Source organism: Sitophilus oryzae, unplaced genomic scaffold (genome assembly GCF_002938485.1).
Source record: "Sitophilus oryzae breed Bouriz unplaced genomic scaffold, Soryzae_2.0 scaffold_690_pilon_pilon, whole genome shotgun sequence".
In the NCBI taxonomy this organism is placed as follows: domain Eukaryota; kingdom Metazoa; phylum Arthropoda; class Insecta; order Coleoptera; family Curculionidae; genus Sitophilus; species Sitophilus oryzae.
This window is the reverse complement of record NW_022147296.1, coordinates 1,128,262-1,200,350: the sequence shown is the minus strand read 5'-3', so window position 1 is coordinate 1,200,350 and position 72,089 is coordinate 1,128,262. Positions and strand designations below refer to the sequence as shown.

Here is a 72,089-nt window from a genome sequence, read left to right as displayed (position 1 = left end):
CGATTTATTCAAGCTCACTTATTTTACGACTTATTTTTCAATCATATCTTTAACCTAATTTAAATGGGCCCCACCAAATTTCCCAAACTATAAAATTACACACTAAAAGTGTATTATTTTACATGTTTTTAAGGTTGTTGAAGAACAACGACACAACTATTATACAAATTGTTAATATTTTATTTTATACAAGGTATTCGCCCAAGGTAAGCGAAAACTAAACAAGGCTTCTCGGGCCCAGTGGAACTAAAACGGCACTAAAGCAATAAACTTCTTGGTGGTGAGGAATAATCAAGTTGCTCTCGAGAGGCGCATAAAGCAAAACAGAGTTTAGAATAGATTTAATCCAGTCATTAAGTATTAACAAACTTCAAATGTTTTGTGCTGTTCCTACTGTACACATTGTATACTCTAAAGACGTCAGCTATGACCGTCGTGTTGTGTTATATTAACTATGATACTGAAAATTAGTCAGTTTGGGACGGCATTTATGTAGACTGGAGTATAAATGGTGTTATTAATTAATACTATTAAGTATACGTTGTCATTTTTTATAGCAAAAAAAATATATTATTACTAGCTGGGGGAAACGTTGTTTTGCCAAACAATAGATATTTACGATATAAGTGAGTTAACAGCATTACAGATATATTATATATATTATTCAAAGTTGTGTAACCACACAAGTATCTTAATGGAGTTAACTCGCGTGTATTGTACAATATTTTATCTACGTCTAACTATAAAAACACAAAATGAATTTTAAAACTATTGTACTTGACTATATACCTATCGTAAAAATCAATTACCTTAATACCTTTGTTCAAATAACACCATGCATGGCAATGTCAATATGACAGTAAATAATATTGAGGTCACTAGTTTAAAAAATGAGCGATTCGGAAAGTATTCCATCTGACATTGAAGAAGAGGCATTCAGGGCCATTTCTGGATTGCTTCCAGCAAGATCGAAACAGAAGTATAAATATGCATACTCCTCGACATACTCTAAGTATGAAAAATGGTGCACCGAAAAAAAAGTACACAATTATGGAAATGAAAAGGAACTCATAATATATTTTTCCAATTTAGGGCAATATAAATTATATATAAAAATAATATATGTTTTACAAAATATTTTTTTCTCTTTGGTAGTAATCTAAACAAGGAGTGCGGTAATGAAAATGCGTGAGTTAAGAAGCTCTTAACTCACTCAAAATGTGTGAGTCAATGTCAACAGTCATTTTTATTTACGGGGTTGAACATTTTTGAATTACTAATATGGCTATTAAAAAATAGGGGTTGATGATAGAAGGGTGAAAATTTAGAATTTTATGTATTTTTAATGACAAAACATAAAAAATAAAAATAAAAAAAAATTGTTCTAAAAATAAAAAAAAACTTATCAATAAAGGGTATAAAAAATAGATAACAACCTATTTTCATACCTACTGTGAGGTTCAAGTTAACGTCTCCTTTCTGTTGCAATGGCTAAACTGGACGGGACCTACTTTGTTTACGCGGAATCCGAACCGCGGTCCTCGGCCATATCATAGTCAATGGCCTACCGACTTAAGAAGTGTCTAAATTAACTCTTACTCACGAGATATCCGATCTCATTCGGCCTTGAACCGGCGTGAATGAGCAGTGTGTATCAATAGATTTTACACTTTTCCCTTGGACAACAGCACGATGCAAAGTTTCGAACCGGTCACCCGTCCATCCACTAGCATCGCCTTCCGTCGCTTAACTTCGGTGTTCTAATGGAAACCGGTGTTTCGACGTAGCTGGGCCGTTGCCCTTCATACCTACTGAATATATATATAAAATTTCAACAATATTGGTGAAACCGCTTCGGTGGAGTATGGTAACAACAACCTTGACACGAGAATGTTATACAGGGTGGTCCGATCTGTATTTTGGAAACTTCGGCAGCATATTGTGCAGATAAAAATAAGTAAAAAAGTTTGTATAAATATATATCCTAAAATGCTTACTTTCGGAGATACAGGGTGTAGAAGTTTTCGATTTCGATTTTTTTTTCAAATAATAATAAGTAACGTCAATATTTAGATAAAAATTGGTCTCTGGGAGTTTTTTGACATGAGAGATTTGATTTTTAAGTCAATATGACTCCTACTTGTAGAGGGCGTCACCTACATATTTTTAATTCGATTGAAGAGTAATAACTTTTCGTCTGTACCTGCGTATAAAACTACTGAGTAAAAAATATACATTTACGATTTTTTTTAAGTAAAACGAGGAGCAAGGAAGGTGGCTCCACGCGTGCATTTTACACATATGTTAAATAAAGAAAACTAAAATGCCGGCGCTCCCCGGAAACGTTGTCTAAGTGGACAACGGCCAAACCTTCCACCATCGGAAACCAATGCAATCAAAAGCCAAAAACAAAAACTGGCCCTTTTCAGAGTCAACTTTGACGATCGTTAGCCTGAACATTGAGGGAATCACCAAGAATAAAGAAGATTCTATCGCAACTATGCCAATCAGAAAAGTGGGACGTACTATGCCTGCAGGAAACGCATAGAGATGAAACAGCAAACAGACCCAATATTAAAAGAATGGCTATAGAAGCACCTCACAGAAGGTACGGGAGCGCATATTTACCAGACCCGACATGCTGCTCTCATCCACGAGTAAGAAAATAACCCACGACATTGAAGTGTTAACTATCGAGAGCGGATCATTCATAATAAGCTCGGTATATAAACCCCCTGGTCAAAACCTAGACCTGTCAATGCCAGGAAACTTTAACAACCAAAAGACTCAATTTGGTGTCGGCGATTTTAACTGTCACAGCACCACCTAGGGATATGGCGAAACAGACTCCAATGGTCAATTGCTGGAGCAATGGGCTGAGGCTACGAGCCTCTCACTTCTCCACGATCCCAAGCTCCCTTGCTCTTTCAACAGCAAAATTTGGAAGCGAGGTTATAACCCCGATAATTTCTTTGTCAGTAGGAATATCCATGACACCTGCTGCATAAATGTATATAATGCAATTCCAAAGACACAACACCGACCTATCGGAATCCAAGTCTACTCTACAATCAAAACAACCAAAATACCTTTCCGTAGGAGATTCAACTTTAAAAAAGCTAGGTGGCCAGAATACTCCCAAGTGCTGGATGAGAAAATAGCCAATTTGGCCCCAACACCAAGCAACTACCACATCTTTGTTGAGTCCCTGCGAAAGATATCCAGAAGATATATTCCTAGGGGCTGCAGACAACATTACATTCCAGGGCTCTCGAATGCCTCAAAGGACACCCTGGAGCGGAACGAACAATTGTTTGCGGAAGATCCATTCAGCGATCAAACCATCACTGAGCTATAATGACAGCTCTCAGCGAGGCACATGAGAAGAAATGGATAGAAACCCTAGATAGAATGGACATGTCTCATAGTAGTAAAATAGCTTGGAATCTAATCAAGAAACTGGATGGTGACCCAAAACTAAGCAAGGCCCCTGTAACCAAGGCCAATGTAACACCCAATCAAGTGGCCAACCAACTCCTTCTAAATGGCAAATTCAACTGCAAACGCCAGAAAACCAAAATCAAACGCCTTATACCAACTGAAAACACCAACTTTCAGAAATCATTTACGATGAAAGAGTTGAACAATGGTATAAATACCATGAAGAATGGAAAAGCCGCTGGGATTGACGATATGTGCGTGGAACAGATCAAAAATTTCGGTCCTGGAACCAAAGAATGGATACTTAAACTTTTCAACGTATGTCGCGAAACCTTTCAAATTCCAAAACTGTGGCGGAAGTCAAAAGTAGTAGCTGTCCTTAAACCTGGAATAGATCCAGAGTCTCCGAAAAGCTACCGACCCATATCCCTCCTTTGCCATCTGTTTAAGCTCTACGAAAGACTAATCCTCTACAGAATAGAGAAGACCGTCGATTCAAAGCTGATTCCACAAAATAATAAAAAATACGCAAAAAAGTAGAGGCACGAAATTCCCTTATAAGGAAGCTGACCAATAGTAAATGGGGAGCCAAACCTATCGTGGTCAGAACTTCTGCTCAGGCTCTGTGTTTTTCAACTGCAGAATATGCCTGCCCAGTGTGGTGTAGATCTGTCCATGCAAGGTGACCATCTGTCTGAATGAAACATGCAGAATAGTGACAGGTTGTATGAAACCCACCCCCTTAGAAAACCTTTACAAGGCCGCAGGTTTTACAAGCCCCGATTTACGCAGAAAAGCTCATGAACATACAGAAATGACGACAAATGTGACTGCGGCGCCTTTCAGGACATGGAACATCTTCTTCAATGTCCTGCGTGCCCCCACAGATATACCCTCGATAACCTATGGCTGGCTAAACGGGAAGCATTGGATGTAGTCCATTACTGGGTTAATAAACTATAATATAATCCGGATACGAAAAAGTAAAGTAAAGTAAAGTTAAGTAAAACAAATCTTTAAAATCGCAATCGTAATCGCAATTGTAAAAATGGCTACGAGTAATGGTTCTCGAGATATTTGGAATCGAAATTATCAATACCTGTGTCGCGACCTAGCTGGGGGTTGTTCGTTAGGGTTGCTATACCAGGTTCTCTCTTTTAATCAAAACAACCATTAGAAAAAATATGCATTTATTAAATATACAACTACATACATAACAAATAAGTGTAGATAATAAATTTGGAAAGATTTCAGGAAACGCCAAGACTTTACAATATATTCAAAGAAGTACTTACAGGAACATCTTCAACGTCTTCGCTGTTTTCTACTGGTTCACTCACAACCAACCGACTGACTAACCTCGACTCACTGACTGGCCAACTAACTAACCGACTAACTCAACATTGGACTGCAACTGACCAACCAACTAACTCCCCCCGAACTCTCTTCAGCATACCGTTTTATATTTTCTATCCCTCGTGGTCATCGCTGCGCCGGTTACGTCATTCAATATGTTTTCATCTAATTACATTCACCCGGCTATGGGAACTTCGGTAACCTGCGCTTGATTATCAACCCGAGATTGTTGTATTTTAATTGTTAAATTTTTTAATATTATTTAAAAACATATCTGAGTCGATGTCATGCGGGTAACCGATCTCTTGGGCCTATATCAAATTGTTTTATTAGAATTATATTATATTTACTATTATTTAAAATTTAAACCCATGTTGACACCTATTTAAGTCTTGACACCTGTCATAATTGACATAAATAATTAAACATGTTGACTAAATAGTTAGTAGACCACAAAACCACAAATATGAAATGTTTTTGTGCTAAAAGTTCAAGAGAAACTGTTTTATCATCATTTTTTCGCAGAAAAATTTATGATTAATTTAAAAATATAAAAATTTCCCAAATTTATCAGTCATATATAACTAACTATCTATAAACTCAACGTGATTAATTTTTTGTCAATAATGACATGTATTGACTATTTATATTCTAAATGTCTTGAGAACGGTTGCTCATAGCGATTTTTATCAAGAGACATTTCTTACGTAAAATATCACGCAGATCAGTCAGTAGTTTTAGGACGAAAAGTTATTACTCTTCAAAACAGTTAAAACAAATGTAGGTGGCGCCCCCTACAAACAGCAGTCATATTGACATCAAAAACCGAATTTGTCATGTCAAAAAATTCTCAGACACCAAATTCATCCAAATATTGACGCTACTTCATAAATTATTTGAAAAAAAATCTAAATAAAAATGAAACTTCTACATCCTATATCTCCAAAACTAAGCATTTTAGGACATACAATTATTCGAACTTTTTTACCTATTTTTAATGTCGATTGATATGAAAATAGCTTCTTTAAATTTACCTTTTATAAAATTGCGAAAAACAACAATTTTTTTTCTCCATTTAAAAAGATCAAACACCACCAGTAACTTAATACAATTATTGTGAATCAATTACAGGCGAGCGAGGCAATAATTTAATTTGAAATCAAAAGCAAATCCAGAGGGTTCCGACTCTGCATTGGAAATGGAGGCAGTCGCGATTCGTAGAAGAGACTAAAAAGGGAACTTTGAAAGAACAAATGACATAGATTAATTGCATGCGATCCTTTTAGTAAGCCTTTGTAATTTACCGTTTTCCTTACAATAATGCCATACGAAAACGGAAAATGAAAAATAATTGACTCGTTGTTGAAAGGGAGTTAATTCTAAGTAAGGAACGATTAAATTTCATTTAATAGCCTTATAATTTAATTTATGGAAGCTAGGGGTTTACTCGGAATTACGGCCGAATAAAGTTTTAGGTTTTTATAAGTGCAAATAATAATTGAAATTCTGCTTTTTACGACGTAGAAAGAAAAGTGGAAATGTAGGTATATTTTCCCGTTTAACTGAAAAACTCCTTAGTTTTAGACTAGAAGTAAAGTCTTTTTATTCTTTCTTTTCAAAAAAAAGTTATCTATGTTATTATTATATGTAAAACTAGCGTTTATCCGCGACTTCGTTCGCCTGGAATTAATCATTTGTAATGGTAATGATAAAAAGCAAATCAAGAATTTCCATTAACATACAAACTGGATAAAATTTTCTCACATTTATGTCAGCATGAGAAAAAACAATATGGCGGTATTATTATATCTAATATAAATACTTTGTAATATTTGAGGGGTAGTTTGATCTCGTTGGAATTTGACTTTCGAAAAATCCGTTTGCCAAAAACGAGGGGCAAACCGCTGCCAAAAATGATGTACAATAAATACCAATTTTGGGAAAAAGCACCAAAAATACCAAATTATTTCCAAAAAATACCAAATTAGAACCAAAAGTACCAAATTATTACCAAAGTCTGTCTTAAGCAACATGTTTAAAAATGTGTTTGCTGGCATTGATTCTGGCCTCGATTCTAGCTTATTCTCATCAGGTTCATTCTCGGGTTCATTTAGACAAATCATCATCGTTTCCTTAAGAGCTTTCGATATTTCTCCATTTTCCTTAAGAGTTAGGGTTCCCAACCGTCCCGGTTTGACCGGGATTAACCAGGAATCAGAAAGTCTGTCCCGGCGAAAATTTTGCCTTAGCCGGGACCAAAAAAATCACATTTACATATAATATATTTGAATTTCTAATATTTAATGTTTTGTTTCAATTATTTAAAAACTTATAAATAATTGTCCCGGAATCGCCGATGCTCAAGTTGGGAACCCTATTAAGAGTAGAATTTGTTTTCTCTAATATCGAAGTAAAGTTGGTTATAAGAGGTTGATTATACTGAAACTTTTCAATTTTTCTTTTATTCCTTTGCGAGCCGCTGTATTTTGTAGACTTCCAAATTGACTTATTCCTTGTTGACGGTAAGGTTGAAGCGGCAGCTGATAATGGTAGTAAAGGGGTAACATCGGGGAGATAATTATTATTGCTTGTGGATGGTATGGCTAAAGTGGCGGCCGATAAGGGTAGTTCCGAGGCTCGTTTAGTTGGGGGGATAATTACGCAGTCTAGTATTTTTACATTAGGATTTCTTTGATTACAAGGAGCTTCGCATATTAGATTAGGGGGTACAATTTTGCTACATGAGGGTTTGCATGCCTCTGTAATTTCCTCGGTATTTTCCGTAGAGAGCTCGGTAGAAGGCTTTTTTAGAAATTAAGTTATTTTTGGTTGTACCTCAGAGGTATTTGAATAATTATTGCTTACCTCTGATTTAACCTCGGATTTAACACTGCGATTATTACTAATTTTTGTTATAAATAATTTATCTGTTGTTATTGTGTTTTTGCGCATTTTTTTTGTTTTTTAAGCAGATTATTTTGCATATTAAAGTCGATCCCGAAATCGAGTTTGCCTCGGAGTTTGCAGTAGAACTGGGAAGTAAAATTGATGTGCTAAAAATAATGTTATTAAACAGACTGTTGCAGTTTAGAGTGCTCCAGAGTTCATCACCAATTTTTGAGTTTAACCGTTGCTTTAATATTTTAGAAACTATATTATTTTCTTGGGTATAATCAGTTTCCAAAACATGTAGAGTGGTATCTTCTGAAAGACTTCCAGAACTAAACGATTTTGTCAAAGCACCTTTAGATTACAGACATTTTTCAGTATTAGCTTTAGATTTACTTGGGGCTAGAAATATAGATATTTTTCAGTATTAGCTTTAGATGCAAATGGGCTAGAAATGATGCAATCAGCTTCCCGGTCGTCGTCGCCACGTGCGTCTAATCCAGCGTTGCCAGATGTCCAACAAAATACTTGTTTAATACCAGTTTAATACCAAATAAAACCAGTTTATTACCAAATAATACCAAATTAGTACCAAAAATACCAAATTAGTACCAAAAATACCAAATTAGTACCAAAAAAATACCAGTATTACCAAGTGCTTGTACAATAAATACCACCAGCGGTTTGCCCCTCGGCCAAAAATAAACTTTTTACGCCAAGCAGTTTAAGCAGAATTAATCAATTACCCAACATTTTGGAACACCCTGTATGATTTTTTAAAACATGTCAAAATATGTAAAAAACAAAATAAATTATGCGTATCCAAGCGTTTTCCCGAAAGACTAACCGTTTTTTAAATAACAAATATTGTAATATTTGAGGGGCATTTTCACCCTCTTGGAATTTAAGATTCGAGAAACCCCTCCTTATCGAACCTCTACACCCCACACATTTTTTAAAAATCTTAAAATATGTAAAAAAACAAAATATACGTGTTTAACCGTTTTTTCGGAAACTGGACCATTTTTAAAATAAAAAATATTGTAATATTTGAGGGGTGGTTTCACCCCCTTGGAACTGGAATTTCGAAAAATCCCTTCTTATCGAACCTCTATACCCTAGAATCAACCTGTATGCCAAAATTGAGCTTCTTACGTTGAGTGGTTTGAGCAGGATCGTGATTAATCAGTGAGTCACTTAAGGATTTTATATATTAAGTATAGATTTTCATTATTTTTTTTGCATTTAAATTAAAATTGTTTACTAAACTTGTTAAATTAATTCCAAAATATTTGCCAAATATGAATAGCAAACCTAAAAATAGCAATTTCTATTTATGTCGGCTTAAATGAAAATAATGAGTGCAACTCGTTGGCGAAAATTTACAACTCCAAAGCGTCTTAACTTTCATTGATACCTGTTTCATTGATACGGTTTTTTAACGCAACTGTGTTCGTTAAAAGTATGCTAGGATCAAATGTATATATAAACATGAATGGTTTTTTTATATTTTTAAATTGTTTTTCATTTTCTGGCAATTGCATTCTATAAATAGAACACCCCCTATATATTTATTTTTGAACTTTATTTTATGCATAATATAATAATAGTATAAGGAAACTAGTAGCTTTACTCCTTGTCAAACCCTTTGTTTTTTGTCTGCCACTTTATGTGACCTTGTGCTCGCGTCCCGTGACCACTGACGTAGCTGTATAGCCGTGGTCTATAACTAGGCAAAGTATAGTCGTGGCACTCGCCATAGTTTCACAGAGATGTATAGTACAATTTTTTTAATAGTTCCTCAATGTGGCCGACCTAGTTACGAAAATTTGTAATTTTTTTTAATGAAAAATAAGTTGGCGTTAGCGAATTCAGAAATTTATTTACTCTTTGGTTAACAATAACATTTTTCAGGATTGTCAAGTTGACGTTAAAGTTAGGTTATTAGGTGGTTGTCATAAATCATAAATAAAAACATAGATTATTGAAGTTATTTAATAGGAATAATGGTATTTTACCGCAGATCCGAAGAGATTTTACTTAAAGGTATTTTATAAACTTCCTCAGTTAGAATATTAACTCCCCTGTTTCTTATATTTCAGTTAAAGGGACGTAAGAACTATAGGAAGTGAATTTTTGTTTTCATGTTTTGACGATATCTGAGAGTTCTTAGAATTATCAAGATTATTGAATAATTATAGTTCTTTAATAAGTGAAATTAATAGAAGACTTGGAAATAGGATGATGCGTTTCATGTTCTAGTTGATAGATCACCCCATTTCTCTTAATTTGTTTTTATTTCAGTACAGTTAATCACAAATTGAATTGATGTGTGCAAAAACAGCTATATATTTTCAAACATCTTATTAAAATAGTTCTTTTATATACTGTTAAACTGTATCAACTACAAAGTCTTTAGCAAAAAGTTATAATGTATAAATTTTGTAGATATAATTTATGAAAAATTATATATAAAGATTAGAACACAATCCTCAGAGGGAAAAAGAAATACTGAAAAACTCATTAAATATACTTTATTAAAAATAACAATATACAAACACAGTCATCCAGTCATCCATGCAAACTGTAATAATCAGAACATTATCCACAGTATGCCTTTATTAAATTTGTGTTCACACTCCTGTCAGGAAAGCCAGAAATGTTTGTTGAAATATTAACTCATTTTAAATTGCCAGAAACACATCAGAATATGTCACAACCACAGCTATAGGTTTGGAATCAGTACTAAATTTTATACCTAGTGATGCGTCAACTAACAAGTATAGGATAAAAAAGAATTATTAATATAGAGTGTACTATATCATATCCTTCTGCTTATTTGTGAAATTACTTTCCTTTCAAATGTGAGGAATAACAGTAGAACAAAACATAATTTTTGGTTTGGTTTGGTGTTTGATATTCTAAATACATCTATTACAAACCTTAAGTGTTTTTAGTAAGTAATTGTATTTTTTATTATTGTTTGTGTAAAGTAAAAAAATATATATTTCAAGAAATATAAAAACAATGCAATAGATATCAAACAGATTCATAAAAACTACTTACAATTGTACATATTAAATATTTCAAGTGTTATTTGATCTTTGGTCCCATTACCAACATTACCTTATTTAGGTCTTCTCTACTAACTCAACTTTTAAACCTGTTTTAAACCTTCTTTATATTTTAAAACTAATTTACAACAATCTATAATGCCCGCGCTGTTTCCTGAAATTAATATAAGTTTTAATCTATTTATTATCATATACATATTACAAACCTGAAAATTACTGATTCTTCTCTTCTCAAAATAATTAGAGACCTTTTTACAAACATCTGGACTAATTTATTTTCACGAATTTGTGAACGAGTCAATGTTTTCTAATACGTTTTAAGCATTTTACACATTTTTTTAATATCTTCCAGCCTATTCCTCAGTTCTTGATCGGTGAAAAGACTATTTATAAGTATATAATTAGTACTGCAGGCTGAAGGTTAAATAAAAGAACAAAATCAAGTAGAATTTGTGAATAAAAACTCAAAAAATAATGAAAATATTTAGAAAAAGGAACCGTAAACGTCAGTCAACCAAGTGTCAGAGTTCAATTAGATTTATCACAGATTATCAATTTGAACGATTTGAACTACAGTCGATTCCAGTCTATGGATTTTCGTTTTTTAAGCCTCCCATACTGAAGACCGCCATATTGGGAAGTTTTAGGTGAAAACAAGTATATTTAGGAAAATATGAGTTCACAATAAAATAAAATAAAAAAATTGATCATCGAGTAAAAATTTGCTTGAAAACAGAATATTTTCACATTTCATGTAGGTAACAATTCTTCTGTACCTGAAAATCTTCTGATGGGAAGAAATGCGGAAAAAATATATGTATATTATATTCTATAACTTTTTCTTTTAATTTAAAACAATTAATTAATTTTAACATTAATGTGTTTGTTTTGTAGTAATATAGTGGTTAGGTGATTTTCATTGGATAACTAATACATTGAACAACAAATTGTACTAAATAATAAAATAACATACTTCAATAATTGCAAATAAACATTACAGAAGTTTCAAAAGAGAAAAAATATATTTGCACTTATTTAAGACTCACCCTGTATAGGGCGATTCACGGTTATGGTACGTTATAGTGTTTCCGGAACCGGAGATATTTTTCGGAACCGGCAATTTCGGTACCATGCCTCTAAGGAACCGGGACATCCAGTTTTTTTTGGTACTAGCAAGAACCTATTTTAGTGCGAAGTGTACAAGATAGCTTAATAGCCAATGTAAAAGACTCATCGCAACCTTATTAGAATAGTTTGAACGGGAATGGTTCTAATGGCCTTTTATGTCCCTTAAGTGCTGTTATTCAGGTGAGTTTTGTTGATGTAAATACTAACTGTTTATATATTTATAATTATTTTATGTTTGTTTCCTAAAATATTTTGAAAAAAATATGTAAAAGTAGACAACGCTGTGCTGGCCAAGCTTAATCCCGTGACTGAAAGTTTAGTTGGCATGAACGATATAATATATGTACTAAGTATACAAGTAAACTGTTAAGTGTAAATATTTTCCTGAAATACTTCCTAATACATACTTTACTGTTTGACCAGCCGATCTGAAGCTACGGAAGGAATTCGAGAAAAAAACTCGATATTGCCACGTTTATCTATAAAATTGCAAAATTGCCAGACATGAATTATAAATTTAATATATTTTTATTATATATAATGTGTTCAGCATATATTGTTACCTATATTACTAAGGAATTTTAACGTAGTTCATATTGTTCGATCTGTTTTATTTAATAACTTATTTCTTTCATTCTGTATAATCTGCTTATTATGAAATGTGAAGATTTTCCAAGGATATCATCGACAAGCCGGCATCGCCGCGCATGGCCGCCTATTCATCGAACATGATTGCCTCACACAAATCACACATAAGATAAAAAAGTCTGGAAACTAACCCTAATAAAATGTTATCCAGCCCTGGAAAGAAACTACTAATGACTGTGATTTCCAAGTGGTCAGGAATTTGATAAATAGATTTTATCTCGAATTCAAAGTCTTCCCCACAATTAGAAAGCTTTTGCAATAATTGCAGGAAGAATTGAATTTTCTTTTTGGCATTGAAACGCTTAAGGAGTTATTAAAATACTACACTAACAAATCTAACTATATTTGGGAAATCACTAATCAAAATGTAAATTCATTTAAAGTAGAACTATAGCATAAAGTTTTTTGAAAAAAAATAATAATCTGAATATTATATTCATGATACACATTATTTTCATAAAACAACATGACTATATTATGCGATGACTATACTATTAGAGCCCATGGCTATTTTATGAATGAAATCGGGCATGTTTTGGTTACAACTGCGTTCCCCTGCCGATGCCCTTATCTTCAGATCCGTTGGTCACACAGTAGGTTTGCACTTGCAAATTTCGTAAGTTTTAAGTAGGTACTAGGCGAAACTTTGAAACGTGGCAACCCCTATATGCGGCAACTTTTTGATATATGTTCTCCTATTCATAAATATAGATAAAAATTATATTTTAATTATAAATATGAAGAGCGTAGTAATCCTGCAGCTGGATCTTATACTATAAGGATTTAACTCGCAACCAAACCGTATAATAGGTTATAGGAAAACAATTTTCGGCACCGTAACCAGTTACGCTACCCTACTAAACATCTACTTAAAACAAAATAACAGCCCTGATGTCAACAAAAACCGGAAAAGGGTCGGCCTTAAAGAGCCGATTGAATGACGATCCGCCGAAGGGCACGGTAGCAAGCGACTCTTTATTTTCTATCGGCGAACGGACCTGATTTATTTTCTAATCCATATTCAGTAGGTGGCGCAGTCAACCGCGAATCCTTTGTATTTCTGCGAGCGAGTCGTCAATTCCTTAAAAGCAAATTTGCTTGTAGGTGATTTCTAAGAGGTGATTTATTATTTGGAAGCGTTGGCGCCCTTTTAACTTGGCCCAAAATAATTTATTTTACAAGAGATGACGCCGATGTTGATGTTTTTTAACTTTCCAACGTTGCTTTTATTATGTCCAAAAGTCCGATATCCAAGTTTTATACCGGAAGTTCAAAAAACTATGGCACAAGTTTTTTTCTAGCTGGGGAGATTCCTAACGTACAAATAAAATTTATTTCTTATATCAACATAAGTCGGATTCTGCTTTGTTTCGTAGCTACATGAGCCTTCATTGTTTTTTCGATTTATTATATTTTTTTTAGCCATTTGAATAAAATGTTCAGGGTAAAAGTTACTATAAGTTAAGGACCTAGTACGCATAATTATAGGTGTCGTCACTGGCAACTGTCCCACGGGGGCACCCCTCGTAAGATGGAAAGTTTCCGACGACGACTACTGCAGAGAATGCGGAGAGGAAGAAGAAACCATAGAGCACCTGCTGTGCCACTGCCCGGCACTGGAATACCGACGCTTTAAAACTTTAGGGCAAGGTTTTTTAGAGGGACTAGAGGAAGCAGCAGAAGCCAACATCAGCGACATCGGGAACTTTGCAAAGAGCTGGAAGTGCTTTAACGCAGAGAAAGAATGAGAGGAAGGTTTGGTAAAACAATACAGGGGCATCGCAATGGGCCCAAGGCCTCTGAGTGAGGCATCAAATATGATCCCAAAGCCCAGCAACCTAACCTAACCTAACCTACTATAAGTATGACATATTTAATGCCAAAAAGTTGACATATTCACCAGGGTCGTAAAAACACACGTGCGCTACTGACTTTCTTAATCTTGTTAGCAAAATCGCGTAGGCCGCTTAATGCAGATTAAAAGTTGTATCTTGATATTTTGTCGATTTCGAAGAGGGTATAAGAAAACTGTAGTGGCCACCGATGTCTCCAGATATGAATATGATCGAGCATGCTTGGGACATGCTAAAACACCATATTGCAAAAAGGAATGATCCCCCCGTACCTTAAATGAATTGAAAATTGCTGTGCGCGAAACATGGGAAGCCATTCCTCAACATCTTCTGGACTGAGAGCATGCCACGTCGTCTCACAGCTTGCATTGAGGCTCGAGGAGGCAATACAGACTATTAGTTGTGAGACATAATTAAAATTGTTTTCAATATTTTCTGTTTAAAGTGAAATTTGTTTTTGTTGATTTTCACTTATTATGAAATAAAATTATAATAACAGTCTAGTTGCACTTAGACTTTTAATTTTATATTAGTTAGTCGTGTAGTAAATTATAATAATAATTATAATAACTGGTTAGGAAATCCAACAGATGAAAATTGGCTAGCATATAAGAAGTTAGAAAAGTAAGTTCGACAACAAGTAACTGAAGAAAAGAATAGTATGTGGGAAAGAAAATGCAATGATATTGAAACTTACATTGGGGATCACGATCTACGGAAGCATGGAGAACTCTGAAGGGGATGAAAACAAATATGCGTGAACGATGGACGGGAACTATATCTTTAAGTGATTGGAGGAAACATTATGAAAACCTATTAATAGAACAGCGTCGACAGTTTTTGCAAAACAATGAAGCCGTCACTATTACAGAACCTAGAACAAACATATCGATTTAGGAAGTTAAACAAGCCTTGGTGTCTATGAAAAACGGTAGAGCTCCAGGACCGGGTGGTATTATGGCTGAAATGCTAAAATATGGCGGAGAATATCTTATAACAGAAATAACAAACTTAATGCAGATGTGTGTAGATCGGAATAAAATACCTAATGAATGGAAGTTAGCCTATATCACTTCTATATATAAAAAAGGGAACAGAAAAGACCCGAATAACTACAGAGGTCTTAGTGTGAATTGCACTTTCAGCAGACTTTTTACAAAAATAATTAGGAATAAGTTAGAAATATCTACTTACAACAAAATCAGTGAAGGGCAGAGTGGCTTTACTACAGGGCGTTCATGTATAGATAATCTATTTTACTCCTGATAGTCCTGATAGAAATCCAACAACTGATAGAAAAACGGAATTCACGTGAAGAAGATGCACATCTAGTTTTGTAGACTTTCAAAAAGCTTACGACTCCATCCCCAGAGTTAAACTATGGTACATATTGGAACAACTTGATGTGGATGAATGTCTCATAAATTTAAGTAAGGTGCTGTACAACAACAACACAGCTCGTGGTAAGAGCGGTAATAAACTGTCTGTAATTTTTACAACTAAAGGCCTTCGATAGGGATGTCCTCTGTCGCCTCTTTTATTTAATCTGTATTTGGAAGTGGTTCTTAGGGACTGGAAGAAGAGGGTGTGGGGGAATGGGCGTCCCTGTAGGAGATGACTGTTTGGTTACATTGAATTTTGCCGATGATCAGGTGGTCATAGCTGAAGATGCTTACAACCTTGAATTCATGATGAGCAGGTTAAGTTCGGCATACACGGAATGGGGCCTTACTGTGAACATTGATAAAAAGGAATACCTAGTGACCAATTCAGATGATAAATTTGACATTTTTATTACTGACAATGCAAAGCATTACTGACATTACTGACAATGCAACAGGTTGAATAGTTTAAATATTTGGGAGCACGTATAACCAGAAAGGGACTGGACACAACAGAAGTATCTGCTACAATAGAACAAGGGCGGAAAATTATAGGAGCACTGAATGGCATCTGGTGGGACAAAAACATAAGACCAAGCACAAAAGTACATATTGGAAGAGCCCTAGTGGAGTCCGTAGTAATTTATGGGTGTGAAGTTTGGACCTTAAAAGCTGAACAAAAGTGAGCTTTGAATGCACTCGAAATGGACTATTTGAGACGCAGTGCGAGAGTATCTAAACTTGACAGAGTTAGGAACGTGGTAATCAGAGCCAAAATGGATGCCACACAGACAATAGTGGATAGAGTCGAACAGAGGGGCCTTAAGTGGTTTGGACACTTGCTACGCATGGAACACCAAAGATGGCCCTACCGTATCTACAGCTGGTCACCTCCTGGAAAAAGGAAAAGAGGACGGCCTAGAAGATCCTGGAATGAGGCCATCAGAAGGGCAATGGAGGACCGTAACTTGGAAGAGGAAGATGTTCTTGATCGTAACAGGTGGCGGTTAGGCGTGGGGATGCGACGTTAGTTGCGACAACCCTGGAGTATATATATATATATATATATATATATATATATATATATATATATATATATATATATATATATATATATATATATATATATATATATAGTCGTGTAGTAAGCAAAAATATAAAAAGAATCATATTAGGTCCAAAATAAAATAAAAATATCGTTATATGCAATAATTTTGGCCATGTTGATCATTACTGGAAACAAATACTTGGTCATTACTGGTTTAGGATGAAAATTTGTTAAATTTACTTTTTCTCTAAAATTAAACTAGAATTTATACCTCACCAAATTGCATTCGAACTTTCAAGTCATATTTCAGGTGACTCTTACAGACGAAAAAAGGTACGCGACTACGTGAAACCTTACTAATAGATGATTATTTCCAGGCGGTTTTTAAAGGAAAACTTTCCGCCGTTCTAAATCTTATTATATTGCCCGACTAACTTGGGAACTTAACTCGGTATAGCGGAGGTTCCACCTCGTATCAAACTTAAAACTCTGCAGCTGTTTCTTTGCCGGCGGGGGTCATTTGTTACAATTTTCCCGGGCGCCTGCTGGCTGCTTCACTTTTCGAGCACCCACTTGACGTAATATTCGGAAAAATTAATGTGCGACAAACGTCAGCGCTAAGAGGCCATTGTTGATAAATTTGCGACCCTTTTCTTCGCCTTTTCAAGTTTCACTGATATCGATTGGCTCGCAGCGCAGGCTGTGGAAAATAGATTCGAGGGCGGGCAGTTGTTTTCTCTAGGCACACTTTTCAATTAGACGGTTTAAGCCATTTTATTTTTTATTCCATTGTTGGTTTTATTTGTCTAAATTATTCCAATTGCATTTGACAATGGATTTTAATATTCTATGACAATTTCAGAGTTCGGCAATAGTGCGACGTGCATCTGTAGCTCCTCGAATAAAAAAGTTGGGAATTTTGTTTAAGTGCAAACCTAAAGTATGTACTAGGATGTAGTATTTGAGGAAAATATTTTAACTTTTATAGGATGCCTCAAAAAAGTGTGAGTGGATCGGGATGAATTTTTTATATAGAACACCCTGTATATTATTGCATTTTTGGCTTCCTTTCAGATCATTTTACATAATCCTAAGGTAGGAGCGATATATTTCGATAATTTCAGAGATATTAATTCAATAAAAATATACAGGGTCCGGCAGTAGTGCGTCGGGCATCTGTAGCTCCTAGAATAAAAAACTTGGGAATTTTGTTTAAGTGCATATCTAAAGTATGTACTAGGATGTATTTCAGCAAAATATTTTAACTTTTATAGGATGGCTCAAAAAAGTGTGATCGGGATGATTTTTTTTAAATGGAACACCCTGTATATTATTGCATTTTTGGCTTCATTTCAGATCAGTTTACATAATCCTGAGGTATGAGCAAATATATTTCGATAATTTCAGAGATATTAATAAATAAACAAAAATTATATATTGTTCAGCCTTTCTTAAAAAAAATATTAATATACAAGAATTGTCCTGAAATCAAAACTATATTATTTATTATTAAAACATTTACTTTAGATGGTCTGTACTTACTTTGCTATTAATATGGAAATCGTAAATCATACAGGATGTTCAAAATTCTACGCCAAACTTTCTAAAATAAAAATAATTTTTCTTTGTTTTTTTAAATGGAACACACTGTATATTATTTTTTTAATAGATGGAGTATTAAACAATGAACATTTTCTGCATTTAGAGTATTTCAAAATTTTTAACAGTTTCGCAGATATTCCTGGTTTTGTATTTCATATGGCATTTTCCACAGTAAATTTTTATCAATGCCACCAAATGATTTTTCTCTCGTATTTTACCATTGAAAGCGTCATATGAAATAATACTGTGTGTATCCGGATATACAAAAAAAAATAATTCTTCATCAAATAAAAAAATAATATACAGGGTGTTCCATTTAAAAAAAATAATAAAATTTATTTTATATTTTTGAAAATTTGGCGTAAAATATTGAACATCCTGTATGATATACGATTACCATATTTATAGCAAAGTACGAACAGATCATCTAAAGTAAATATCTAATATAGTTTTGATTTCAGAATTCTTGTATTTTTTTAAGAAGGGTTGAAAATTATATATTTTTGATTTATTTTTTAATATCTCTAAAAGTATCGATATATATTTACTCCTATTAAGGATTATGTAAAATGATTTGAAATGAAGCCAAAAATGCAATAATATACAGGGTGTTCCATTAAAAAAAATCATCCAGATCCACTCATACTTTTTTGAGCCACCCTATAGAAGTTAAAATATTTTCCGGAAGTACATCCTGGTACATACTTTAGGTTTGCACTTAAACAAAATTCTCAATTTTTTTCTCTCTAGGAGCTACAGATGCCTGACGCACTATTGTCGGACCCTGTACAGGGTGGGTCAAATTCGACGCTTTTAAATGGAAACACCCTTTTCTATAGGAGATAGACAAAAACTAATATAGGTGTCTGGAGCTCAATTTTTGTCAAAAACATGATGGTGAAAACCGCATATCGATATCTGTTACCGTTTCGGAGTTACGGTGTGTTTTTCAAAAATATGCATTTTTAACAAATTGCTGTAACTTTTTTGCTATGGAAAATTTTGTATTTTTATGAAAATATTTCCAAAACACCTTTTTACGTAGAATTTAATGGTTTAAGTATAATTTTTTTAAAATTAATAATTTAAGAATTATCAACAGAAAATTTGTTTTTTTATATGGGACACCCTGTATATTTGTAATTTATTGAAAAGAATTTAAAATTACCTTTCCAAAAATATAACACACTTGATATTTTGTTCTATTCTTCTTCGAGATATAGAGTATATAAAAATTCGCCCGCTTTAAATAAGTAGGCTTTGAACGGCACCGTAATGTAAAAAAATTCTAGCTGTGAGCATCAATTAAAACGAAAATAATATTTGCTGTGAGAGATGCAGAATTTTATAACAATTTAAAATATATTTAACCAACATCAACACATTTAAACTATATCTAATAACATTAAAAATAAATCGCAAACCAAGACATGAAATTTTGCTACAGGTGTTCGACATATCAACCGTCTTCTGTTAAGGACAGACGGGGCAGTTTTTGAACTTTTCTCGCGGAATTCATTAACTCAGTGGGGGTGAAAGATACCCTCTCATAACTGCTAAGTATTTCTAATTCTTGTCTAGATTATACGGAAGAATAAGGAACCTTTATTCTTCCGCAAATATATCCATAGGATTAGATCCATGGACACTAAGTCAGGCGGCCTCGACGGCCAACGGCTGAAATCTTGGTTGGCTATTCAATTATTCTTGAAATTGGCTGCAAAAATTCAGCGTTCAGAGGCGGTGCGTCGTCTTGCTGGAAAAATATGTTTTCGAGTTCCATTAAAGGCATATCATCGATAAGGGGCCCAAAGCCTACTAGTTAAAAGTGGCGAACTTTTTAAAAATTCTGTATTTTGAAGGGGATTATAATAAAATATCAAGTGTGCTATATTTTTGGAAAGGTAATTTTAAATTATTTTCAGTTAATTAAAAATATAGAGGTTGTCCCAAATAAAAAATCAATTTTCTGTTGATAACTCTTAAATTATTAATTTAATAAAAGTATACTTAAACCATTAAATTCTACGTAAAAAGGTGCTTTGGAAATGTTTTCATAGAAATACAAAATTTTCCATAGCAAAAAAGTTACAGCGATTTGTTAAAAATGCACATTTTTGAAAAACTTGTAACTCCGAAACGGTAACAGATATTGATGTGCGGTTTTCACCATCATGTTTTTGATGAAAATTGAGCTCCAGACACCGATATTAGTTTTCGTCTATCTCCTATAGAAAAATTGTTTCCATTTAAAAGCGTCGAATTTGACCCACCCTGTACAGTTTGCTAAAAAATCATGAAAATAGGACTAAAAATAACAAAAATTTAACACTTTGAGATCAAAATGTGTATAATTTTTAACAAACCCTTATCAATATTCCGGGTAGAAATCACTAAGCATATTTATAAAACCAAACAAGTATACAATAATTCGATTCAATATACAAAAGGAGCTAAACAAATCCGAGATGGATCTATTGGATGCGGCGCGGTATTAAGAAATAGAATTTTCAACTCGATAAATATTAAAACAGTCAAGATGGAAGTTGGGCGTAGCGTCGCGTTGAAGAATGTAAATGTCTCATTGTCAAAGGTAAAAGCGTACGCGAACTTCAAGTTGAAATTTAAATTTTTAAATACCGTTGTGTTGGCTAACGACTTTAAAACTTTCCTCTTCACACGTATTTAACACGACAAATTTACCTTTGTTAGAGCATTGTTAACATTATTCGTTCGGCTTAGTTGGAAGAACTTTAAATTCATGCGCAGCATCAAATAATGAAGTATTCAAATACAATATGGATGAAGTGATTTTGAATTTAGTTAACCTAGTTTATGAATATTTTAATTATGGCGATTGCAGACATGGTGTGCTTTTATTTCATTGTTTTCTTTCACAGTATGCCATAGTCGTATAGAGTAGTGTACAATAGTATGCGATAGTATACAAAAGAATACAAAAGTATGCAAAAGTATACAATAGTATGCAATAGTATATACAATAGTATACAACAGTATACAATAGTACACAAGATTATACGATAGTATACTATCGTAGTATACAATAATATACAATAGTATTGTAATCTATCTAAGTGGACTGTATAATACAAATTGATTTGAGCCCGTTTGTTAATGGAATATTATATTTATACTATTTTTTACAAATCAAAATAAAATCTTGACAGATCAAAAACTAAAAACTATATATATTTTTTTAAAATAAACATGTTTCGATGACAACGGTGATTTTTAACATCTTGATATAAATTATAAAAATCCTTATCATCTAACAAGTATATAATAGTATACAATAGTATACAATATTATACAATATTATACAATAGTATACAATAGTATACAATAGTATTCAATGGTATACAATAGTATACAATAGTATACAATAGTATACAATAGTATACAATAGTATACAATAGTATACAATAGTATACAATAGTACACAATAGTATACAATAGTATACAATAGTATACAATAGTATACAATAGTATATTATGTAAAAGTTGGAAAATAGGTTCGCTATAAGGATACTTTTTCCTAAATTCAATTTGTCGTAGGCATAGAAATAAAGCTTAGACAATAACAAAATGCTTCATAAACAATCTGGAAATACAGGGCGTCCCAGAAATAAGTTTAAGTATTTCAACTGGTAATTTAGTTCAACCCCAGAAAAACGCCTATGAGGTATTTTTCGCGAAAAAAAAATTTGAAAATTCGAGATCTTTTGAAAAATTTTTGTGAATTTTTTTTTAGTTGTCAATTAAAAACATAATTTCTTGATAATATGGCAACATAGGTATTAAGCTAAATTTACAAGAAAGAAAATCCAGAAAAGATCCAGTGGTTTTCAAAATTTTAGCAAAAAATATTTTTTTTTGGAAATTTTTAAAGTAAATTAACTCGGTTATGGGGCAATGGCCTAGCTACCTCGAAACACTGGTTCCCATTAGAACACCGAAGTTAAGCGACGTAAGGCGATACTAGTAGATGGACGGGTGACCGGTTCGAAATTCTGTATCGTGCTGTTGTCCAAAAAAGGCAAAAATGTAAAATCTATTGACATACGCTGCTGATTCACGCCGGTTCGAGGCCGGATGAGATCGGATATCTCGTGAGTAAGAGTCGATTTAGACATTTGCGAAGTCGGTAGGCCATTGACCTTGATATGGCCGAGGACCGCGGTTCGGATTCCGCGTAAACAAAGTAGGCCCCGTCCAGATTAGCCCTGGCAGCAAAAAGAAGACGTTAACTGAAAGCTTTACTTTACTTTAACTCGGTTATTTTGGACTTAATTGAAAAACGGTAAAGAGAAAAAATGTTTCATTTGACCAGATCTACCACTCCTTAAAATACTTGCACTTTTTTCTGGGACACCCTGTATAGTTTACCTTTCATTAAAAAAATATATATCAAAGTTGGCGATGCGCTAGAGATGCCGCGAGATGCGAGACACGAGACGTCTCGTCTCGTCTCGAAGTCATTTTGTTTCGTCTCGAGAGTATTTTGTCTCGAATTACGAGACGAGACGAGACGAGATAAAATGTTTCGAGACAAGGCGAGACGAGACGAGACGAGATATCTCAAAAACCATTATCACAAAATCTGATAATAGGGTTAAAATTTATATAATATCAAATTGCGTGATGTTTTCTAATAGTTATATGTTTATAGAGAATAAATAACCACAAACTAACTAAATAAATATAATTTATTTGAAAACTTAGAACCAACTTAGTATCCAACGTCCAACGTCGATCTTAATATATGTACAGTTCGTCTGCTGGATCTGTGTCTATGAAAGGAATGCGGACAAAAAACATTTAAATAAACAACAATATATTTTATACGTCGACTTGACGAGTACGTCACCGCAAATCGCTCCACCCACTAATTTTATTGGCTACTTGCAAATATGTCGAATTTTTATTGATGGGACGCGTCGTCCAATTTTTTACGAAAAACATGGAGAGAATATCGTTTCCCCTTTCACGGATAACCCGTAGCTACAGAACGGACAGTCGAGACGTACTCTAGCTAATCTTTACTTCCATTGTTTTTCCAAAGTTATTGAAAATTTCAAACGAAAACAAACAAACGAAATGGGAATGTTTTTTTAGTGTGTATAGGGGGGGATGTCCGTATATAGGGTGGCCGAAAAAAAATTGTTTTTTTAATTTTCTTAAAGTTAAAGGTGTATACCCAATGCGTCTCAAAAGTGGCTCACCCTTATAACTTTTTAATTTATTCAAATAAAAAAATGAAATTTGGTATGTTAGTATATGACATAAATTAGGATTGATTGACGTATTCCATTGTTTGTGGTCACTTTCTGTTTCACCGGAAATGACTACAAGTTTTGATTTTTAAATGACACCCTAAGTATTTGATTACATTATTCGATAGAAAATGACACTCTGAATAGAATGACATATCATATGTCAAATTTTGACATGTCTCGCATATGATTTATTGACGAAACACCAAGTGTGTGGTATCAAATTATTCGTAAAAAAATGCTTTTTCCAAATATGCTAATGAGCCACCCTGGATCCATTTGAAAAAGTTGAAATATGGTTAAAAAACGATTTGGAGATATTTTATCCGGCCAGGACAAGACACGAAAAACATTAGGCGATCAAATCTATTTTTCCAAGGCTCCTTGATTCGCTTGATTACTTTTAACACAGCAATGACACTCTAGATTGAAATTTAAAATGCGATTTATTTTTAAGCAAAAATGTCAAAACTTGACATCTGATATGTCATTCTATTCAGAATGTCATTTCCTATCCAATAAAGTAAAAATATACCGGGGGTGCCATTTAAAAATCAAAAGTTGTAGTCATTTTCGGTGAAACAGGAAGTGACTGAAAACAAATGAATACGTCAATCAATCCTAATTTATCTCATATACTAACATACCAAATTTAGTGTTTTTTTTATTTTTTACCGTTTATTTATCTGAAAAAATAAAAAAGTTATAGGGTTGAGACGCACTGCATTATTATAATGATTAGGAAAAATTTGGTATACTTTATTGATAAAAATTAAACAAAAAAATGTTTAATTAAAAAAAATATATTTGATATTTTCAAAAAAAAATCATAATTAGTTTTTTTCAATCCTGTAGGAAATATCCCTTAGGTAATATAAAGCATTATTGTGATATATTAAACAAGTCGGAAAAAAAACGAGGCAAAACGAGACGAGACGAGATAAGACATTATCTCGTCTCGTCTCGACATTGTCTCGTCTGTTTCGATAATGTTTTATCTCGAAATTTCGAGACGAGACGAGACAAGTTCTTATCTCGTCTCGTTTCGTCTCGAGGCAACTCTACGATGTGTTTTTATATTATACAGGGTGTGTCTTAAATAAGTGCAAATATTTTAAGAAACACGATTATGAGGTTTTTATAGCAAAAAAAAATAAAAAAATGAACATTTTTTTTGGAAAATTTATTTGGAATATTTTTTAGTTTTTAGTTAAAAAACATAATTTGTAATTAATATGACAACATTATGTAGGTAGTAGATTAAATTTAGAAGAAAAAAAATCGAGAAAAAATCCATCCTGAAAATATGAGAAAAACATCATCATCAAACAACATTCAGGTTAATTTCTTAAGGTTAATGTTAAGAGTAAGGTTAAGACTAATACGTGGTTCTCAAAATTTTAGCGAAAAATCATTTTTTTGGAGATTTTTAAAGTAAAATAACTCTTAAAGTAAACTTAACTAAAGTAATATAACTTTAAAGTAAATTTGTTTCTTTTATCGAGATTATGGATACTTTTTATATCAAATTAATCTCTCATATCAATATTATTTTCTAAAATACCATTAAAATATCCCTTAATATTATTTACAGAGGTAATAAAATAAATTTAAGCTTCTCAATCTAGTGTTTTAAATAAGCCCCTTGGCGTACCAACTTTAGCAAATCAATACTTTTCATACATGACTTGCATTAACATGGCCTCATTTTAAATTATGCTAGATTCCTTTGTGCTACTATGTTCCAATAACATCCTTAAAATATGTGAAATGTCCATGCGAACAATTGAAAATCAATCAATAACTGTATCAAAAAAATGTTATTTAACAGTAATATTTTTTTGTTGACGTTAACAATCATAATGACTTGGAAATTAAACGATACGATATACTACTTAAAAAAAAGACTTTATTCTTAAGTGCACTGTTTTATAGGTATTGTGCCGTGCAATTGCCAAGTCATTATGACTATTACTGAAATAAAGATGTCTAATATTGATACTAACAATTTTATAAGAAGATTGTTGAAGAGGTGCTTAAATGAAATTAAGTAAAATAAACTGATTTGGTGACATGAGTTCTTAACAACTTTTTATACTGGAAGAATTGTTTTGCGAGACTTTATAATGCGAGAGTTATAATGTCCGAGATATGAGGGGAGTCGAAAAATTCAACAATTTCAATTTTGCCCTCTATTTCAGGAACTAAGAGGGCTAGGACAAATAAATATGAGTGTATCATTTTTAGTTTCATAAAATAGTAGCATAGTAATGTGAAAAGGGCAGCTTTGTACAGGGTATCCCATTTTAGTTTGGTTTGGTTTGGTTGCAGAATTGGTATAATGACTTGACATAAAATGATTTAAGTCAAAGACTTAAGAGTCCATTTCACTAGTCCAAAAAAGTAGCAAGAGCTGCAAATCCGGAAGCTCTGTAAAGTTGAGATAAGCTTGTTGCTTTCATACACCCTGTTGTTATTCGGCACGTTTTATTTAAAGCAACATCAACTTGTTTGGCATCCCCTTTGCTGTGGAGCTTGGTAGTGGATGAACTACTAGACGAATTAACTCTAGCGGAAATACACTGCATTGGGTATGCAGATGACATAGTCATGATCGCTCGGGGGAAACATGAAGGCACCCTGTGTGATATTATCCAAAGAGGACTCCGTATCACTGAGAGATGGTGCAGGACTGTCGGGCTGAGTATCAACTCAGACAAAACCGCGATAGTGCCATTCACCAGAAAGGGAAGTCTGAAAAACTTGAAAAGAATCCAACTAGATGGAAAGGAAATACTGCCAACACAGGAAGTTAAATATCTGGGAATAACCCTGGACAGTAAACTCCTGTGGAACAGGCATATTAAGAACACTACCAGCAAAGCCACAAAGGCTCTCATGATATGCAGAAGACTGGCCGGAAATAGATGGGGCTGCTCCCCTAACATTTTGCGCTGGATGTATACCATGATAGTAAGACCCATGATTACTTATGGAGCAGTTGCCTGGTACACAAATCTAGAGCAACGGACGGCAAGGCTAAACCTGTGCAAAGTCCAGAGACTAGCATGCGTTTGCATCATAGGAGCCATGAGAACCTGTCCAACAGCAGCAATGGAAGTCATTCTAGATCTAACACCACTGCACATTGTCATTGGTAGATATGCCAATGCGACAATGATTAGAATGGTCACTAACGGAATTAGTACTGGGAGAATTGTCAGATCAGGGGCTTGGAACACCCTCAAAAAGGAAATACTACTCCTGCAACTCCCAGTGGACGATATGCCAAGAACGTACAACTTTGACAAACATGTCAATGTAGTATTGAGCAATAAGAAGGATTGGAAGAGCGAAACGCTTGCCCAGCAGTTAAAAGACCATACCGACCATACCATAACTTGATATACTGATGCTTCCAAAACCAATACGGGAACAGGGATCGGAGTATTTGGGTCGAGAACTAAATATTCCGAACCAATGGGCACTTACCCTAGTATCCTACAGGCAGAAATCTACGCTATCAAAAGATGCGTACAACTTATCTTAGATAGGAACTATCGGAAACAAGAAATAGCCATCTTATCTGATAGTCAAGCAGCGTTAAAAGCGATCAACTCAGTCTCAATCAATTCGAAATTGCTCAAAGAATGCATAGAGAAGCTGAATAAATTAGGCAAAGAAAACAAAGTCCTCCTACTCTGGGTGCCTGCTCACTAAGGGATAGAAAGCAATGAAAAAGCAAATGATCTAGCTAGAAAAGGAGCGGACACTCTACTAACTGGACCAGAACCGTTCTGCTTTCCAAGTGGTAACCAACTTAAGGCGGAACTCAAGAACTTGGAAGATTTCGTCCGCAACCTGAATGGGAATCTTGCAACGGTCTAAGACACTCGAAGAAGTTTCTGAGGGCTTATGATCAAGAAAAATCACAGATCTTCCTGGGTTTAAGTAAGAACAATCTTCGGATTGTCACGGGGTTTTTAACAGGACACTGTCTCCTCAATGAACACCTCATCACTGAGTGCGCCGAGACGACAACCATTCGTGCCATGAACTTTGGTATAACTGATATTGGAGATGGAGAACTACTCTCTATAAAACCGTCCCACATACTGGCTTTTGTCAAAGCCCTGGGACTGTATGATGAGTTATAACTCAAGAAAGGGGGACACAAATAGATCTGTAAGGTCGCAGTGATTAACCCCCCTCCCACTCATTCTAAATTCTAAAATTCTAACTTGTTTGGCATGACTCGACCTATTCCATACAGGACAGGTATATTCTCCCGTGGAAAAACATAAAGCCCGTGCAGTTATTTATAAGACAGATGGATTTCGCGCCCCACTTCCTTCCAGTTAGCCTTCTTAAAATGTTATTTCTAGCGCTGACTTTCTGGCGAGTTTTCTAACAGTGATACCTATATATTAAGGTCCTGTCTAGTATCACTCCGAGATACTTCGGCTTTTCTGTATGCTCCAGTAAGCTACCTCTCTACAAGGTATTAAGTTTTGTTGCAGCGTATCTATTGCGTAGGTGGAAAGCGGAAACCTGCATCTTGGAAGGGTTGGGTTTAAGTGAGTTCTAGTCGTAGTAACTAGCCATTGTGTTAAGTGCAACTTCCAGTTTTTGGTTTGGCATTTGGACGTCGGGACAACGTTGTGTCACGCGATCAAACGTCGGGGTGCAACGTCGGCACAACCTCGTACCAATCCTAGTCTGCACTAGTTTGGAGAATAATTTCTGGGTCGAAACGACGTTGGATACCAACGTTGGCTAGCAGCCTAATTTAGTACAAACTGCACCGTTGTTTAAAATCCTCATTTACAGAAATACAAAACTATAATAATATGGCGTCAAGTCGCGTTTTATCCTAAATTGGGATAATTATAGTAAAAATATTAATTTTATGATTTAGTTAGAGACATACGCCAGATGTCAGTAAAGGAAAACAAAACAAAAGTATTTAAGTGTGGAGGATGTTTGAAGATCATAATTATTGAAACACTTTAACCGACTCTGTAACTCGTTACCCAAGGCAGAAAAGTTAAACGCAAACAACTTTATTGATAAATGTATTGTTTCTACTTTGAAAAATACTAATGGGCCTTAAAATTAAAGAAGTTTTAAAACATTTCTTGAATTTTTTTTTAGTAAAATGAGAATAATTTATTCGCAGTCGAAAATTGTTTCCGCGTGTTGTTTAGGGTCAAATATTTCAAGTTAATGTATTCAAAAAACAGGAATTGCTATTTTAGGAACGAAACATTTTCTTATTCAACAACATGGCGGCTTTCACTTTGTTGTTTTGAAGATTAAGATGGAGTAGTTCGAGTAGTCGCATACTGGATTAATAAAGTCGCAGTTCAGCCTTAACAGGTAGTATACTAGTCGTAAGATTGCCTAATTTAGTCATCCTAGAGTCTAGCTTGTACCGCCCTCTATATTCTAAATAAACGAGGGAGTGGATAAAGTATCGGTAATATGTCGATGTATAATTAAATATAGTTTTATATGTACCTTTCTTATGTCCAATTTTCATTAAGTTTAAAAAAAAAACAAAAACAGCACTGAACTGTCTGACTGAACAGAACAATGAAGTGAAAATTTAAGCTTTAAGGTTATGGTTCCATACAGTTGCAAAAAGGTAGTGGCTCGACGTCCTACCAACGTAAGAATAAGGAAATCTAAACAACGTTGGAATTAGTAAAACAGACGACGTTTGCATAACGTTGGAATAGATCCTGTAAGTGAGGTCGAAATACTCTTTATTGTCCAACATTGTAACTACGTTGTCCGAATCACCTAAAGATCACTTAAGCAAAAAAGGTTACAAGACAACGTTTATTCGACGTCGCAGAAGCTTTTACTTTGCTGTAGTACTAGTTCAATGTCGGCAAAACGCCACAACAACGTTTACATTTATTTTAATATCCAAGGTACGGAGCTAACTATTTTTTGTAACTAATCCAACGTTGTGTTTAGTAAATATGTGGTCGCAAGTTGTGAAAATGCTACTTGGGTAGCGTTGTGGTTTTATGTAAAACTGGCTAGGTATTTTTACACAAATGAAGAAGGAAATTAAAGATAAAGGATTATACTATATCCGTATTGTAGCACATTTTTAGACAACTTCTTTATTTTTAAGATTTTGATGGTCAAACATCAACAAAATATACCGTATGTTAAAACACGGAAATAGATTGAAGTTTTGTGATTACAGTGATATATAATTTATATGATTTTGTGACAAATTGCTCGCTATTTTACGGCAAATTCTGAAGCTCTGCAAACCTTAATCAAGCCTTTATCAAAGCAGGTATTTTCGGAATTTTGGGTGTGGCTTAACACGACAGGATCGGGCTAAGCCTTAGGCACATTTCTGAAATATTATATGTATTTCTTTTGGCCAAACACCCGCTTTACCCGACCCCTGTGAGCGACCCGAACAGTACAGCATAATAGATTCTTAAGACTTAAATCATTTGAACTTTATATTGAATTTGGCTCAAGATTTAAATCATTTCGATTTTAGAAATGACTTTACTTAAGACTCAAGTCTTTTTAAAACTGACTTGTTACAGCTCTGATCTCTATTAAGTCAACTTCAAGAGAGAGAATCTTCACTTCAAGATAGAGAATTCGCATTGTTTGGTGAGATTTAAAATATTTTTATTACTATAAAAATATTCTTCCGTCAAGAAATATAAATGATAACATAAAACAAACTGACATAAAGACCTCATTAAATTAATTCTATATACAACAATAGGGCTATAAAAAATAGGGGATTTGTTCGAAAGCACACAGTAATATAACTAATACAAAAAAGTCAAGATCTTTAATAAAATCTGTGAGAAATGAAATGCTTCTTATCTCTACCATACGGAATATAGTGTGCTTTATAATAGCCGCAAAATCTGGCACATCTTGTTCCTGGCTTACAAAGCGGGTACTCTGAAGAAACCGAAGCCGTAACATTATACACGAACGAACGTGCTTTCATATGTATAAGCTAGTAGTGGGAACTATCGAATGAATACTATCGAAACATTCGATAGTTGCAATTCATTCGAATACCTAATTCGATAGCTAGTAAAAAAACATTCGTTGAAAACTATTCGAATAAAAATTATCGAATAGATGCGTCATCTGCCTTGAAATATGGTATTCTAGTAATTCGGCAGCAAAAACCATTCATTTATAAAATTCATTCATTTATGAAATTCATTTATTCGTTAGGATCGATTATAATAAAATATTAACTGGATTTTAGTTGTCGCCCGGCGACGTAGGTTTCTTTCGAGAAACCCGACAGCGGTCGGTGGCAATGCTATGAAAGAAGCCGGCATCTTTGATTTTTGCGGAGTCATATAAAGATAAGGACACATTATTTTTTTTATTGAGGTGCTAGTATTTACACAGAAAATACATTATGAAGGGCGCTGTTGCCATATATTGGTGTTAGTTGATATTAGCAAAGAATATTATTGTTTGGCTTTAGTTAGTTAGGGATAGTATGTCTATATATTTTGCATTTTTTTATTAATATTCTGTTGTTACACTGCAATAATACTTGTTATTTTGGATGTAGGAAAATGATTTTTAATGTTTTTAAGCAAAGACTGGTTTAATAAAAAAAATAATAACAGTAATAATTTGTTATACCTATTAACAACAAAATTTGAAATAATTTAATATAAACATTTTTTTTACGTAGTACCAAAATATAAACAACAAATTAGATGTCAAAATTATTTATATTAGATCCTATTTAAAAATAATATAGTCTTTAAATTTTTTGGCTATGTTGGTTTATTAAATAATAATAATTGCAGAACTAATTTGTTATATTAACATCAAACTTTAAAATCATGAAATATAAACATTTATTAATTTTCTAAGCACGCAGTGTAATGGAAGGAAAATATAAATAAAAAATTAGAAATCAAAATTATTTATATTAGGTACTTTATATTACTATTTAAAAATAATATTTACTTTTACTGGCATTTACTTTAAAAAATAAATGAAATATTTCTTCGCAAAAAACTACATGTAAAGGTGCGTATTCATTATCCGCACGAACGAACGAACGAACGAATGTTCGCTAGTGGTATGGACGGGGACCGCACGATAGGACCGCACGAGAAGACCGGAGGCATTTGTTGGCGAACGCCTTTGATGTACCGACTCGAAACGGATGGTCGAGCGAACGAACGAACGAACGGCCGCATGCGTTCGGTCCCCGTCTAAATATACCGCACTTTCATTCGTTCGTTCGTTCGTTCGGATAATGAATACGCACCTTAAGAGAATTAGCATAAACAAAATACAAACATCGTTAACTTTTTTTTAAATTGGCACGTGTAAAACTTTCAATTTAATTTTCACACCCCATAGTTTGAGTTCGATAACCATTTACTTAACCACATTACTTAAATATGATTATTAAGTTCAACTAATTCATATTATTAAAACATCTAAAATACAAATATGTAGGTACTTTTAAAATTAATTCTAAGTTCATCTCATCTCTCTTAAAAATTGCTACTTCTCAAAATTTCCCATTAAAAAATAGACCATATATACCATATAAAAGAAAATAATTGAAAGATCGGGCTACGGAAAATCACACAAATTTTTCGAAAAATTTTGACACCTGCACACGCACACAATCGTCAATTAACAAAAACTACTATTTTAGTATTTTAAATATTTTAATAAACGCAAAAATAGCACAGTATTTATAAGGTGAAGTTATAAAAATTTGGAAGAACTAATAATGCACTGACGTACACAAAAATCAAACGAATACTAAATTTCATTTATCAAAAGCATTCGATAGTCGTGGCTCAACGATAACCATTTAGTTGTACGGCGAGGTTGTCACATATGCTTTAGTATACAAATGAATGAATGATTTTATTCTAATAAAACCATTCGATAGTTGAAATCATTCATTCAGTAACCATTCGATAGTCTAATTCATTCGATAGTTCCCATCGCTAGTATAAGCACCTGTTACTGGACCAAACACATTGTAACTTACCTTTTTAATAAACGCGTTAAGCGAGGCATTAAGTATTTATGCTGTATTTCCAGGAGCCAGGACATTTTTCTTCTTTTATACCTATAAGCTTTTTATTCTTTATTCGTATGAAGAATAAAAAAAGCTTATTATCCACATGCTCTGTTTTTTTTGTCAGGTAAGATTTGGACAGACAATGACACAAAAAAAACTGATGACGTCCATACTAATCTATATATTTCACTAAAAAAGTTTCTAATATTTTTTACGTTAACTTTGGATGAGTTTATACAGGGTGTTTCAAAAAACATGTGCCATCTCTCGTAGGGAGATTCTTCAGGTAAAAATTAGATTTATTTTTCATATCAACCGTCCGATGCTTTGTTTCGTAGCTACAGGGTGTTAAAGTTTTAATATTCTTTCGATTTATTATAATTTTCTTCCAAGTACTTGTAGTGATTCGAATGAAATTTTGTGGGTAAAAGTTACTATAAGTGCTACATATTTTAATGCAAAAAAAGTGTCGATAAATTTATCAGGGACGTGCGTATGGATTATCACTGGAATATTTAAAAAAAAATGTACGCCACTGATTTTTTTCTTTTGATATCGAAATTGTGTTGGCCGTTCAATGCCAATTAAAATTTTAATTAATTAAGTTAATTTTATTAATTTGCCTTGATCAAAGTCTAACAGCAACCTTTAAAAAAAATATTATCATTAACTTAATTAACTTAATTATTAATATTATTATTATTGATTTTTTCCGCAGAATGGCATCGTTAAATGAAACCGAACACTTCGAAATTAATTAAATCGAATTGTTTAAGTTATATTTTCAAAAGTCAATAACTCGGAAACGGTTGGTTTGAGGTACATTGTGTATTTCTATTTTTCCTTAGAATTGAAGAAAGAACCGAAATATGGAATAATATACAGGGGGTTCCATTTAAAAAAAATGAAACTTTGATATGTCACGACTTTATGACCGACCCTGTATACTTAAATTTATTACTCGCCAATAGACATTTAAAAACACTAGAACTTTTAACACGAGCAGAGAGTTTTATACAACAATAAAGTTACTATCAATAAAGTTTGTATACCATCTCGTATATGGTACTAAAAACTGAAGTATCTGTAAAATAACGACATCACACGATAGGTAAATAGTAGATTTTAGTACTGTAGAAAGATAATGTCAAAATGTTTAAAAAAAAATAATTTAAAATTTTGTTAAAACTTAATTCTATATACAATTTTTTTGAGGTAAATGTTGATGGAAGTGTGCAGAAAAGATTGAGTAGATAAATCTGTGATTCCATAAAATTTCCAATAAATATGTATTGGAAAATCCTCTTTTACAATAGCTGAAAAGCACTGGAGTCTGCGGGAGTTCAGTTGTAAAAATATTTTCAGCTATAGGTAGGTATATTTCGTAAATGTATAAGAAAATTTCCAGAGCTTTAGTGTTGAATATGAACTTTGAATATTTCGTAGACAATACATTGCTTGTAAGTATTTTAGTAAGGTTGTAATCTAGTCAATAATATTTGTGGATAATATAAATTGGAAATGATTTGAACAATTACACAAACAATATTCCTCATGTAAGAATAAAATTTATTTTTTATATCAACATAGGTCCGATTCTGCTTTGTTTTGTAGCTACAGGGTGTTAAACTCTTAATAATCTTTCGATTTATTATAAGTAATTTTCTTCCAAGTACCTTTAGTGATTCGAATGAAATTCTGAGGGAAAAAGTTATTATAAGTGCTACATATTTTAATGCTAAAAAAGTGTCGATAAATTCATCAGGGACGTGCATATGGTGTTATCACTTGAATATTGACACTGACTTTTTTTATATCAAAAAATGATGTAGGCCGTTTAATGCCAATTAAACGTCATCTCTTGATATTTTGTCGAATTCAGCCTCCTTGATGAGATAAATGCAATTTTATTAATCATAATTAATAAAATTAAAATAAAATTTAAATTAATAAATTATATATTTTACCCAATTATAAAACTTGGAAAATAAGTTCGTTATAATAATGCTTTTATTTATTCACTATTCTAATAAAGAATATGCATTCCTTCGGAAACTCTCTATTTATTTATCTAGTAATGCTAAAACACTCTATTTTAAAGTCGATTAGAGAAAATAGTATGATTCATTGGCAAGCGATGTGAATATTTGTGATCAGGTAAAATTATTGTGATGTAAAGCCGGGTCCACATATGTAGCACTCTATTGTATCAGGATCATGTATCACGTATCAAGAGCTTGTATCGTAAGTATGGACGTTTATTTGGGCTGTGTCGACTGAAAATGCATATTATCGTGCCAAAGTAAGCGTCCATACTTATAAAATTCATACGTATCAGCGTACAAGCGTGCGTATCAGTGTATGTGGACGGTACAACAAATCACCTTGTATCGTCGTATCATGTTCATCAATTCTCGTTTATATTATCAGGACGGAACCCTCGATGCCCCTTTGATGATCGGAGAAAAACCGCCTCAAGACGGGTCACGGCGTATCAAGTTTATTGTATCGTTATACCGTATCAAAACACGTCCAAATGACAGATCGTGATACGTGTATCCGCTACGCAGTGTTAAGATACGCGCCCAAAATTCGGATTGGCATCAGATACGGTATCGCGGTTTTTCTTTGATCATCAAAGGGGCATCGAGGGTTCCGTCTTAATAATATAAATGAGAATTGATGAACATGATACAAGGAGGTTTCTTGTACCGTCCACATATACTGATACGCACGCTTGTACGCTGATTTGGTATGAATTTTATAAGTATGTACGCTTACTTTGGCACAATATGCACATTCTGTCGACACAGCCCAAATAAACGTCCATACTTACGATACAAGCTCTTGATACGTGATACATGATCCTGATACAATAGAGTGCTACATATGTGGACCCGGCTTTAGCTTGCCGGCGGGTCAGTAGTAGACGGGTCGGCCGGCTGTAGTGCTGTGTTTTGTCGCCTCCCTGGTTGCATGTCGTTTGACTGTAAGGCAACGGGTCTTTTGACCATTCTCCCTGGTTGCATGTCGTTGATTGTAAGGCAACAGGTCTTTTGACCATTGAGAAGAAAACCTCTTGCCGTCGAGGTTGGTCTTGGGAGTTTGAGGTCTCCCTTGTCTTCTCGATTGACACGATCGATGGGGCGTTGGGGTAGTGAGGTACCGCAATTAGCCTCATCGATTGGGATGCGAATCTTTTTAACGGCAGATTTGCGTCCGGAGGAAGCCCCTATACTATTTCAGGTGACACTAGCTAGTTGTTGAAGATTATTAACCAATAGATTCGAATAATATTTGAATTAGTTGGAAGATATGGAATGGGGATATATTGAATAGAATGTCAGTGATGTCAGTGGCTAGGGGGCGGAGTACCCCCGGGTGAGTTTTACTATTGGACTATCAATTTTATCCAGATCAGTAAATGTATGTTTTGTTATTTTCATGTACAATGAGAGAGTGCTTGCCAATAACCAACTAAATGGATATTTGAGGTGAATGAGCTCTTTCCCAAAAAATGAAATACACCATTCAAGGACAAAATCTGAAATAGAAGACTATTTTCAGTATATTTATCCAAAAAAAATAGTTCCATGACATTGAATAATTTTTTTATAGGCCCGCAAAATTGCTTTAATTTGGAATAATTTTAAAGTGCCAATTGATGACGTATGGAAAATACGCCCAATCACATTGCATTGCGTGCTCGTGCGACAGCCAACTACTGGCAACATTGCGATTTGATTTGACGTGCATGTTGAATAATAAATTTGAGGTTAAATTTTTTGTTTACTCCGTTTGTGAAAGCTTGTAATCAAATAGCAAGTTTTAAATTGTTATTTTTTGATAATTTGTTCCATCATGGTCGTACCAGAACCTGGATTCAAAAAGGCGTCATCTGATAACCTTCCTAAAGTTGACGTCGAAATGGTTAACGTCAGCACGGTGGCCCGGCGGTGTTGCCGCTTTTCACCATGCCAGGTGTGACGTATTAAAAATAAAGTGCGGATTTTTATTCTGAGCTTTTTTGTTTTTATTTATTTTCTTAAGAACGACTTCAAGTTTTTCGAAAGTGAGATAACAGAAAATTTTAGAAATAATTGCTTTATACAATTATGCGAACTCCAAAATATAGCGAAAGAGCCCATTTGCATTGTGAGACCCGGTTGAGTAAGCTCCAGAAATAAACGATTTTACACAATTTATTTTTAAATATTATTACCATTAATAAAAATAAAATAATAAAAATTTTTGAAGATTGCTATTAGACTTGGATCACGGCAAATTAATAAAATTGCGTTTATCTCATCAAGGAGGCCGAATTCGACAAAATATCAAGAGACAACTTTTAATCGGCATTAAACTGCTTACGGTATTTCGCTAACAAGAGAAAAAGAAGTCAGTGGCGTATATGTTTTTTTTTAGAAATATGTTCCAGTGATAACCCATATGCACGTCTCTGGTGAATATGTCGACAATTTTTTAGCTTTAGTAACTTTTTAGCATTTTTAGTAACTTTTACCCTCAAAATTTCACTCGAATCGCTAAAAGTACTTGGAAGAAAATTATAATAAATCGAAAGATTATTAGGCTTTAACACTCTGCAGCTACAAAACCAAAGACATTATAAAGATATAATTTTTTTTTATTGTTGTCGATCCAATAATATATAATGTGTTCTTTTTTTATAAATTGATCCAATAATATATAATGTGATCTTTTTACAAAAAATTATACCTTTTTTATCCAATTTATAAAAAAAGAACACATTATATATTATAAAGATAGACCGAACATCTCACTCATAAATACTCGTTGGTAGTGTATCAAACATTCCAATGTGTCAAACAAGGACAGAAGAGACAGTGAAGTCTAAAATTTCCGACACCGGCATCTAGGCGCATTTGGGATTGTTCTAATGGCCAGTGGCGTATCGTTTTTTGGAACGAATTTAATTAGTAAAGTAAAAGTAAAGTAATTAGTAAAATTTTTACACCATATTAATATACTACATTAACACTTTTTCGTCAGATGAGTTTTGTTATAAGGTCTAATATAATAATACAATTAATATCCCACATATACTTATCTTGAAACGTTAGTAGTTTTCGAAAATCACTCCAACGTCGATTTTCAATTTAAACTTTCAGTTACTTCTATATAAACTTTCAGTTACTTTTGAATATTTACAGGGTGACTCAGGCTTCCGAAACAGTTCTATATTAGGTTTGTGGTTGGTGACTTTTCTTTCAATTTTTTTTTTCAGAATATGGAGGCATTTAGGCACATTTTAGACATTTTTGTAAATATAGGTGGCCGGAACATATTTTCCAACCAAAGTTGTAGATTTGCCATTAAATTTCCATGCCAGAAATACCTAGGGTTGCCACTTGTCCTTTTTTGAAAAGGACAGTCCTTTTGGAATAACTTATCCTTTTGACTTTTTGACTTAAAAAGTCATTTTTATTACAATATTTTCCTGAGAAAATTACCTACAGCAAACAGAAATGTTCTTTTCGCCCAAATTTAATTAGGAATGTTATAAAACTTAACTTATAAATAAATTTTTCTTGTTTAGAATAGGCAACATTATTTAGAACTTCCCGTTTAATCTCAAATGATTTAGGTTTTAGTTTTACCTTTTTTTATCTTAAAAAGAACTTTTCAAAATTAGTAATAACTAATTAGTAACTCTAGGAAGATGTATTTGTACGGTGGTAAAAAATTGTCTAAACAATGCCGAAGGGGCAGATATAATAAAGCAATAAAATGTAAAAAAGGTCGGGTAAACACCTTTGTTTATTTATTGAGCAAAATTCCTTTAGAATATCGTATATAATGACCAAAATAGGACGCAATTTTAAGAAAAAAATATCACTTTCTGGCTTATAATAAAGTTTCAAATGTAACGTTTATATTCAAATTTGTTATGATCTACAACAGTTAGGTAGTAATTGAGACGAATTATAATTCAATTGCCGGCTACTACGTTCTTGTTTTAATAGATCAAAATTCAACAAATATAATTAGAAATTATTTTAATTGTGAGAGGCTCCCTTGTGGGACGCTTATGTACGATTACGGCGCGGCGGAAACAATACCTACCTGTGAAAAGACAAATTCGGGTAATTTGAGCTTATTTGTCCACACATTTGACACTGTCGTACCATATTGAAAATTCGCAGATTCAAAAGTACATTAAACAAAAACAAAAACTACTGAAAAGTTCACTTCGGACTTGATTCCGACTTCAAACACATCGTAAGCTAAACGTAGTACGCTATAACGGACCAAGGGCCGTCGCGAGGGGTGGTGGGACGGACGGCTCATTTCATTATGGAAGACTAGCAGCGACGTTGCCAATAGTTCTAGACGTTTCAGCACATTAAACAGTAAACATGTCCTTTTTAATAGTAACGCATATATCCTCTGGTTAATAACATATTATTACGCATGCTTCTTTAAAAATAAACTATTAATTTAATTAAGAAATTGAGATTTATTGATATCCGGTGAGGTTTTAAAGTCACCTTTTCTGCAAATCAAACTAAGTAGATAGGCGCAAATTTGATATGTGGCAATGTCGCCTTCTCTATCTCAGTTGATTTTTACAGTACGTAGTCAACCTCCGAATGTTTGATCGGGTTAAAATGCATAATGTGATATCTGTTCTTCCTAAATCTATGTACAAAACAAAGCAGAATCGGACCTATGTCGATATGAAAAATAAATCTTATTTTTACGTGAGGATGGCATATGGGAGATGGCACATGTTTTTTGAAACATCCTGTATACTTTCCCAAACTCAAATAAGTTAACACAATCTAGTTGAATAATAGATAATTTTTCAAAATCTAACCAAAACAACATCATTTAAATAATAAGAAACAGAGTAGATAATGGATTTATTTGTACTTATTTTATCTTAAGCCCACAAAATAAATGATTATTCTGATAATATTTCTTATCTACTTAACAGTAACTCAAGAAATTCAGAACAAGCAACTCGCTGTATCTCTTTAAAGTTTGAAGTCATGCTTGTTGGAAAAGCTGCTGTAGTGTTTCTAGTATTAGTTAAGTTAACTTACAGTGCAAAAATTTTGTTTTTCTGTCCATTGCCTGCTATAAGTCATCAAAAAGTATACCGGTCCGTGATAGAAGAGCTAGCTGTAAAAGGACATGAAATACACGTAGTAACACCGAATCCAGTGTACAATGAATCCATACCGAACATAGTAAACTATAATATAAGTATAATGTACGATCTCGTGAAACAGGAAAGCAACGCATTTATGCTTCGATGGTTTTTAAATAAACCAAACTTTATATCTATGATCTTCAGGCAAGTGATCCTGAGTTTAGGGGCTGGAGTAGCCTTAAGTGAATTTCCAAATTTTAAAGAGATTCAAAGGCTAACGAGTAACCACCAGACTTTCGACGTGTGTGTTATCGAATGGATTTTTCCAGGATTCGCCGTGTATGGCTACAAATTTAAATGTCCTATGATCGGAATCAGTTCTGTAGGTCTTCAAATACCTATGCTGGACACAGTTGGAAACCCTAGTTATCCTGTTATTGCTCCTGACTTAGACTTACCTCTTACTAGAAGCTTAGATTCGTTGTACGAAAGAACTTGGTCTCTATTTTGGTGGGTATTTACTAAACTGTATAGTCATTATATTACGCTACCCTTACTGGATGCAAAAATTAAAAAATATTATGGAAACGACGTGCCTTATATAGGCGACATACAAAATAATGTAAGTTTGATACTTCTTAACAGAAACATGATTTTTCATCGGAACGTACCTAATGTTCCAGCTGTAATAGAGTTTGGAGGATATAAACGGACGCCAATTGTGGAAAACATTTCTCCGGTTAGTTAAATAGATACAGGGTGACGCCTCTATACGCCGCGGAGGCGCCAAGGAGAACGACAGTTTGTATTGAAATGAAATGTTGTGAGCATATGTAGGTTAATCCAGAGTCCACTTTTTAAAATATAGAGAGTTCTACAGGGTGTTCCCAAAAAACGTTACATATCAAAGTTGTGTTTGTTGTAACGGAACACCCTATATATTAATTGATTTTCGGATTCTGGGAGAAAAATAGAAGTGAGTTTTATAAGAGAAGTATATGACTAAAATGTAAGGTTTTTGACATATTTAACATTTTCTAGAAATAAAGAACAATTTTTAAATTAAAATAAAAGCTACCTAAATTGGAATTTACCCGGTATAGCCTAATATATAGTTAAATTAACTATTGTACTTTAAATCAAATTAAAACTTGGTCCAAAAAATTATACAGGGTGAGACAAAATGAATATTGAACATTGGTCACCTTTTATTTTAAATGGAACACCCTGCAGTATATTATTCCGATATTCAATAGGGAATTCATGTCTCTTCAAAATACTGTTAAGGTTGCCTACCCCTCGAACAAAGATTTTTCTAGATATTTTCATTTACATGATTTGATCTTAGTAGATCTTTATTATTTGATAAAATCTAGGTGGCTGTAATATGTCTGACGCTACTTTAACATAGCTGTCTAATTAGTCCAACTTTAACAACCAGTTATTATTACAGTGGCGACGAGAACGTAAAATCGGGTTTCATATTAAACTCTGATTTTATCTGAAAAACCCACGATTGTGTCGATTAAGTGTAATTAGTGTTTTTCGAGGTGTTTTTTTGAAGACAATGGCGACAGCTACCACGCCAACCTCAACCGAAAATGTCGGACATTTGCGCGAGTTTGATCCTCTAAATTCCGACTGGTCAATATATAAAAGACGAATTGAAAATTATTTTTCGGCTAACGAAGTGAAGATGCCTACAAGTTGATGTTTGATCTATGTTTACCTGAGGAACCAGAAAAAAAAGGGTACGATGTGCTTGTAAAATTAATCACCGAACATTTTAAGCCCCCTTCTTCAATTTTTGCTGCAAGATACAAATTTTATCGTGCTGTGAAAACTCAAAACGAAAACTCTCGCGAGTGGGCAGCCCGGTTACGCAGCTTAGCTTCACCTTGTGACTTTGAAGCTGGACAACTAGAGTTAGTGTTGCGTGACATGTTTGTAGTGGGGTTCAATCCTGGGCCAGTGCAAGATAGACTCATGGAAGAAAAGAAGTCTACCAAATTTGTAGATATGATTGATATTGCCGCAGCAAAATCTGCAGTAAGAACCTACAACAATGAAGTTTTAGTCAAACAGGAGTCAGAACTTCTTTATGCTAGGGGAAACCAGAGGCGAAGTCATTCCACAGGGCTAAGGGGCAATAATAAGCCAGCGCAGACGTCACACCATTTGCGGTCCAAAGGTCAGTTCGCTGGTCAATTATCAACCAAGAAGGATGTACGATTCTCCAGCACATCAGCTTGCAAGGTTTGTGGTCGCAAAAACCACAAAAAACATGGAATGCTCCCGCCTATAAACAAATATAGATACAATATTGTCAGGCTTACTTTAATTTATATACATATTACATCACAATTTTGTGTCAGTTAAAAGAAAAAAAAATTCTCAGAAATTTGCCGAAAATTCAAACTTATCCTACATCAGAGAGAATTGATATGATTCTATTAGTTGGTGAATGCAGTGTTCATTCACTACTAACGCAAAAAAATAAAAATTAAAATATCTGGGAAAATCTTTGTCTGAGGGGTAGGCAGCCTTAATAATATTTTGAAGATATTTAAATTCCCCATTGAATACCGAAAAACTATATTGGGTGTTCCGTTTAAAATAAAGGAGTAACTTGCTTTTAAAAGTGACTAATGTTCCATATTAATTTTCTCTCACCCTGTATAACTTTGTAGGTCAAATTTCAATTTGGTTTAACATACAATGGTTACTTAATACGTAATTAAATATCAGGCTATACAAGGTCAACTAAAATTTAGGCTGCTGTTATCGAAATTCAAAATTTACTCTTCATTTTCACAAAATGTGGAATATGTCAAAATCCTTAGATTTGAGGTATATGCTTCTTTAATAAAACTCACCTTTATTTTTTTCCTAGAATCCAAAAATCAATTAATATATAGGGTGTTCCGTTAGATAAAACACAACTTTGATGTGTAACTTTTTTTGGGGACACCCAGTATAATTCTATATATTTTTATAAAATGCTTTCAGTTAACCTACATATGCTGCCAAAATTTCATTTCGATATAAACTACCGTTCTCCTTGGAGCTTCCGCGGCGTATGAGAGGCTCCACTCTGTACATTTTACCATCACACATTTTTTTAATTAGTGATTTTCATTTACTAGGCTTTGAAGTCATTTCTGGATGATTCCAAAAGGGGTGTAGTATTTTTTAGTTTAGGTAGTTCTGTACCAGCAAGTCTGCTTCAATCTCATGTTACGATAATACAAGAGGCGTTTGCAAGTCTACCGTTTGAATTTATTTGGAAATGGGATCAAGAAACAATGGAAAATAAGCCCAAAAATGTGTTCGTATCCAAATGGATTCCTCAGTTAATGGTTTTAAGTAAGTAATATTAATTTTAAGAGAGTTAAATAAGTGATTTCGATTATACTTTATACGTATCAGTTTCACAAAGTCTAAAAACAGAATTAAAATTCATAGAATATCCTGTATCAACAGTTGCTAGACAATTGCATCCATAGAGTAAGCTGAATAGTCCAGGAGGTAGTGATGATTTTTTGTACTGATTTTCCCAGTGGGTGAAGTACCTAACAGTAAAAAAATATACCTATGTAGCGGATTCTCTATCAAAAAAATCCTATATGGGTATTGCGCCACTGCAAGAAAATCTACAAAAGTTATTTTTTATAAACACTGCTACGTTAATCCAAACGGAAACTACTTGTCAGCAGTTAAGCCCCATACTCACACTTCGCTCCTTCCTCGCCTTACTTCCTCGCGTTACTTCCTCGCGTTCCTTCGTCCCTTCGCTTCCTTCCTTCGTCTATTCGATGCTTGGAAATTAGTCAGTTATGCAACTCAGATTTTTACACACCACAAAATATTTTTAATATTGCAGCTACATGTTTAATACGAAATATCTAGTAACTTTTTAGTAATTTTTAAAAAATCCGAAAGGCGCATAATTTTTATTTTATAAAACTGCAATTCTTTGTCGTGTCAAAAATAAAAATTGAGTTTTAATATATTTTTTTTTAAATAAATCCGAATATTTCAGTATCATGTATAAGGTATATCAGTATGAATGTACAAGGCGAGTCAACAATAGAGTAAAGTTTATTATGTAATTTATATCGAAACCATGAAATATGACATACTAATTAAACGTTAATGATGTCAATCCCCATTTCTTCAGATATTTTTGTAAAGGCATCATGCACATTATTTCTATTTTTTTATTTTGGTCGCTACGATTACATAAATATGGACATGCATTTTTTCACAAATATGAAGACAATATTGTTTTTTTCTTCCATTTTTTAGACTTTTGTGTGTGAATTATTTTTATATCGACTGGCGATGGCTAGATGTACAGGATGTCCCATTTGTGTGTGTTTTATGGGGTTTCTGGTTTATGAGTAGAGATATAAAGATGCTGTTTTCACATCATTGTTCTACTTATTATGAAACTAAATATGCTACATAAGAAATAAGAAATAACTTTGAAATACATAATTATCCTAGCCTTCTTAGTTCAAAGTTATTTCTTATTTCTTTCTTTTACTTTTTATTTTTTAATTAGTAGAAATTTTTGCATTTTTCGATAACCTTTGTATCTCGATTATCTTATAACTTATCGAAAAGGTGAAAAGGGTCAGTGATGGGCGGTGAGTAAGTACCCAATTTGTAGATAAATAAAATCTGGGTATATATGTATATACCTGTAGATTTAGATGAACATCCTAATTTTAATAAAAGGAGTTTCCGACGACGGCATAGTAAATACCCGGTATAATGCCGGGAATAGAAATATACCAATATATAATATCTACAATATATATAAGAAATATTATAGATATACTCGTATTTCCTGACATTACTGGTATTATATCGGGTAATTACTATGCGGTTGTTGGAAATACCTTTTATAAAATTAGACTGTCCATCTAAATGTACAGGTATATATCGGATACCCTGATTTTTGTTTTGTTCTACCTATTGAGTACTTACCCACCACCCGTGTCTCGTTTTTCAGGTAGAATGGCAGTGACGAAAGTGGTTCTTCGTTGGGAGCTGTCTATTTCGAAAAATGACTCAAACTTATGTTCTTTTTTTTAAACAGAGCACTCTATATATTATTTTTTATTTTATTTGCCTTGTTAATCTTTGATTAACGAGAGCTTTCGAAAATTATAATATACTCTATATTTATTTATTTAGGTACTGCTAAACTGCTAAACGGCTCTTATTTTATTTAACTTAATTTTACCAGATAATTTTGCTTTGCATCGTGATATTTTGATAAACTACACGGAAACTGAACTTGTGCTGCTTTTAAATAACATGCCAATAACCAACATTTTACGTCGAATAAATTAGTTGATTGTTTTGATTACCTAATTTAAACCGGCCGACTATGTAATAAAGTTAAATAATGCATTTTTACCCTGTTTATGAAAATAAGTATTTTAGAAAGCTCGTAACAAGGAAAATAAAATAATATACAAAATATCGTATTTAAAAAAACATATAAGTTTTAGTCAATTTAAAAAAGACCTCAGAGTTACGTCACTGCATTCTGTGCAGGAGACCGTTTTCACCTTTTCGATAAGTTATGATACAAAGGGGATCGAAAAATGCAATAATTTCAGATTCGCCCTGTATTTTAGGAAGTAAGAGAGCTAGGACATATCTGTATGTAGCATCTTTAGTTTCATAAAAAAGTAACAGCGTACTGTGAAAACCGTATCTTTGTATTTCGACTCATAAACGAGAAATCCTGCAAAACACACGAAAATGGGACACCCTGTACAGACGTACTGCCAAATCAAGAAATCAACTACGAATGAAATCCTACATCGATTTAAATATTTTATATATTTTAATATTTTTTTGTGTTCGTGATAATTCCTTTGCTTCTTCCTCTAAAAACCGACAGTACGTAGAAGGACCGTTTCGAGGAAGTAAACGGACGAAGTAGCGTTTTGACGAAGGAGGAAGGAACACACAATCGCATAAAATCTACATTTTCCCATAGTAAATATATGATTTTTGAACGAAGGGACGCGAGGAAGGAGCGAAGTGTGAGTATGGGTTGGTATGGGGCTTTAGATTTACAAATAAAATTATAATGAAAGAAGCGATAGCCTCTAAAAGAAAAATAAAAGAGGCTTTTTTAATACAATCTAATAAAAATAAATGTATTGCTCATGCATCTATACCTAGATGTTAGTAATGTATTGCAATCGCTTCTTTGATTTTAAAGAACTTAACATAAATAAACAAACATACCTACGTAAAAACTAAAAACAAATTAAAAATAATCATACAGAAAGTTTGAGGCTTTTTGGTTTTACCTTATTAAGTAATTGTTATCAGGTAGTAATTGTTAATTTTGAAGTTTAACTTGGTATAATGTCGTTTTAACAGAACGTCAACGGTTTTTGTAGACGTATCTGTTTAAAAAAAAACTAAAGTGTTCTCGAATATTTGCATTTAAATATTTTAAATAGTTTTTTTCTATATTCTTTGTATTTTTTTGCTTCCGACGACGGAAAGAGAAAAACTTTCCGAAACGTTAAGCATTTTTTTGTTCGTTAGGCAAATTTGTTTATCTGTAAACCTAACTGCTGACAAGTAGTTTCCGTTTGGATTAACGCAGCAGTGTTTGTAGATTTTCTTGCAGTGGCGAAATACCCATATAGGATTTTTTTGGAGATACCTAATAGTATTTTCGATTACCTATATAATAGTATGTTTGAATTAATTAACCAGTAATTAATTAATCTATGAATGGAAACAGGCGTATATTTATGCAGGTTAACAAATGTTTAAACAAATATTATACGCAGGAAAGAGGATTAATGTTACGTCTATTGTCCTGATAACAGCTGTAGCAGGCTACTCTTTATGTTTTTCTACACTCAGTGTTAAAGTTATTTCTACCGTTTGTGAAATAATTGAATAACAATTGGCCTTGTCGACATCATATCATAATATACATTATGTGTCCGGATTGTCTTTACAAGAGGTTTTTTTATTATTAACATTTTGAGAAAAATGTTAATAACAAGCAAAAATGTTCCTAAACATTTTTGCAATAAACAATATAATAATATATTTCCAATAAACATATATAATAATTTTACAATAAACAAGCAAAAATGTTCATAAACAATTTCGCTTGTTCTAAAACGGTTAATCCCAAGAATAGTTAACCTAATAGGACTGCTCATTTAGCCAAAAGTGTCTGCCAGGTGCATGCGAAAACTCCTCGCTTTGTGACGTCATTGTAGTCCTTGTCATTGTTATTAGTCCCTATCCGGCAACCAATAATACACACACGTGCATTATTGGTTGCCGGATGCAAAACGTTCATTATTTAGTTTATTTATTTAAACATCTTATATGTATGCAGTATAGAAAATTAACTGTATAAATCGTATTAAATACTCGGATAATGCATTTTTAAAAACAGCAGTTCCCAGCATCATCTTTTGCAGGCATTCTTTTTAGAGTACTTCCATATATATTTGCTTTAAAATATTTAATAAACAATATCGGAGGCACTTAGTAAGCACTTTGTCACAACCCACAACACAAAGTGAACGTATTTATACACTCTATAGCTCTAAAAACTTTAAAAACACCTTTTTCACATTTAAAATTGACAAAATAATTAACTCAAAATTTCTGAGCTGTTATTTTTATAAGTTTACCATAGGCAACTAATAATACACACTATCATGACAAGGACTACAATGACGTCACAACTGTCAGCTGAAGCGCGGGAAGAGGCGAACGTACTGTCAGCTGAAGCGCGGGAAGAGGCGAACGTACGTCTTGTGAGGCTGAGCAATCCTATTAGCACAGAATATCTAGCTACGCAACAGAAAAATACTCGAAATGAAAGAGTTAAAATTGCACAAATAGAATACTAGATGGCGCGACAATGTCATAATCAGAATATAATTAGAAATTTTGAACTTTCGGTTTTGGATCGACGGCTCGTCGACGGCCTTATAGCTCGGCTAAATATGCACAGTTGCCAGATTCAAAAAGACTTGAATTGGCATCCCATTCTTTTTATTATGTATAATGCAGTATGTGTTTCTTCCTATATTGTAAAATATTTTATCTACGTCTAACTATAAAAACACACAATAAATTTTAAAAATTATTGTACTTAACTATATACCTATCCTAAAAATCAATTACCTTAATACCTTTGTTCAAATAACACCATGCATGGCAATGTCAATATGACAGTAAATAATATTGATGTCACTAGTTTCAAAAATGAGCGATTCGGAAAGTATTCCCTCTGACATTGAAGAAGAGGTATTCAGGACCATTTCTGGAACAGAAGTATGAATATACGTACTCTAAGTATGAAAAATGGTGCACCGAAAAAAAGTACACAACTTATAATAACGCATTTTTACAATTTAGTGCAAAATAAATGTTTCGCAAAATATTTTTTTTCTCTTTGGTAGTCATCTAAACAAGGGGTGCGATAATGAAAATGCGTGAGTTAAGAAGCTCTTAACTCACTCAAAATGCTTGAGTTTAGAGCTTCTTAACTCACTGACGGTAGATAAATTAAGTTTATTTTGAAAATTTGACACTAAGACATCTATAAATGACTACCTATTACCTCTCTCTACTTCCAAAGTGAATATTATTGTCAATTCGTGAGAATTTAAATACCTACTCTAAAAACTCACTTACTGGCATTACTCTCTGACAAGTGTTTGACACGCATCAGAAGATGGTTACGCAAGGCGTGTTCTGCACTCCCGGACGCATTTAAGCAAAATGTACCATTATATAGTCCATAATGTGATTTTCCTTGCTTTAGTTGGGTGAGACTAAACGGTGGTGCGTTTTGCCAACCGTGACTAAAACGTGGTACGTTCTGCCATATTCTTTCCAGCATCATGCAAATGTTTTATGGACAATGCAGATTACACTAACATGTTATAAACGCCATTATTAAAATCTTTGATTTTTAGGAACGACCACAAAATTATTCTATTTAATATTTGATCGTCCTTTTAGGACGTCTCTGTAACACAGACACCAACATTCCCTACGATCCCAATAATTTACGAATATAAGTTATCCACTAAGTTATATCCACGAAGGTTATTTTTTTTCCAATTCTTTAAGATTGCTTCTTCAAAAGCTTTTTCTGCACCTGGCAAGGATGAAGCGATTAAACTAGTTTTGAAAGATTTATATAATAATGGTCGGTCTTCATTGAAAACTGCGTGATTTTTGTCCCAATGCCACCTCCATACAGCCTGTCCAATACGGAAAGAACAAAGTAAACATTCGCCGTACAATCCAGGCAACTGAATTTAGTCGCGAAAATTCTGAAATCCATGCGTCACGTCGCCATCTTTTGCTGTGTTTAGTTCAGTCTAAATAATGCTACCTTTATCCAAAACTTTTTTACACTGTATCGAAATTGATCCGGTAAAATATACGTCAAACCTTCAGATGTCATGGTAGATATCAATTAAAAATGCTAAAGTATACACAAAAACAACGTCTGTCTAATAAAAACTACTTGAAAGAAGCGTATAATGGTGCCGTGTTTTTGGCGAAGTTGTCATACCAATCCATCAATTCTTTTTTATTTTTATCAGGGCAATTGAAAAGGTTAATGCCATTCGATCTCAAGTATATTGCATCACTTCTTAGTAAAGTTTGGCAACATGTAGGTACCTGCGTTTGGAATTCCTCCCGCTAACGTGGCAAAATGTACCGCATTTTAGTCATGTTTGGCAAAACGCACCAGCGTTTAGTTTCGACCAATGCGGGCAGTGACAATAATCATATTATGGACTAAATAATGGTACATATTGCTTAAATGCCTCCCGGACATTCAAAAATCTCATTACATTGTTGCTTCTTTACTTTTTGGTTGTCGTTATTAATTATTGAGTTTACAATTCTTCTCCATTGCATTCTATTGTGCCGCTGCTTCCTCCCACTAATTATATTATATAAATCTTATTAATCTATTATATAAATCTTAATTATCCTCTTTAAGTTTTCATGGAAAATATCCTTGTACCTTTTGAGTTGTCCACCCGGTTTCCTCTTACCGTCTACAAACACACTATAAAGAAGAGATTTTGTTAGGCGGTTTTCTTAGAGCAAGATATAGTAATCGTGACTTCAGCCCTCTCGCAGCTAGCTTTTTTAAGGACCGATACGTTGAGACATGGTGGTACCATTTAATACTCTAAAAAACTGTCTATTTCAGAAACTTTTTCATTTAATTATAATAAAATTTCTTATTTACAGTTTAACAATTTTTTTATTCATTTTAGATCATCCGAATGTTAAATTATTTATCAGTCAAGGTGGTTTACAGTCAACAGAAGAAGCCATAGCAGCTCACAAACCCATTATTGGAATACCATTCCATTCTGACCAGACTACCAATGTAGACACGTGCGTGCATTTTGGTATGGGTAAAATGCTTGATGTGAAGGATTTAACTGTCGAAACTCTAAGAAGTTATATCTTGGAAGTAATCAATAATATTAGGTAATTTAAATATACAGGGCTGTTCACGATATTCGACACGGAGTGTTGTAGTCAAATGATTAAATTTTTAGAAATTGTAAGTGATGGGGTCTTTGAATTACTAGTAAAGCTACAATTTAAAAATTATTTTTAAAAGTACAGAATGTCCCAAATAAATAAAAAAATATAAAAGCAGTAATATTTGCAGTAACAAATTTAATGCCTTATTTCTCGAGGTTTATTTAAGTGTTTAACACCAAATGTTGAACTGATTTTTTTCTATTTTTTTTATTAAACATTGTATTGCCATAATAGAACTAATGCTACCTTATACAGAGTGTCTAAAAAATATTCTATTTTGTGCTCCCTCGTAAAATTGACAGATAGGAACTTTTAATTTTAATTTAGGAAAAAGGCACTAAAAATTAAAAAAAATTGCTTAAAAAGTCATCTAAATCGGAACAAGAAAACAAAATATATTAAACTTTAAAATACATGGTGGCGCCTCTCATACGCCGCGGAAGATCCAAGGAGAACGGTAGTTTATATCGAAATGTTTATATAGAAAATATATAGAATTATACACGGTGTCCCCAAAAAGAATTACATAACAAAGTTGTGTTTTTTTCTAATGGAACACCCTATATATTAATTGATTTTCAGATTCTAGGAAAAAAATAAAGGTGAATTTTATTGAAGAAGCATATACCTAAAATCTAAGGATTTTGACATATTTCACATATTCTAAAATTATATATAAAATCGATAAATGTTCTTTAAATCTAGTTAATATTGATTTTCTAGTTTGCCCAACATATTTCTGATTACAATCTTTACAAGAAATTTCATAAATACCCGACCTTTCCAGTGGAGGTGTTTTATCTTTTGGATTACCTAATAATTGTTGTAATTTATTATTAGCACTATACACAAGTTTATAATTGACATTCTTAAAGTTACTCCTTTATTTTAAATGGAATACCCAGTATATTTTTCCGGTGATACCCAGTATATTTTTCCGAATGGGGAATTTATATATCTTGAAAATATTATTAAGGTTGCCTATCCCTCAGACAAAGATTTTCCTAGATATTTTAATTTTTATGATTTTGCGTCAGTAGATCTTTATTATTTGAAAAAATCTAGGTGGCTGTGTGATATACCTTTTGTTAATTTAACAAAAATTAAAGATTGTAGAGTAAAATACTCAACGGTTATAAAAAGATACGCATTTAAAACATATTTTAATTATTACAAACTTAAAACTAGATATAAACCTATAAGTATGTGATCAAGATTAGCTAGATGAAATGATAAAAGGCATATGTGGAGTTCTATCTCGAAAAGCAGCTACAATAATTTCTTTCATGTTGTCGACAATAGTTAGTCGAGATTTATAAACACTGTCTTTAACATAACCCATAACCCCATAAAAAACAGACTAGATAAAATCAGGAGCATTTAAGTATTCTATTAATTGGTGAATGCAGGCTGCATTCACCAACAAGTAGAATCATATCAATTCTCTCTGATGTAGAATAAGTTTGCATTTTCGGAAAATTTCTGAGAAATTTTTTTGTTTTAACTGACACAAAATGATAACTAGTTGTTAAAGGTGGACTAATTAGACAGCTATGTTAAAGTAACGTCAGACATATCACAGCCACCTAGATTTCATCAAATAATAAACATCTACTCAGATCAAATCATGCAAATGAAAATATCTAGGAAAATCTTTGTTTGAGGGGTAGGCAACCTTAATAGTAGGTATTTTGAAGAGACGTGAATTCTCCATTGAATGTCGGAATAATATACTGGGTGTTACATTTAAAATAAAAGAGTCACATGCTTTTAAAGGTGACCAATGTTCAATATTAATTTTGTCTCACCCTGTATAACTTTTTGGATCAAGTTTTAATTTGATTTAAAGTACAATAGTTAATTTAACTACATATTAGGCTATACCGCGTAAATTCCAATTTAGGTAGCTTTTATTGTAATTTAAAATTTTTTCTTTATTTCCAGAAAATATTAAATATGCCAAAAGCCTTAAATTTTAATCATATACTTCTCTTATAAAACTGACCTTTATTTTTCTCACAGAATCCGAAAATTAATTAATATATAGGGTGTTCCATTACAAAAAACACAACTTTGATATGTAACTTTTTTGGAGGACACCTTGTAGAACACTCTATATTTTTAAAAAGTGCTCTGAATTTACTTACATATTGTTACGTTATTCGTCGGTTCCGTGTGGATAGAAAGTCAAAATTTATTTAAACACAATTTATTTAACACTAATTAACAAACAATAACGATTAAAAAAACTTAAAGAACTTATTTACAATTTACCTAACTATTTATCTAACAGGAATTTATTTTGAATTAGCGCGGCGATTGTAACTTTACTGCGTCGACTGGTTGTTTTTCTCTCTATCCCCTTCAGGCTTCAGGCGCCGGCTTATATAGGAGAGAAACAGACAATCCAGATTTGTCTAGTCAATTCTTAGCCGTTCTAGAAGGTGGGCGTCACCGGCGTATGAGTCATAGCCGAGTGGCCAAGCCTAAGGCCGAGTTCACACGGTACGGGTCCGCAACAATATGCTCACAAAATTTCATTTCAATACAAACTGTCATTCTCCGTGGATCCTCCGCGGCGTACGAGAGGCGCCACTCTGTATATGAAAATTTTTAGGTGCCCGTTTTTCGTGCCGGTCAGTGTATTAACATATTTTCTATTTTTAGCTATGCAGAAAATGCTGCAAAATTTGATGCACTAATGAAAGATCAACCTCAAGACGGGCTCGAGAAAGCCGTATGGTGGATAGAATATGTAATAAGGCATAGAGGGGCTAAACATCTTCGCAGTACAGCCGTAGATCTTCCATGGTGGAAATATTTAATGCTGGATGTTTTCGCGTTGATACTGGCAATTGTTCTCGCCACTGTCTTTATTTTTTACTTTATACTTAAATTTTTGTTCAAATTTGTATCAAAATTGTTCAAAAAGAAGTCAACGATTAAGAAAAAATCCGAATAAACCCAATTCTTCTGATTTTAGTTGATGATTTAAGTTCTCTCGCGGTCACAAAAATTAAGCATTGTCAGGTAATATGATTATTTTAAGCTTTGAGAAAAAAGGTTAAGGAAGGAGTATTATAATGCTATCATTCATTTGACACATTTGAATTTGATTTGAAATTGTGTGGATTTGTCAGTCTTTGCTGAGCTTATTTTATGTTATTTATTATACTCCCATTACTCGCTGACGAGTATTCGACACACATCAAAAGATGGTCACGCAAGGCGTTTTCTTTCATGGGCTTTTCTGTGACTGAAAAGCCCGATACGTGATGTTATTTTCCTACCGCACTCCGGACATTCAAAAATCTCGTTGCTTTGTTGCCTCTTTACTTTTTGGTTGTCGCTGTTAACTGAGTTTACAATTCTTCTCCATTGAGTTCTATTGTGAATAGTAGCGTGTGGCAAATTCCCGCGGGCCCCCTGCAAACTTTGTTAGGGGCCCCCCTGAGTATACTCAAAAATTCCTTCAAATACATCATTATTGTGATATCTGCTTGAAACATATTTTTTAACAAGAGCCACAATGTGATATTTTTTTATATTTTGATAATTGTTTCAACATTTATTTATAGTTATTAGTATAGTATTCTTAAAATACTTAAACTAGAAAACAAACATTTATGCTTCTAATTAATCAAAGTTTTATTAGAAAAAAAACTCAACATTTAACTACTAATATCTAAAACACAAATGTGAACAAGAAATTTTAAATATTTATGAAGTACCCTATGGTATATTAGAAAGTCTATTCCTTTTTCCTGGACTTTAACAAAAGGAACTTGTTTACGCTGTCCAAATCTACCTCTTTTGCTCGATAATTCTGAACTGATATTATGGTCAGTGAGCTTAGGCGATTTTGGGACATAGTAGACCTGGCAAAACTTTTTATTATTTTCAGCTTAGAAAAAGTTCTTTCTGGTTCAGCGGTTGGTATAGGGAGAACCAGAAACAACTGGAATACAGTGCAAATCTCAGCTATACTGCTAATCAGTAATTGTTTTTTTTTTCAAAAATAAAATCAGAGAACTCTCTAATACTGTGAATATTTTTGATTTTTTCATAAAGTAAATTTTTTGCTTGAATTAGCTCCGATGCTAGATTTTGTGTTAGGTCGTTAGTATATTTGGCTACTAATACTTTGGCATTAGCTAAAATATCAGATTCCTGGGATTTTAACAATGATTGTGGGTTTAAAATTTCAAATTTTGAACAAATATTTTGAAATCATACGTCATACCTGATTCTAAACTGAGTTATTACTATATCCAAACAAGCATAAAAAACTGTGACTTTTAAACGATTTTTAGGATTTTCAATGGGCTTATGAGCTGCTATTTCATCAAAAAAAGTTTTGACTCTACGAACTCTTTTGTTTTTTAACTGAGGTTCAATATTCCAAGATTTCGCAATTGAAATTGATAGCTCATACACACTTTCAAAATTGTCCCTAAGATTTTCTATTTTAACAAGAACTCCTAATATTAGATCTGTGGCCAGTCCTATGTCAATATCATTTTTCGTAAGCATTTTGAAAGCAAGTTAGTATTTTCCAATATTGTACCTTGGAAATTTAGTAAGAAAATAAATTCGAAATTTTCTATTTTCATAGACACTTAACGACGGACAAAAAATTAGTTTTTATCGATAGTATGGCTTCGGCTCTTGACGACCATCTAGTGGGACATAATTTTTTTAAAGTTAAACCAACAGTTTTACTATTTTTTATTTCGCAGTTTAGGCTTTGCCAACGGGGTAGACTTTCACTGAAAAATATATAAAGACTCTGAACATTTAAAATAAGTGTGCTTATGGAAAAAGTCTATCGATATGATACTTTTAATCAAAAACGCCGTGAAAACATGATAATCGCTGTGTGTTGTATCGCCTAAACATATTCACAACTAAACCAAATTCCAAATTAAACCGTACAATAATTATTATTATTAAACCTATAGAGAATAATGTAGTGCCAAATAATTGTTTTATATCTGCCTAATTATTGCTGAAAAAAGGATTGTGTGCCTAAATGTAATTTCAGTTTTCGGTTTGTTTGATAATTGTTTTTGAAGGACGAGGTGTGCGGGGACCCCCAATCTATACGCCCCCCCCCCGCCACGCGGGGTCCGCTGGTGCGTTTGCCACGCGCCTGATTGTGAACTGCTTCTTCCCAATGATTCTGCATGTTAATCCCCTTTAAGTTTTCGTGGAAAATGTCCTTGTACCTTTTGAATTGTCCACCCGGCCTCCTCTTACCGTCTACGAGCTCACCATAAAGCGGAGATTTTGGTATGCGGTTTTCTTGCATTCTGCACACGTTACCAGCCCATCTTAAGCGGGATTTTCTAACCATGATTTCAATACTCTCGCAGTTAGCTTTTTCAAGGACCGATACGTTTGAGACATAATGGAACCACCGGATTCTTAAGAGTTGTCTAAGGTGTCTCTGTTGCAACTTGTTTAATGCCTTCATGTGTCGGCGGTGCGGCGCCCAGGTTTCGCTCCCATATAACATGGTGGGGATTATAATTGCTCGGTACACTGCCAGTTTCGTTTTTGTGCTCAAGTCATGATTGTAGAAAACCCTGTTTTTTAATTTCCAGAATGCTCTTGAGGCGCTGCTAATCCTGTGCTGAATTTCAGAGTCGATATTGGCCTTTTCCGAAATCAAACTGCCGAGGTAATTAAATCCCGCTACATATTCCAACAGTTCCTCTCCGATTTTTACAGCATTGTTATGATCTTCCGGGGGAGTGCTCATGATTTTGGTTTGGTTGTTATTTATTATCGATTCTACAACTGCTAGTCGTTTAGAGGTAGTAAACCTAGAACACATTTCTTTTGTGGCAGAACTTAAATTGACAGTAACACTATTGCTATTTATCGAAAAATACTGTAAAATAGTTGGTTGTGTCAAAAATTGAGGGAAATAATGGAATAACTTTTCACTATTAAATGACTGTATAACTCGCTGTATAATATACATACCTAGTAAACCGATCATTTAAAAAATTCGCTTAAAATTAACTAATTATAATTTTTTTCTTGCATTTTTGTTTCTATTTACTACTGGTCAAAGATTAGATGTCAAAGAATTTAGATACGTCAATTTATAATAATAATAATAATTTGACTTTATTTATGTAGGTGGCGAGATCTAGCATACGCTACTCATTCTAACCACCTTAAAAAAATACAAAATACACATACAATAGTAATACAACAATATAACAATTTTAATATAATATAAATTTAAATTATATAAACGAACAAAAAAAGCTTAAGGTACAATTCAATAATACTTTTATAAAGTTAAATTGAAATCAACAAGAGATTTCCTGAAACCTGCAATCGACGGACAGCTTTTAAGGTACGGAGGAAGTGAATTGTAGCATTTTAAAGCATAATACGAAAACGATTTTTCAAACAAGGCTGTCCGGTGTTTAGGCACAATATAACTGCTGCGTTTTCGGGTATTAGTGTGCGAACACAGTGCAAGCAGGTTTGCCGCTTACTGGTAGTCAGCGCCAATCTGGGCACCTATTCTTGACATCGTTCGCAACTTTGCGTATACGCATCACGTGTATTGTTATAAACAGGGTATCCCAGAAATAAGTGCAAGTCCAAAACAATGGAGTTATTTTACTTTGAAAATTTCCAAATAAAAATATTTTTTACTAAAATTTTGAGAACCTTCTTCTTCTTGATGTGCCTTCTCCTTATCGGAGGTTGGCGACTATCAATTGGAATTCCTCCCTGTCTTAAGCCAAACGGATAATTGCACTGGCCTCTCCTATATTAAACCACTGGCGCAAATTCCGCAACCAGGAAAACCGTTTACGCCCGATGCCTCGTCGTCCTTCAATCTTTCCCTCAACGATCAGCTGTAAGAACCTATATTTGTTATTTCGAAAAATATGACCAAAATATGCTGCTTTCCGTCGTTTTATCGTAGTCAATAGTTCTTGGTCCTTACACATTCTTTCCAATACTTCGAGATTTGTTTGAGAACCACTGGATCTTTTCTGGATTTTCTTTCTTGTAAATTTAATCTACTACCTATGTTGCCATATTATCAAGAAATTATTTTTTTTAAATAAAAACTAAAAAAAATCCAAAAAATTCCAAAAATATTTTCAAAAAATTCCGAATTTTCAAAAAAAATTATTTAGAAAAAAACCTCATAGGCGTGTTTCTGGGATTGAACTATACTACCAGTTAAGTTAAAATACTTGCACTTATTTCTGGGACACCCTGTATATGGTTACATAGTAGCGCCGCGCCGCGCCGCCTCGCGCTTATAACCTTGAAAAATTAAAGCGTGTTATCAAATCGGCTAGTTCACAGTGAAAGCAGGCAGGCACCGTCAACCAGCGTTCATCGGCGTTCTCGCTTTTACCGGAACGAAAATTTATTTATTTCTGCTTTTGCACGCGCCGACGGCGCACAGGGGGTATTAAGAACTAAAAGTTGGCCAAAATTATGTTTTATGATTTTTTTGCTTTTTTGCTAGTAATATTAATTATTAATTAGAGGAGAGGTTGCTAATATGGAACCCCATTTTGTTTTTCCTACACAATATTTTTTCCTCTACTCTGAAACCCTTTCCACCGATCAAATAGGGCCATTCTGTGCAAAACCAAGCAATTGGATGAGGATGCTAGAACAAGAAAGTAATTTGTATATTATAGACGATATTTGAGCGAGGATGGGTGTTAATAGGGTAAAGACTATTTCCTTTAAGAATCTATTTAAATCAATGTTTTTTTTTGGCAGTGGCAAATATTGGCAAGATTTTTGTGCATATTCCAATGCTGGAGACTTTCAGCATTGAATGGATACTAATTTCCATGCGGAATATTGCCGAATAGTCTTACACCTTATAAAAATGCCACTCATTTTTTAAATATAAAACATTATAAAAAAATAGAATAGAAGGAAACGTTTCAAAATAAAAATATGGCATAAAACAGAATAGAGCCAACAAACAAAGCTGGCTCTGTATCCATCATGACAGTTATTATGAACAATTTGCAAAAAAAAGCACTACAAACAATTCCAGTATTTTTATAATCTTAGAAATATTCAGAATACACTCAAGATAATTCATACTTTTAACTGAAATATATTATTTATTTGATAGTCAACTTACGACTTAAAAAAGCTAATAACTAATAAACGTGCTTACATTTAGTATTTATAGATTTGTGTTCAGTTAAGATAAAAAATGAAAATAAAAAAATATCACTTTTGGCCAGGTTTATAGACCAAATACACCTATGTGCGGCCCCGGCGAGGCGGGCGCGGCGTTTGAATATGGTTTGGTTAGGTTAGGTTAGTTAATCAGGTAAATTTCCTCTTAATTATCTACTTCCGAATCCTTCTCGCATCTCCGAAATAGCCATATACAATACACGTGATGCATATACGCAAAGTTACGCATCTGTGTATTGTTATATGGCTTTTTAGGAGATGCGAGATGCGAGCGATATTTTTTGAAGATGCAAGTGGTCAAGAATAGGTCCCCAGAGACGGCGCTGGTTGCCGGAAAGCAGAAACCTCCTCCACTATGTTCGTACCCTTAAGGACGTGGAGGTCAGCTGCTTTGAGTAGTATATCGAACAAATAACGAGATTCTTGAAATTTTTGTATTTTATAAACTAGTATACACATGTGTATAAAAGCATACTGTACAAGTCTTAACCAGCCCGATTCTTTATAAAGAGGAGAAACGTGATCAAATTTAGGAGTACCAAATGAATAATGGTAAAAGTACTTAAGCAAGAGTTGACAAGATTTGTTAAGCTTTGTTTGTCCTTGCTAAGTAGAGCTGGCCAGTAGACTGTGTCGCAGTAGAAGACCAATGGAAGAATTAGGGTTTTAGACAAGGTCAATTTAACATCTCTGCTAAGAAAATCTTTATATAAATATAGTGTATTTAACTTACAATACGATTTCTGCAAAATATATGATACATGCTTTTCAAATCTCAGTTTAGAATCAAAATAAACCCCCAGATTTTTACAGTTTTTAGCAGGTATGATAGTGATATTGTCAAGTACAATATTTAATTTTTGAGAAATATCTGGCGAGTCCTTACCCACAAAAATTAGTTGAGTCTTAGTAGGGTTTAAGAGGAGACCATAATGGTGTGAAATGCCGTAAATTATTCTCAGATCTTCATTTATTTTCCTTTCGGAGGCATTGAAATCTTTACTCAAGGAACAATAGACTTGAAAATCATCAGCATACTGATGTGAGGATAAATTTTTTAAATACGTTTTGAAATCTGCCGTATAAATAGAGAATAGAATTGGACCAAGAATACTGCCCTGAGGAACACCACGATCTACAGGTAATAAACTCGAAGGATATTCTCCTCTCTCTGTTGTCAACCAGCCAAGTAACACGCCATGAGTTTCAGTGAACAGTCACTGAAACCATCTTATGGTTTAACGTGTCAAAGGCCTTTGAGTAGTCCAGGAGAAGTAGGCAACCAGTATCACCTTTGTCATATAGGTATTCTGAAAAGATCATCAATTTGACTTACCTGCTTCAGTAGCGTATCGGATGTTTGTGTTAATGAATAATTATTATAGCTTATCTATTTTTATTCGAATTAAATATTTTTATAACAATTTTAATAACTACCAACATCTATTGACAATGTAAAAATAACCAACAAATTATTGAGTCTACCCTACATCATATTTTTACATGTCTTGAATAAAATTAGGACGGCACTGATAAACCGGAATTTATGTCGGCCATTTTTGGTCCCCATCGCGCTCTACTTAAGTGTGTTGACATGCTCCTTCCTTAATCTTTTTATTCAAAGGTTTTACGTTTTATTTAATACAGTCATCAGTTGCGTCATGTAGTATTTCATAATTTGTGATATAATTGTTTAATTTTTATTTAATAATAAATACAAAGAGGAAATTAAAAATTAATGTTTTTTGATCAATTTTTCTTTTGTGTTAAAAATTAATATAAACCCTAAATGCATTACCACAGAGTAATAGAATTACTTGTATGTTGAAAGGAATACAATTTAATTATGAAAATACATAATGTTCACTGGCGTTTGTGAATAATTATTTTGTGTATTTTAAGTTAACTATATCGTTAAAAATATCTCTACCTTGATCAACCATCCCCATTTGTATATCTACTCCTTTTTTAAATCCAGAAAAACTTTTAATGGTGGGTTCATACAGCCAAATAAAATAAAATAAGAATAAAATAAAATAAGAAATAAGGAATTCTTATTTGTGTGCGTTCATACAGTCAAATAAAATAAAATAAGAAATATATATTTGCTCATGCGCAGTACGATGAGGCTGGATAAAAGTTAACTTTTACGATTGTTTATAGTAATTTTACTATTTATAGTATATTTATTTATTCGTTGCCTACTATATTATACATTTTACTTATGTGAAATTATAAAACAAATTAAATCCAAACTGAAAATATTTGTAGGTTAGAATTAAGCGTGCGCAAAGCCGTTTTCACATAAAATAAAACAAGAAGTTAAAAGATAAAGACTTCTTATTTTATTTGTTATTTTATTTGGCTGTATGAACGCATGTACGGTATGCCATATAACCAACTTTCTTATTTTATTTTATTTTATTCTTATTTTATTTTATTTGGCTGTATGAACCCACCATAACTTCCTTTAAAAGGGTTGGCAAAATGTTATATAAACGAGGTGCAAAAATTTTTAATGATCTCTATCCAATAGTTTTAATAGAGCATAAGCTAGGATAAACTGCTTTATGTCTAGTTTCATGTACATGATTAACATGTTCTATAGGTATTATCCTTTGGTAAAAAATTTTTATGACATCTACGAGCAATACAGCTGATGTATATCCATTAGGTGCGCCTCTCGTTGTGTTTCAAAAAATTTTATTTTATTTTGAAAGGCAAATTAGGTTGAAATTAATGAATTTTTGCCAAGTTGATAACGAAACTTTGAAAAAAAAAAGTTTTTCCTTCGAGATTTTGCAAAAATAAATAAAAACCGAGGGGTGTCTAACTTAGGTAAAAAATGTAAATGTACTGCCAAAATATAATTTTCCTGCCAAGCGACTGACTGGTATAACTGCGAAGAAGACTCTCTATGTCTGCTCTATATAATTATATTCGGCAGCCTTATAATTATAGACTAATGTCAACCACTGTCAGCGACTGCCAAGAAAATGTACGTGTAATTGCAACAGCCCATGATAAATACTAATGTTTTTTGTGTTTTTTTTAATATTCCTTATAATTTATTAAAAGAAAAAAAAAATGCTTTGTTAATTTTCAGTGTTACTTTTTTACATATATTCCATTCCTGTATCACTCTTTTCGTATATTTTAATTTTACAATATCAGTAATAATAAAATTTTAAGTTTCTATATGGTTTAAATCCACTAGCCTTGTGTGAAACGTACACAAAACATATCGATCGGCTTGCTATTCTCGTGTGGTTAAATGGAATGTCCTAGATTTATGATACTTCTCTCCATATTTTTATTACATTTTGAAAAACGTGAAACTTGAATTTATTGATATAATTTTCCAATAGCTACGAGAAAAAATATGTTCATATTTTTTAGATTTAAACAATTTATACACATATTCATTAATATTTTTAAATTTACGAGTTTACATAAATTTACTGGTCAAGGCATCTTTATATGGGTAGTTTTCACGAAAAGTAATATTGTGATAATTGTAATTTTCTTTTCTATAAATAATGTTTGGTAATAATAAAATATACAGGGTGGTCCAAATAATTGCATTCGGGAAACTTCGGCAGCATATTTTGCAGATGAAAATAAGTGAAAAAGTTCGTATAAATTTATGTCCTGAAATGCTTCGTTTCGTAGATACAGAGCGTAGAAATTTTATTTTTATTTTGATTTTTTAAATAAACTCCCACACACCAATTTTCTTCCAAATATTTTGACGTTATTTCAGAAATGGTTTGAGAAAAAAATTAAAATTGAAACGAGATTTCTACACCCTGTATCTCCGAAACTAAGCATTTAGGATATACATTTATACAAAATTTTTCACTTATTTTTATCTGCAGAATATACTGCCGAATTTTCCTCAATATAATTTGGACCACCCTGTATATACCGGGTGCGTCTCAAAAGTGGCTAACCACCATAACTTTTTTATTTTTTCAGGTAAAAAAAGGAGATTTGGTATGTTAGTATATGACATAAATTAGGACTGATTGACGTATTCAGTTGTTTTCGGTCATTTCCTGTTTCACCGGAAATGGCTACAACGGTATTTTTCCACTTTGTTCCATAGAAAATGACACTCTGAATAAAATGGTTTTTATTTGAAATTGTAACATGCGATCCATAACGACAATTTGACTCGAAATACCAAGTATGTAGTACAACATTATACGTAAAAAAATGCCTTTTCCAAATATGCTACTCTGAACCACCCTCGTTCCATTTGAAAAATTTGAGATATGATTAAAAATACGAATTGGGCATCTTTCAACCGGCCAGGACAAGACACTAAAAACATTAGACGATCAAATATATTTTTCCAAGACTCGTTGATTAAAATTAGTGTATATTAACACAGTCATGACACCCTAGTTTTAGATTTAAACAATTTATACACATGTTCATTAATATTTTTAAATTTACGAGTTTACATAAATTTACTGGTCAAGGCATCTTTATATGGGTAGTTTTCACGAAAAGTAATATTGTGATAATTGTAATTTTCTTTTCTATAAATAATGTTTGGTAATAATAAAATATACAGGGTGGTCCGAATAATTGCATTCGGGAAACTTCGGCAGCATATTTTGCAGATGAAAATAAGTAAGAAAGTTCGTATAAATTTATGTCCTAAAATGCTTCGTTTCGTAGATACAGGGTGTAGAAGTTTCATTTTTATTTTGATTTTTTAAATAAACTCCCACACACCAATTTTCTTCCAAATATTTTGACGTTATTTCAGAAATGATTTGAGAAAAAAATCAAAATTAAAACGAGATTTCTACACCCTGTATATCCGAAACTAAGCATTTAGGCTATACATTTATACAAAATTTTTCACTTATTTTTATCTGCAGAATATAATTTTCCTCAATATAATTTGGACCACCTTGTATATACCGGGTGCGTCTCAAAAGTGGCTCACCACCATAACTTAAGTTTTTTATTTTTTTCGGGTAAAAAAAGGAGATTTGGTATGTTAGTATATGACATAAATTAGGACTGATTGACCTATTCAGTTGTTTTCGGTCTTTTCCTGTTTCACCGGAAATGGCTACAACGGTATTTTTCCACTTTGTTCGATAGAAAATGACACTCTGAATAAAATGGTTTTTATTTGAAATTGTAACATGCGATCCATAACGACATTTTGACTCGAAATACCAAGTATGTGGTACAAAATTATTCGTAAAAAAATGCTTTTTCCAAATATGCTACTCTGAACCACCCTCGTTCCATTTGAAAAATTTGAGATATGATTAAAAATACGAATTGGGCATCTTTCAACCGGCCAGGACAAGACACTAAAAACATTAGACGATCAAATATATTTTTCCAAGACTCGTTGATTAAAAATTAGTGTATATTAACACAGTCATGACACTCTAGATTGAAATTTAAAAAAAATCAAAAAAGTTTTTAAAGTGAATATGTCAAAAGTTGACACATCATTCTATTCAGAGTGTGTCATTTTCTATCGAAAAAAGTAAAAAAATACCGAGGGTGACATTTAATAAAAACTAATCTGGGTAGTCCAACCTTCCAAGTTAAATTAGATGATGATCTCGAAACAGAAAAAATACCTCTCAGCAAGGGCGTGAGACACCAGGAGATATCATCTCTCCCAAGTTATTTACAATGGCACTGGAAACTGTCTTCAAGGAATTTGAATGGGAATCACCATCTTAAGTTCGCAGACGATATTGTCTTGCTGAGCACCGAAATTCAAGAACTGAACACCATGCTAAAGGAGCTAAATGACCAATCCGAGAAAATTGGCCTTAAAATGAACTTGAAGAAGACCAAGATAATAAGCAACAATAGCCATAACATTACCGTAGACAACGTTGTTATTGAAAACGTAGACCATTATATACAGGGTGATTCCTGTAAGTCGGTCATGCTTTCGAGGAATGATAGGGGACGTCGAAATATTAATTTTGATATAGCACACTATGGGTCGCAAATGCCTCTTACGCAAGATACAGGGTGTTAAATTTTTTAAAAAATTAAAGATCTTTAATAGTTTCTTAACAGTTGAAGGTGTTTAGTGGTCATTCAGTGTTTTTATTGTTTTCTGTTTTCCTATTTTTATGTGTAAAGTTACCTTTAGTTATTGTACGTGTGGGACGACCTTAAGATTGAGAGTCGTCTGTCAAAAGGATGAAAGAAGATGGCGGAACAATAAAGTAGTCAGTAATACGTCCGCTGTTTTAATACAAGTTTTTAATTGCAATAGTAATACCTCTGAGTAATACTATCAACGAAGAAATAGTTCAATCTTCAACATATTTGGTCCTTCGAGCCGGATAGCTGGGTGAAATCTTCAATTATTTCAAAGATTCAAAGAAAATCCATACTTTTCCGATCAATTTCTATCGTTCAAGGTCGAAGCCGGACGAGTCCATTTGCGCAAGACGATCCAGAATAGGGGAGTTGCGTAGTAAAAGCGGTGCGAAGAGTGGACTGGTCCAACTGCATCGGAAAAGGGGAGGACACATCGACGAAAGCAGAAAAAAAATACGTTTTGAGAGCCGTGCCCGGGATTGGTAAAACGACGACGCAAATTGCCGGTGAGTCCGTTCCTATTTACCTTTATTATCCTTTTCTTTCAACGGGAAGATAGGTTTGCTCCAAGTTCTTATTAATAGGTTTTAATATCAAAATGCAAAACGAGGAGACAAGGGTTCTTTTAGGGAAACGTAGAGTTTTCAAACAACGACATACATTATTTGAAAAATATTTTAAAACCCTAAAGGAATCCTTTCAAGATACTTCGCCTACCGATCGTGAAAGGTTTAAGATTGCTGAATTAAAGTTACGTTTAGAAAAATATGAGAAATTAATACAAGAATACGAGATAGTTCAAACAGAGATAGAGATAAGTTCAGATGATTTAGATACACAAACGTTGGAAAGAGAAACTTTTGAGAAAAATTATTTTAGTTTATTAGTTGAGTGCAAGGAATTCTTAAGCATCTTTGACAAGGTAATTCCAAATTCTCATAGCGAATCGAGTAATTCAAGTAACTTTGATGTAGGCTCAAGTAACAATAATAAAAATGATTTCAATGTAAAATTACCAGAAATAAAATTACCGAAATTTACAGGTTGTTACGATAATTGGTTAGAATTTCGAGATACATTCGATTCACTTATCAATGAAAATTCAAGTATAACAAACATTCAAAAATTTCACTACCTGAGGGCAGCATTGGACGGCGGTGCCATGCAAGTTATTCGTTCTATAGAATTTTCGGCTGACAATTACCAGATAGCGTGGAATTCTTTACTTCAAAGGTATAATAACAATAGCGTTCTGGTAAACAATCATGTCAAAGCCATATTCGAAATGCCCACATTATCTAAAGAGTCAGCAAGTGACTTAAGAAAAATGTTAGATAGCCTCTCTAAGCATTTGTGCTCATTAAAAAACTTAAATCAACCGGTTGAGCACTGGGACACACTTCTTGTTTTTGTATTAAGTCATAAGTTAGACAAATCAACACTTCGAGCATGGGAGCAAGTTAAAGCAGCGACAACTCAGGGCAATTCGGATACGGTGACATTAAAAACATTCAAAGATTTTTTACGTTCAAGAGCCGATTTCTTAGAAACAGTTTTAATGACCAAAGAGGTCAAGATACAATCTCATTCATATCAAATTTCAACAAAGTTCAAAACTGAATGCATTTTTTGCAAGGGTTCAAATCATTATATACAAAATTGCAATGATTTTTTAAAGCTTTCAACTCAAGATCGTCTTAATCAGCTTAAGAATCGAAAATTATGCTTAAATTGTTTACGCGGTTTTCATACGATCAACAATTGCCTAGCAGGACATTGCAAAAAATGTACTCAAAAGCATAATACAATTCTTCATAACGACTTTCAAGTAAATTCAAGACCAGAGCGTCCAACAACTTCATCAAATAACGCATTTTCTGCAACTTCAAGCATTGCTTCGGATAATATTCTATTATCTACAGCACTAGTTCAAATTAAAAATTCAAAGGGATATTTTCAAACATGCAGAGTTTTATTAGATTCTGGGTCCCAATCCAATTTTATTACAGAAGATACATGTAAGAGATTAGGTCTAAAGACATTTCCAGTAAGTATTTCTGTTTCGGGTATCGTTCAAACTCCTTTTCAAATCAAACAGCGATGCAATATTACTGTAGTGTCCATGCATAACTCATTCAAAGCTGATATTTCATGTTTACTTCTACCTACAATTAATAAAGGTTTACCATTCCAGTCATTCGACCTTTCAAATTTAAATATTCCTTCCAATTTGAGGTTAGCTGATCCTGGTTTATCGGTTTCTTCAAAGATTGATATTCTAATTGGTGCTGAATGGTTCTACAATTTATTATGCATTGGTCAGTTCCGCTTAGGACCTAATTTACCTACGTTACAAAAAACTGTTCTAGGATGGGTAGTCTCTGGAAAATTATACAATGATCCTATTGCTGCGCAATCCATGTGCAATTTTAGTACAAGTTCAAACGACGAAATCTATTCTTTATTGAAAAGGTTCTGGGAAGTCGAAGAAACTGTTCCACCTGGTTCAAATGTGAAATTCTCCTCAGATGAACAGCTTTGCGAGGACATATTTTCTAAAACAACCGAGCGAAAAGACGACGGTAGATTTATTGTTCATATTCCCTTAAAATGCGATCCTATTATTCTAGGTGATTCTCGTGAAATTGCTACCAAAAGATTCTATTCTTTGGAGAAGAAATTGAATCGTGAACCAAAGTTAAAGGAAGAATATGCAGCATTTATGAACGAATATATTCAACTTGGTCATATGCGAGAAATATCTAAAATTGACGAACATTCTAATTCTGGTTTTCTGCCACATCATGCAGTTGTTAACGAAAATAATCAAACTACTAAGCTTAGGGTTGTGTTCGATGGCTCGGCACAAACTGATAATGGAATTTCTTTTAATAGTTTGCAGCTAGTTGGTCCTACCATTCAGGATAATCTTTTTTCCATTTTATTAAGATTCCGACAGGGGCCTATTGTCATCTGTGCGGATATTGTTAAAATGTATCGGCAGATAGAGATTCATAGATCACAAAAACATCTCCAAAATATTCTATGGCGTTTCGATTCTTCAGAGGAATTAAAAACTTTCGAATTACAAACAGTAACTTACGGTACTGCATCAGCTCCTTGGTTAGCTACAAGATGTTTAAAGCAATTGACCATAGATTATTCCAAAATATTCCCACAATCATCTCATTTCGTGGCATCCAATTTCTATATGGATGATTTGTTGATAAGTTGCAATTCAGAAAGTGAGGCGTTAACAATATGTGACGAAATTTCAAAAATACTTTCTTCAGGCTGTTTTCAACTTCAAAAATGGGCAACTAATAGTACCAAAATTCTTCAGCACATTCAAAATCCTTCTACTATTCTTAAAATTGGCAAGGATCAACGAACCAAGATTCTAGGTTTGTATTGGTCTTATGAAGACGATCAGCTAATGTACACTATTGCTGATTTTATCAGTTTAAATAAGTTTACCAAGCGTACTATAATGTCTGATATAGCTCAGATTTTTGATCCCTTGGGACTCTTGGGCCCATGTATCATTTTAGGAAAAATTCTTCTTCAATCACTTTGGTCCTTAAAGCTTGACTGGGATGAGTCTCTTCCAGCTACTATAGACAATCAATGGCGGCAATTACGGCAAGAACTACCAGTACTTAACATTTTAAAAATACCCAGATTTGTTTCAAATACGTCAATCGTTAAGTTGGAGTTACACGGGTTTGCCGATGCCTCTTTACAAGCATATGGCGCATGTCTATACATTCGTAGTATATCTTCCAGCGGAGAGATTCAGGTAAAGCTTTTGACAGCTAAAAGTAGGGTTAGTCCTCTAAAATCGTTAACAATTCCAAGATTAGAACTGTGCGGTGCTCTCTTGTTAGCACAGCTAGTTGATCGAGTGAAAAATTCAATGACTTTTACTTTTGATGATATATTTCTTTGGTGCGATTCCACTGTCTCTCTTGCCTGGATTCGTACTTCTCCAAGTACTTTGCAAGTTTTTGTTCAAACCAGAGTCGCTCAAATACAAAGGTTAACACAACCTAACCAATGGCATCATGTTCGAACCGCCGACAATCCTGCAGACTTTCTTTCCCGAGGTATTTTGCCTAGGGCTCTTTTGGATTGTACTATGTGGTGGAATGGCCCACAATGGCTTAGCCAACCTAAAGATCAATGGCCCTATTCTGCAGCTACTTTTGAAGGAGAACTCCCAGAAGTTAAGAAACAAAAAATAATTCTCGCAGCTTTTCAAACTTCAAATTGGATTAATATTAATAAATTTTCAAACTTAATGAAACTTCAACGGGTGGTCGCTTATTGTCTTAGATTCATATACAATTGTCGAAATCCCACTGACAAGCAATTTAAACCTTTCAAGGCAAAGGATTTATCTGATACTCTTAGATACCTTATTACGATATCTCAAAAGGATGATTTTGCAGAAGAAATTCAAACGTTGCAAAGGAGTCATGCGTTGCCAAGGCAATCTAAGCTTCTTTCTTTAAATCCTTTTCTAGACGATGAGGGTATTTTACGTGTTGGTGGACGTCTTAGTCAATCAAATTTTAGTTTTGATGTCAAACATCCAATACTTCTTTCGTCCAAGCACCATCTTACAAAATTGCTTTTTAGACACGAGCATCTAAGATTATTCCATGCTGGACAACAACAACTGCTTTATTCAATTCGTCAACGTTATTGGCCACTGGCTGGTCGCAATTTGGCTAAACAAATTGTTCATTCCTGCATAAAATGCTACCGCTGCAAACCACTGCAACCTTCTCCAATCATGGGTAATCTTCCAAAAGCGCGTGTTACTCCTGCTCCACCCTTTTATAATACTGGCATAGACTACGCAGGTCCAGTATATTTGAGTTCAAAAAAGGGAAGAGGAGCCAAGGTTTCTAAAGCGTATATTGCGCTATTTGTGTGCTTTGTGACCAAGGCCACTCATTTAGAATTGGTGAGTGACTTATCAAAGGATGCCTTCATTGCTGCCTTCCGGAGGTTTGTAGCACGCCGTGGTAAGCCAAGTAATGTTTATTCCGACAACGGAACAAATTTTGTAGGAGCCAATTCAGAGTTACGAGAATTATCTCAATTTTTAAAATCGCAAGAACATTCTTTACAAGATAGTATATCTAATATTGGCGTAAATTGGCACTTCATACCCGCATTCTCACCTCACTTCGGAGGAATTTGGGAAGCCGGTGTTAAGTCGGCTAAAAGACACTTGACTCGAATAATCGGTAGCGTAAAACTTACTTTTGAAGAGTATTGCACTATATTGGCAGAGGTTGAAGCAATCCTAAACTCTCGTCCAATCACTCCCATGTCCTCAGACCCCAATGACCTATCCGCTTTAACCCCTTCTCATTTCCTTATCGGACAACCGGCAACATCACTTCCCGATCCAGACCTTAGAGACATTTCAACGTCACGCCTTTCAAGATACCAGCTGATGCAGCAGTGCCAACAACATTTTTGGTCCCGCTGGACTCGTGAGTTTCTTAGCGAGCTTCAGTTACGCACCAAATGGAAAACTCAGCAAGCAGCACTTCAAGTTGGGTCTCTTGTTGTTCTCAGAGATGACCACTCTCATCCACTTCAATGGAAACTCGGTAGAATCGTCTTACTTCATCCAGGATCAGACGGCATCGCTCGAGTAGCTACTATCAAGACATCAAGTGGAACTGTGAAACGGAGTTTTGCTAAGTTTTGTGTATTGCCGATTGAGGTTGAAAGCTGACTCTTTCAAGGCCGGGGGCATGTTTAGTGGTCATTCAGTGTTTTTATTGTTTTCTGTTTTCCTATTTTTATGTGTAAAGTTACCTTTAGTTATTGTACGTGTGGGACGACCTTAAGATTGAGAGTCGTCTGTCAAAAGGATGAAAGAAGATGGCGGAACAATAAAGTAGTCAGTAATACGTCCGCTGTTTTAATACAAGTTTTTAATTGCAATAGTAATACCTCTGAGTAATACTATCAACGAAGAAATAGTTCAATCTTCAACAGAAGGTATCGTTATAAAATTTCACTATAGGAATCTACCTAACAGAGACACTTTAAATGTAAAAAGAACAGGTTTTAGTTTCAACCAGTGGCGTAGATGTGATACGTATCGGGTAATTTTTTCAAAAAAAAAATAGTACGCCACTGATAAAAATACAAATTTCGTTTTTTTTTTATTTACTCGGTATATTTCCAAGAAAAAAGGTCTCTTGCAACTTTCTCCTATCTAACACCATTTTGTCACAATTTAAAAATAAATAATTTTTTTAATGAGAATCTTAAATATACAGCGAATTATTATAATTCTAACTAGAGGGCAGAAACATGTGCATCGTGTGAGGCTCCCCCGTTTTTGAAAAAGCTCACGGACGCCGAGTTGCCTTGGTTCGGTTCCTCGGGCGCCACCCCCAACGTTTAAAGTGTTTGAGAGACCACTAGTGCCAATACGGGTAGCTTTTATACAGTGGAGATACGAGGGAGTGATGAGATGAAAAGAAAATAAAACTCACAATTAACTACAGCGTAACACTAGGTTTTTATTTAATAAATTAAATATGTACAAAAGTAATCCAAGAAAGTTCGCGTTCTCTAATTGTAACAATAATAAAAATAAAATAAATGTTTAGTACCTCGTAGAACAAAATTTACACTAACAACCGCGTACCTCTAGAGTTCTGATCGATTATTCCCGATACGTAACTCTCTGACTGATTCTATCACGCGAATTCAAAACGCGTTCCCGAAGTGACGTTCTATTAAACACGACGACGCGAGTTCCTGATCGGCGTCGAATTTAGCGACGTCCTAATGAACACAGACACGTAGGTACCGGAGCAACACACTCTACCACGACGCGACTCTCTAAACGGTGGCGACGTCGTTACAGGCGTCCCGATGGTTACAGCTAAATATTTCTCGGAACGGTGTCCGTTTTGACAGCAAAATACGGACCCCGGATCGGCGTCGGAGTTAAAAGCGTCCCGCGACACCCTCACGCGAGTCCTGGATCGTTCGCGAAGTTAACAGCGTCCCGTGGGATACACAAACGCGAGTCCTGGATTGATCGCGAAGTTAACAGCGTCCCGTGGGATACATAAACGCGAGTCCTGGATCGATCGCGAAGTCAACAGCGTCCCGTGGGATACACAAACGCGAGTCCCGGAGTGACGTTGACGTTAGCGACGTCTCGGCGAGTTGTAT

General features: G+C 33.7%; 3 protein-coding genes across 3 annotated transcripts; all 3 read left to right on the top strand.

Annotated features, from left to right (window-relative positions):
• The first annotated feature begins 16,475 nt into the window (after positions 1–16,475).
• Positions 16,476–16,802, top strand: LOC115888211. Its single transcript, XM_030907843.1, has one exon. It carries the CDS (start codon positions 16,476–16,478, stop codon positions 16,800–16,802), a length of 327 nt encoding a protein of 108 aa, XP_030763703.1.
• A 22,989-nt stretch (positions 16,803–39,791) lies between these two features.
• LOC115888239 (UDP-glucuronosyltransferase 1-7-like) lies at positions 39,792–53,756 on the top strand. Its single transcript, XM_030907898.1, has 4 exons — positions 39,792–40,677; positions 43,085–43,304; positions 50,267–50,486; positions 53,214–53,756. The coding sequence occupies exons 1-4, from the start codon at positions 39,835–39,837 to the stop codon at positions 53,506–53,508; spliced, it is 1,578 nt and encodes a 525-aa protein (XP_030763758.1). The 5' UTR covers positions 39,792–39,834; the 3' UTR covers positions 53,509–53,756.
• An 11,710-nt stretch (positions 53,757–65,466) lies between these two features.
• On the top strand, positions 65,467–70,626 carry LOC115888209. Its single transcript, XM_030907842.1, has 2 exons — positions 65,467–69,093; positions 69,256–70,626. The coding sequence occupies exons 1-2, from the start codon at positions 65,467–65,469 to the stop codon at positions 70,624–70,626; spliced, it is 4,998 nt and encodes a 1,665-aa protein (XP_030763702.1).
• The last annotated feature ends 1,463 nt before the right edge of the window (positions 70,627–72,089 follow it).

What these genes read in the sequence shown, in the direction of transcription:
- LOC115888211 (XM_030907843.1), top strand. Translation starts at nt 16,476, where the DNA reads ATGGACTATTTGAGACGCAGTGCGAGAGTATCTAAACTTGACAGAGTT.
- LOC115888239 (XM_030907898.1), top strand. Translation starts at nt 39,835, where the DNA reads ATGCTTGTTGGAAAAGCTGCTGTAGTGTTTCTAGTATTAGTTAAGTTA. An exon ending in TTGTGGAAAACATTTCTCCG is followed by an intron (nt 40,678 to 43,084) that starts GTTAGTTAAATA and finishes TTCATTTACTAG; the next exon opens with GCTTTGAAGTCATTTCTGGA. An exon ending in TCCTCAGTTAATGGTTTTAA is followed by an intron (nt 43,305 to 50,266) that starts GTAAGTAATATT and finishes TATTCATTTTAG; the next exon opens with ATCATCCGAATGTTAAATTA.
- LOC115888209 (XM_030907842.1), top strand. Translation starts at nt 65,467, where the DNA reads ATGCAAAACGAGGAGACAAGGGTTCTTTTAGGGAAACGTAGAGTTTTC. An exon ending in TTGAAGGAGAACTCCCAGAA is followed by an intron (nt 69,094 to 69,255) that starts GTTAAGAAACAA and finishes AAACCTTTCAAG; the next exon opens with GCAAAGGATTTATCTGATAC.